The following is a 62,923-nucleotide window of genomic DNA, read 5'->3' as shown; positions in this document are numbered from 1 at the left end:
TCTCCCTCTCCACCTTCTGTGCTCTATCTCTTATCTCATCTTCTACCATTTTATCACACACCACTGTATCTTCCATGTCAAAAGAGAACCCAACTGTTTTCTGAATACCCAACAATTTTGAAGCTTCCTTTTGTAACAACCTGCCCCCATTCTCCATTGGGTCAATTGAATCTTGAACTTGAGAAACATCTTCCCCCAACAACAACTCAACACCCGAAGAGCAAGAAACAGGTGCTCTAGCCACAGGTTCGACCTCTGTGTCGCTCCCCGCCGTCGACCGCCCTTCCTCTTCCCCATTCGCACATAATTGATCATCATCTACCTCCACCGAAGGTTTATCGAGACCCTTCTCCGCTCCTTTTCGCCCTTTCTTCTTTCTAGAACCCAACTTTCTTTCCTTCATCACCTCTGCTAATTGAAGACATTTGTGAGTACCTACTTGAGAATGCAAAATTTTGTTCTTAGATTTGGTTTTCTGAATGTATGGAAAAGGAGTTATATCTTGTCTTTCAATGGAGATTTCCACACTTTCAGAAATAGAAGACACCACCACCTGTTTACACTTTGAATTTTTTAACCCACTTGAAACCCCCTCTACAAAAACACCACCTGGGCCACAAAAAGTGTTTATTTTAGAAGGCCCAACAAATTCCTCTTCAGGACAAAAAATAGTTGTGACCCGCTCCACCTCTTTGACAATATCCTGCTCCATGGATACTACTAACGGGTCAGAGAAAGTCCTGCTCAATCCACCTTTCTCTCTATTCTTTCCACCCTCCAAGTCAACACAGCTTAAGGCCCCTCTCTTGCCACCTGGCGCAGCATTAAATGAAGTAAGGGAGGCTTCTCCACGCGTGTCTCTATCTTCATTGGACTCTACCCCCATCTGCTCCACTTTATCAAAAACCTGCTGACAACCTTCCCCATTGCAAATATCCATACCTTTACCCTGCAGACCACTCTCCCTAGTTGTACTTGTTTCCTTAAACAAAGCACAAACAAAATCTGTCTGCTTACCACCTCCATGTCCCTTTTCCTCATCACAATACAAAACAACTTTTGCACCCTGACACATCACATCACTAGCAGATGGTTGACTTTTGCGGTCACCATCCACCCCCCCTCCAACGTCCCCCACATCACCGGAGGAGCAGTCGCTACCGACGTTTACCACCATAGCTTTCACAGGATCAGCCACCGAATCAACAAAGCTCTGTTCTTCAACCACTTCTCTTCCCTCTCTTAGCCAGTCCAAAGCCATGGTTTTTTCTTCCACCACCCACACCTTAAAAATTCTTCCCATTGCACTAACAGGAACCAAAGACTCTATCAAACCTCTACATGGTGTAGATAATTTAATCCGAGCCACATCCAATCTCGCCCTACTCGCAGTAGCCTCGTCAAAATCCAAGAAATCTCCAAAACGAGCCCCCACTTTCTTAAAGAAACTTTCACCCCACACATGTAATGGAACACCCAAAATCTTCACCCATACTTCTCTTCTATCATTGAACACCACCGGTGTCCAAGGCTTCACCTCCTTGAAGTAATAAGCAAGCCAGTCTTCCTTAGCTTTCACCATAGTTTCCAACTCTCCTTTCTTTGGACTATACAAAAGGACCAACTTACCTCCCATAAAAGTTACAGAGATATGTTGACGTCCCTCCATATACAAGGTCGTACGGATACGAGAAACATCCACCTCCAAAGCTAAGATTCCAACAAAACTAAGCTGCAGCTCACCAAGCATTAACTTATCCACCTCCACCTGCAAGACTGTTTCTTCCAACGCCACACCTTCAACTGCCTTTTTTCCCCCAATCAGCGCCTCCCTACAAGACCCTCCCTTCTCAACGTAGCTCTCGACACCTCTCTCCTGTCTAATCACCGCCGGAGGCGCAGCACGAGGTGGCTGCTCGTTACGATCGAAACGGGCCCTGTTCACACGAAGCTTGAACTTACCACTCCAAACGTCTTCCAACCTTTCAGAGAGTGCATCAACATCTTTGACACCTTTGAACTTAACAAAGGCAAACTTCTTCCCCCATTTATCCACTTTATTTGGAATATAGACATCACCCAAACTCCCAAACCTTGCGAAAATCTTCCATAAATCACCGATGTTGAGATCTTCGGGGAAGTTAGTAACATAAAAAGAGGTTGCTACTTTGTCGATATTGTGAACGTAGCCACTCCTTGCCTTGTTAGGACCATGATTCCCACCCTCTCCTTCTCTCTCTTCTCTCTCTTTCATGTATTAGGTACTAAAATGTGTTGTGCTCCAATGGTAGTACCTAATAAATACCATGAGTACCTAATAGGTACTACACCATTGAACATGGTCTAACAGTTACTACATTAGCACAATAACTATGTGAAATCTAAACTACTGATGAGGTGTAAGAGTAGAAAATTGTGTATCTTTTATTGGGTGTTGAGTAATGAGTACCCTCGAGGACTTGATTCACATATCATAATGAGATTTACCTCGGTAAACTTGAGAACTTAGGAGGGTGTATTGGATTGAGATTTCATGGGATTTTAAAAGACTTTTTTATGACAAAAAAATCTTGAGGTATTCAATCAAGACTTTTACAAAAGTTAAATAAATCTTGTGGTATTCAATTAAGACAAACATGATTTTTTTTTCAGGGCAATAAAATCCGTTGGTATTCAATTCAGATTTGGTACTACTTTTAAAATGTCTACTGGTATTCAAAAGTCTACCGATTTTGATGGATTCTTCTATGGAATGGATTTTGAGAGACTTTTTAGTTGAAAATACACTTGATAGACTTTTTCAACAATCTCACAAAAAGCCTTGAGACTTTTTTGAAATCTCCAAGACTTTTTATTTTCATCATCACTGTATCAAATTTTTTTTTCTTTATTTTTTCATAGTTCATCATCACTGCACTCCTTCTTCTTTTCTTTGTTCACTTGTTCAAGAATCTCACCAAAAGACTTGAGACTTTTTCAAACTCTCCAAGATTTTTTACTTTCATCATCATTATATCAGTTCTTCTTCTTCTTCTTCTTCTTCTTCTTCTTCTTCTTCTTCTATCAAATATGTTTTTTTGCAAAAAAATATTTTAACAAATTCTACATCTTTTTTACAAACTTTTGATTCAATACAACTTTTTACGGCAAATTTTTTTTCGTTACCTTCATCTGCTTCTTTTCCCATCAATGGTGATAATGGTTTTTATTTGTGATTAGAAACATATACGTGAAAAAAATGTAAGGCTTTTTTTTTGTTTAAAAATTTGGATTCCCAAAAAAATATAATTTCTTTTATTAAAATTTATTGATTCTTTTAAAATTTGCCTAATATACAAAAGTTTCTTAATATATAAAGTATTATGAAATCTTGATTGTAAAAAGTTTTTTGAAAAAAATCTCTCAAAATCCATTCAAATCATGTGTTAAAAATCTTGATTGTAAAAAAGTCTCTGTAAAAAAGTCTTTAAAATCTCACAAAATCAATATAGTCCAACAAAATCTCATAAAATCATCAAGACTTTTTTTGCCAAAATTGTCTCATGAAATCTCAATCCAATACACCCCCCTTAACTTACACTGAGTATTTTTTATTCTACCTACCAAAGCATTGTGAGTGTTCATACTTTGCCTCTTTAGACCTTCTTCAACTAGAAGCATTGTTGAGGATCAAGTTGTTTACCGATTTTTCCAAACCTTTTTATTACCAAATGTGTTGCCACATCTAGTTTGGTACAAAGTCAAACTAGAAGTTTTACCCTCATGAGGTGCAAATTACAAATATATCCTATCATTCTAATTAATTGTTTAAACCACCTTGATTCATCTACATAAATGGTCTACTAACTCTCAACTAAGAGTAAGTCAAAAAAAAAAAAACTCTCAACTAAGAGGATTTCTCTCCTTCAAGTAACATTGTAGAAAGTCACATTAGAAAAACAACTAGAAAGATAAGAAAATGTAATTCACAAGTTAATTTTAAGATGGACAAAAAAGTTAGCCTAAAAAAAAAAAGAACTCTTTGCGTGAGAGGATATACATGTCAAGCTAGGAAAGATAATGCCACAATTTAGGAAAGCACTAAAAGAATGCTCATTTCCTTCCACATTTTTCTCTTTTCTTTTCCCATTGGACTCTCTCATGCCAAGACATTCATCCATCATGATCATCTCCTCAATTTCTAAGTCCATATAATCATGACATAAAATATCAACCTCACATACCTAAAAAAAAATGCTAGCCAAAACAAATTAACTTCCACAACTTGTGACAATAATGGAACCTTACACTTTGTATTCCTTATTGGAAGTTCTTATACAGCTTATGAACACTAATGTATCATCAAAGCATCTTTTTGTGGTACTTTTGTTAGTAGGTTTAGCAACCTTTTACTTTGCACGTAGAAGAAAAGTACACATTTATTTGATAGATTTTAACTGTTTTTGTCCTCCAAGTTCTTATAGAATACCTAAAGCCATGTTTGAAGAGAATAATTTTTTTGATGAAATGGAACAAGAAGCTGTTGATTTCCATAGCAAAATCAATGCAAAATCAGGATTCAGTGATGAAACAGCCATTCCTCAATCACTAGCACAAATACCAAAAGTTAAAGCTCTTACCTTTGCACTTGAAGAAGCTGAATTAATAATGTTTTCAGCAGTAAAAGATCTTTTGCAGAAAACAAAAATCAACCCAAAAGCCATCGACATTTTAATAACCAACAGTAGCATTTTCTGTCCTACGCCGTGTCTTAGTACCATGGTGGTTAACAAGTTCAAGATGAGAAGCAACATTAAGAGCTTCCATTTATCAGGTATGGGATGCAGTGCTGGAATTATAGCTGTTAGTCTTGCAAAAGACTTGTTGAGAGTTCATAGAAACTCATTGGCTTTAATAGTAAGCACAGAGACACTTAGTTTAAATTGGTACACAGGTAAAGTTCCATCTATGCTACTAACAAATTGTCTATTCAGAATGGGAGGATCAGCTATATTGATGTCTAGTAGGGTTCATGATAAGCATAAAGCAAAGTATGAGCTAAAACATATTGTTAGAACAATCAATGCATATGATGATCAATCTTATGCATGTGTATACCAAGATGTGGATTCAGATAACAAAGAAGGTATATCGATATCGAAGAACATAGTCAATATTTGTGGAGATGTGTTGAAGAAAAATATTGTTTCATTAGGACCATTGGTTTTACCATGGAGAGAGCAATTCCTATATGTAATTTCAATTATTTATTATAAACTATGGAGTAGAAGAAGCACAAGCATATATACTCCGAAATTTAACAAGGCTTTCGAGCATTTCTGCATACATTCAGGAGGAAGAGCTGTTATACAAGCTATTGAGAAAAACTTGAAGCTAGGGAAACAAGATGTTGAGCCATCACAAATGGCTCTTTACAGATTTGGAAACACTTCATCTTCTTCAATTTGGTATGAGTTGTCTTACATAGAAGCAAAAGGGAGGATGAAATGTGGTGATAGAGTGTGGCAAATTGCCTTTGGAAGTGGATTCAAGTGTAACAGTGCAGTGTGGAAATGTCTAGGTGATGTTAAGCCTGATATTTACACTGCATGGAGGGACACAATTCACTCATACCCGGTAGATATTTTGGAAACAAACTGATGAAATTATGAACACATTTTGTTGTTCTTTCTTGGACTTAGTTTGATTTGCATAGAAGTGTAACAAAAAAGATTGTAACCCTGCAAAAATGATTCAGAATGTATTATAATTAATTATAGAAGTATTGATTTTGTTTAAAAAAATGCATATTTACAACTGAATTTTTCCTAAAGTTATTTGCTTGAAAGATATTCTAACTGTGATTTATTTGCTCAAAAATCAAATTCGATCTCATTGAATGGCTCTGCTAGGGCAAAATAACGAAAACACAAAAAAATCAACGGCCGAAGAAGATTTGCAAGAGAGAAGCACAAAGAAAGTTAAAAAAGGTGATCAAGTTTTTGCTGATTACTCTTCGATGCCAAAGGACTATACTGATTTGCTGGAGTTACAGAAGGAGACTAGTGGAGGTGGGAAATCGTACAAGGCAATGGTGCTAGGAGGCTCTGGGGATGGTGATGGAGAGTATGAAAGTGGAAAGGAGGATGAGAAAGACACCGAGCAGGAAGAAGGTGTCGGGATAATGGTTGAGGAACACAAGGTAGGGGGCTATGAATGTCCTGCATTTGTGCTATCTAAGATGGAAGAAAAAAGAATTCATAGACCTTGGAAACGAGGTGTGATCGTGAAACTACTTGGGAGGAGAATAGGGTATAAGGCGTTGGAGACTAGACTGAAGCCGATGTGGGTTCGTAAAGGGGTCATCAATATCATTGATCTTGGCAATGATTATTATTTGGTGACATTTTCACACGAAGAAGATCAATATGCAGCCTTGATGAATGGTCCGTGGTTCATACATGACCATTATTTGACGGTGAAGGAATGGAGCCCAAACTTCCATCCTGCCAGTGACACCATAAAAAAGGTGGTTGTTTGGGTTCGCATATCTGGACTCCCTATTGAATATTATGATGCGAAAGTTTTGAAGTCCGTAGGAGACAGGATTGGAAGAACGGTGAAGGTGGACAAAAATACTTTGACTCAGGAAAGGGGTAGGTATGCGCGTTTATGTGTGGAGGTGGATCTCACAAAACCACTCCTTGCGATGTTCACAATCAAGGAGAGAAAGTACAAGGTGGAGTATGAAGGACTACACTTATTATGCACTACGTGTGGTAAGTTTGGCCATTACAAGGAAGGGTGTCCTGATAAACTGAAGCAACCAGAGCGAAGGATTGAGGATGGAGGTGGGGCTAATGATGGCGTAGAGCCATTAACAGGAGGAAGCAGGATGTTGGCAGGGAACAATGTGGAGGGCCCATGGGTTGTCGTGCAAAAGCCAAAGAGAACGCGAAAAGGAAAGGATCGTGAAACTCCGGCGGTGGATCAAAATTCTCCGGCGTCAGAAGGCATTAACGGCGATCCTAAACTGAAGGGATCACGATTTGCTTCATTAAGTGGAGAATTTAATGAATTTAATGATGATGTGGTAACGAATATGGAAGAGAATGATATTGCGGATGGCCAACATGAACAAGAGAAAAATCAGGACGATATGATGGGAGGGAATAATAAAGGAAATCATGATGTGAGTAGTCAACTTGGTCAACACAATAAAGTTAAAACTGTCAATGATAAGAATTCAAATGAGAAAGCTATTAAGGATGGTAAGCTGGCAGCTAGAGGGTCCCATAGTTTTAAAAGTAAGAGTAACAACAGTTCAAAAAAAGGAGGGGACAATTTGCATGCTAGAAAGGTTACTCAATTACTAGAAGACCAAATGCAAAATACGAATGATAACAACAAAAGGGCAGACACGTGGTCTTCTCCAAGTAACTATCAGGAGGTTCAAAAAGAGAATAAAGAAAGGAGAAATGATGATACCAATGAGATGACCCAGAATGAGAGTTTGGCTTTGGGCCAAATGACAATTCTTTCCCCTAATCAACCAAGACCACCAGATTTATTTCATACACCTCTCATTAGTAATAAACAACATCAGAGATATGCTAATGGGGAGAGTGATGAATTTGTTGATGCTAATGAGCATGGCTTAGAAGGGAACTCAGACTCGGATATGGAAATTGTTGGGGATACACCAAGTCAACTCCAATAATTGTTTTGAACTCACTCCTTGTTTTACAGTTATTTATGATGTCTACACCAAATTCAATATTTGTGTGGAATTGCCGAGGTGTAGCCAACACTTCTTTTTACTGTTATTGTAAACATTATGTGGCGTCTTATAAGCCTGTAATGGTTGTTATTATGGAGACTCGATGTGACCCTAACAGATTACGTCGTACCTTCATGTTGCTGGGTTTTGATAAGTTTATTGCAACTGAAGTGGAAGGGTACTCAGGAGGTATAGTAGTAGCGTGGAAGGAAGACCATTTGAAGGTGGAACTAAAGTGCAAAAAATTTCAATTCATGCATCTTCAGATGTACTATCCAAATGGTCTAACTTGGTTCTTTACGCCAATTTATGCTAGTCCAAATGAAGATAATCGTAGAGTTTTGTGGGAGGACTTGAAGATAATTTCATCAAATATGAATGCTTCTTGGTTGATAGCAGGAGATTTCAATGATATTGCCAGTGAAGATGAGAAAAAAGGAGGAGTTGCAGTGTCCATTAGGAAGTGTAATATATTCAAGAAAAGAATTGAAGATTGCAAGCTGATGGACCTTGGGGCGGTTGGTTCTAAGTATACTTGGAGAGGACCAATCTTCAATGGAGGACAACGAATTTATGAACGGCTTGATAGAGCTCTAAGTAATGAGAGTTGGCGGTTAATGTATTCAGACGGATATGTTAAAGTTTTGCCTCGGCTGGATTTCTCGGACCATCACCCAATACTTATTTCACCGATTAATGGTTCTCATCCTATCGCTTCAAAGCAATTTCGCTTTGAGAGTGCTTGGTTATTAGAGGACTCATACATGAGTATGTTGAAAGACTGTTGGAAAGGTGATTTTGATATCAATCATAAGCTTCATAATTTTCAACGAGATGTGAAGAATTGGAAGTGGGCTACACTTGATCAAGTTTTGAGACAAAAGAAGCTTATCATGGCTAGGCTCGCTGGTGTTCAAAACCGTATTTACAACGGCTACAAGAATGGTGGATTGAGAAATTTGGAGTACAAATTGCAAAAACAATTACATGATATCTTGAAGAAGGAGGAACTAATGTGGTTTCAGCGCTCAAGAGCAAAATGGTTAACTGATGGTGACAGAAATACACGTTATTATCATGTTAAGACTGTGAATCGGAGACGACAGAATAATATAGTCATGCTGCGGGATGCGAATGGAACTTGGATTGATAATGCTGCTCAGTTACAAAGCATGGTAAATGACTTTTATAAAGATTTATTTGCCATGAAATATATTGAGAGGGAGTGGGTAGATTCTCATGTATCGTACCCACGGCTAGAAGAGGCAGAGCTGCTAAGATTAGATGCCGACATAAACTTTGATGAGGTGAAACATGCTGTCTTTAATATGAAGCCGTGGAAGGCCCTCGGACCCGATGGATTCCCGGCTGGGTTCTTCCAAAAATCGTGGCCCATAGTAAGTGCAAGTGTGTATGAGTATGTGGTGAAAGTTTGGAGTAACCCAAGTACTATAGGTATGGTGAATCAAACTGATATTTGCTTAATTCCCAAGATTACAAAACCTGAGTTTGTAAATCAATTTAGGCCAATATCACTGTGTAATACAATTTATAAAGTGGTGAGCAAGATTATGGTGGAAAGATTGAAGGAGTTTATTCCTAAGTTGGTCTCCCCGTTTCAAGCTGGCTTTGTGCCGGGGCGAAATATACATGAAAACATTATTGTTGCACAGGAAATGATCCACAGTATGCATCATATGAAAGGCAGCAAGGCTTACTTTGCGATTAAAGTAGATTTGTCGAAAGCCTATGATAAGCTAAATTGGGAATTTATTTGGAGAATTTTGAAGGAAATTGGAATTCCTCAGAAGATGATGAATGTTATTATGCACTCGGTGACTAGTGTTGAAACTAATGTCAAATGGAATGGAGCTAGAGCGGATTTTTTTCGTCCTCAACGGGGTATCAGACAAGGTGACCCTATATCGCCATACTTGTTTGTGCTATGTATTGACAAACTTTCTCATCTCATCATGCACGCAGTTGATACGGGGGATTGGAAAGCTATTCGAGCTGGTAGAAATGGGCCAGTTATATCGCATTTGATGTTCGCAGACGATTTGCTCTTATTTGGTGAGGCAACCGAGTTGCAAATCAATTGTGTTAACAGAATTCTAAATACGTTTTGTATGATGTCTGGGCAGCAAGTGAGCCTAGAAAAAACTAGCATTTATTTCTCTAAAAATGCTAGCAGAATACTTCGTGAGCGCATTACTCGGTTGTCCGGATTTCGGGAAACCATGTGCCTCGGGAGATATTTAGGAGTTCCTCTCATTGGGAGAGCTCCTAAGAAGCATGATTTTCAATATGTTATTGATCGGGTGTATGCGAAGCTTTCTGTATGGAAGGCCAACCATCTCTCCTTTGCCGGAAGAGTAACGCTTGCCAAAAGTGTTATTGAAGCAATTCCTATTTATCCCATGATGACAACTGTTGTGCCGAAATCGTGTTTAGACGAAATTCAGAAGCTTCAAAGAAGATTTATTTGGGGTGATACCGAGGATAAGAGGAAGTATCATGCGGTGAAATGGGAGACTGTTTGTATGCCAAAGAGTAGTGGCGGTCTCGGACTTCGCCAATTGGATACAATGAATAAGGCGTGTTTGCTTAGATGGGGTTGGAAGATGCAATTAAATGTGACCGACTTATGGAGTTCTGTACTCAGAGGTAAGTATTGGAGAAACGGTGGAATATTTGATAGATGTAAAACCACTGATTCATCTCTATGGAAAGCTATTGTTAAATTGGCTCCTAACTTAGATCACTATTGTTTCTAGGTAATTAAAGATGGACAAACAGTGTCGGCTTGGCATCAAACATGGCTAGCACCTGGGCTTGTTATAGATAATTTTAATTTGAATATTCCTAGTGCAATGCAGCATGCAACAGTAGCAGAGCTTGTAGATGAAACAGGAGCTTGGAATTGGAATGAATTGAATACTTGGTTACCGCCAGAACTATTACTTCGATTTCGTTCGTTTCCCCCTCCTAATAGGGAGTATGGCTGCGATGAAAGGATGGGAACAAGAGACCAAAGTGCAGATTTTGTGATATCTGATATGTATAAGATACTAAGTGAGGTTAATAACATGGAGACTAACTCTCGATGGAGCAAGGTGTGGAAGCTTCGTGTGCCTGAGAGGGTTCGCACCTTTGTTTGGTTAATGATACATGAGCGATTGTTAACCAATTCAAGAAAGAATAGCATGGGATTAGGACATGCTATGTGTCGATTTTGCGGTGACATTGTTGAGAATGAATTACATGCAATACGAGACTGTCCCTTAGTTATGCCATTATGGTTAAATGTGGTGGAGGATAGTATGAGAAGCATGTTTTTTACAGGTGATTGGCAACATTGGATAGAATTTTGGCGTGACGAGATTGCTTGGAAGGACTATTAGGCTACGGCGTGTCATTGTCTTTGGTCGTGGCGGAATAAGGAAGTGCATGATGAACACTTCCAGCGGCCTCTGCATGCTGTTACTGCTGTAACAGATCGGGTTAAGCAATATAATCAAGCTATGATGCTTCAGCAGGTTCTGTATAATGTGGAAAAGAACGTGGTGATGATTAATTGGAAGCCTCCTAGTGAAGGTTGGGTCAAGCTTAATACCGATGGTGCTTATAAGGAAGGAAGCGTTGCCGGGTGCGGTGGTGTGATACGTGACAGTAATGGTGTTTGGAGAGGTGGGTTTGCTAAGAATTTGGGTATTTGTAGCGCATACATTGCAGAACTATGGGGAGTCCTTGAGGGGTTGAGGTATGCCAACAGTTTGGGATTTAATAGAGTTGAGTTGAATGTAGATTCCAGTGTTGTGATACATGTGCTTCGTCGGCCTGGTTATGGGAGACCGCTTGGTGGAGCCTTAGTTATGCGTATCCAAAGAATGTTGGATCTTGATTGGGAAGTGGTGATTAATCACTCGTATCGGGAAGCTAATAAGTGTGCCGACGTGCTTGCCAATATTGGATGTGCTATTGATACACATATGGTGTATTATGAAACTTGCCCTACAGAGTGTCGTAATGTGATGTTAGCTGATGTTATGGGGATAGCGACCCCGCGTATTATTTCTGTGTAGTTTCTTATTTCCGGGCTAAGGCCCTCATTGATATCAAAAAAAAAAAAAAAGATAATATTTTAGACTATAAAACTTTGCTTGAAAAAATGGAGTCAGGACACTGCAGAAAATTAGACAAGCAATATCACAAATCATACAATTCTTACTTTTTTTTTGTGTTTTGAGGGTTTTGTAGTGTATTCACTAAACTGAATTGCAAAACTAGTGAAATACATATGAATCTATGCAGTAATAATCTTTATGCAAGTACAATGGTACAAATATGATGAGAAGTGTGTTAAAAAGGTTAAGTGTGAATAAATTAGTTGTACATCAAGACCTTCAAGTAACAGCACATCTAATCAAAATGAGGACCGCATAACTAGAATCGGCGGATGTCTTTAGGAGGCCTGAAGTTAAGGGGATGTGTTTCTTGAGTGGCATTTTCATCTTCTTTCCACATTTTTATTGTTTTGTCGGCTTCACATGATATAAGCCTCGTACCCGTGATATCATAGGTTAAAGCATAAATACCAGCTTCACTATCCAGGGAACCTGTAAAAGGGAAAGACGGAAACAGATAAGAACAATTAATATGCTTGTCAATCTTGTGTAATAGCATCAATCTGAACATGTAAAAGCACAGTCTAATATGCATACCAGGTTGTACAATTGTTTGGGATTGCTGGAAATTATGACCGCTCTTCCAATCCCAGAACCACATACTGCCATTGTCACCTGAACAGGAAAATATAAATTAGCATATAGTTGAATTCCATATGACAAGTCAATATTAGGGAACTTTAATCCCTTATCACATGATCATGAAAAACTAGGACAAGGATTAATTTAATTTATTCCATCAAACATAATCAGCAACAGAATTTTATTAAGTTATAGGCATATACCTCCGGTAACCATAACACCCTCCTCATTGACAGCCATTGCATTGATAATAGTTTTCTGTTGAGAGCTGCACATACAACAAATAATGAAAATGCATTAATTACTATAAAACCATATTTCTATAACTGATTTCTTTGAAGCAGTATCACTTGAACATGAATATTAATTGGGTTTTTCTATCATGTGCAACTTTGCACATGTTAAGAAATTCAAAATAGTAAGTTTGCATTGAAACTTGTGAATTTTATATTAAATATATAACTTTTAATAAATAATTGTTGTTTTTCAATAAATACTTACTACTTTTGGTTACTTTAACATGTGCAATATTGCACATGTTAGACAAACCCATATTAATTATAGACAACTAACAAACAAATACAAATTGTTCGTGTTTTTGTGATTTATCTCACTGAAAACTATCTAATTCTTTATTAATATTGGAGTGTAGAGATGCTCAGCTAATAATATCCTTCTTTGTTTCCTGGCATTTGTATTAGTTGCAGCTTGTATGGTTTCAATTCTATGTTTACTAGTTAGTAACATTTCATTAATTCTGTTGTGTGGTCTCCAAACTCTATTTTTGTCTCAACTCTCCAATTCTTAGGGAAAGGGGGCCCTCGTAATCTGAAGTTTGGCCAGGAGGGAAGTTTGCCTTAACTCTCCAAACTCTATTTTTGTCTGAAAAAAGCTGTTCAGCAAGCTTATTCAAGTTATGTCTTAGCACATCATCTCACTAAGGGCCAAGGCTTTCTCCACCTCCAGATTCACTGTTTGTGATCCAAGCTAAAAATGTGCGGCCCTCAAATTCTCAACGGCCCACACCCTCTTTTAGCTTGAAGGGGGGGAGCATTGGAGTATAGAGATGCCCGGTTAAAATTCCCCTTTCTACACATTCACTTTTGTTTATTATCTAGCCTTATCTGTTTTCTAGCATTCGCACTAGTTGCAGCTTGTATATTTTCAGTTTTATGTTTACTTACTAGTTTCATTAGAAGCTTAGCTTATCCTAAAATATTGATCTGTAACCAACAGAAAGCAACTCAGTTGGTTTGGTTACAGCTCTTTATTTAGCAGCATAGTCTCTACAATCTATATATACCCGAGTCTGAGAATCTACATAATCTTTTCTTTTAGATTCATTTCCATAACAGGTTACGATTACGGTCCATTTTCACTTTTCTCTCTTCTACCATAAACAGTAAAGCTAAAAGTTAATGATCCCCCTAATCACACTAGTTTGATAAGAATAAGTTTATGAACTCACAGCATATTGTGGCAAAATTCTCCTCTTGGAAGGGTGAACTTTTTAATATTATCAGCCGATGCAGATGCAAAAGCTTGCCTGCAGACAACAAAGAAAAAGGGGTGAGACTGAGAAGACAATAAAATAACAAAGGAATTTTTTTAAAAAAAATCAACCATAGTTAAACAGTTTATCGTTCTCAAACAATCAAATGATATTGAACACATACTCTTTCGGATGTGGAGCCATTGCTCGAACAGACTTTTTATGGTTCGTAAGAGTTAGCATTGTTTTACCTGCATGAACGCATTGTATGTAAGATAGGTACAAAAAACATACAGGAATCAATTCAAGTGCATATAATCACAGCACAAACAGAGGAAAACAAACAATAAATTACCATGTCTAAGGTCCCACATCTTGATTGTAGAATCATGAGAACCTGTGACAACTTGAGGGTCCTATTAACAACAATGAGCACAATAAGTCCTCGAAAGTAAGGAAAAAGGGTTTCAAAGTATAAGACTATATTAAGACATGTTTCAAAGCTGCATTTGAATGCTGAAATGTGTACGCATTTATCATATCGAAGAACCTGTAGTGCAACTAAACCACACAGAAAACTGACATGCCAGTTTGAAAAATAAAAAATATAGACAACAGAGGGAAAATGTGCATACCGTTGGCCGTGTAAAGACAGAGCAGACAGTATTCTCATGACCTGCAAAAGCATGAGCCTGCACTTTACTACGTATGTCCCAGACCTGAAAGTTTAGCACCAAGCATAGTGATCACATTTCTATTTCCTTAATAATATATTTAATAAAAAAATTAGAAATAGACAAGCAGAAGGTATTGCTTCCACCTAAATCTAAATATACCAGCAAGTAACTAAATCAACAAAGTCCATACCCGGCAGACAGAATCACGTCCTCCGGTAAGTAAAATGTCAATTGTGGGATGAATAGCCAAGCAGTAAACACCACTCAGATGACCATGATAAGACCTAATAACCTATATAAAATAACATAACATGCTTTAGTGGCTAGACATTTGATGAGTTCAGTAATTTCTGAAATATTCACCAACAAAACAAATACTGAAATAGGGATTTGACCTTGTTCTGTTCAAGATCCCAACATTTAACTTGTTTATCGTCACCAGCAGAAAACATGTAAGTATGTCTGTTGCTAATAGCAAGGCCTGTAGAGAAAGCACGCTGTTAGTATTAACCCAGTTCACAATAAATGCCACTACTATTAAATATTTATACCTTGGCTTCTCACCTCTTACTTGTTCGATGTGACCTGTTAATGTGAGTTTTAGAACACCACTTGCCAAGTCCCATATCTGCCCAAATGAACAACTTATCAAAAAAAAAATCCAAAGATTTGAATAGATAGGACAGAAAACAATTATAAACAACTCCACATGAATAAGTTAATAAACTATTTCAAAGTTCACAGCTTCAGTTTATAGCAAATATATGATAATAATGAGTCAATATTTAAAATTAATTAATATTTAAAAAAAAAAGTAGAATAACTCTAGAACAAAGAAGACAAAGAAACTTCATTTATAATATTCAACAAAATAAGTAGAAACTTGAATCTGAAAGTAATTTAACAAAAGGAATAGGCATATGTAGCAGTTAACAAGCCAAACATACACCGCACATGGCACAGGTTACTGCACTAGATACTTAAAAAAGACAGTTCTTTCAGATTAAATTGCAAAGAAAGAAAGCAACCCACAGAATCAACAATTCAACATGGATAGTCAAGTTTCCCGTCTTATCTACATGCCTTCTCAAAACAAGCAATAACAAGCAACTATGAAGTGCATTTTGTGATCAAATACCTTGATAGTTCGATCTGCTGAACCAGTAGCAAACCATGTATTACTGGGATCAACTGCAACAGATCTCACCCATCCTAAGTGACCACTGATGACCTACAGAAAATAAATCATGGTTAAAATTCTCAGCTAAAATTATATCAGAAGTGTTGGATATTCCGCCTTCATTGCGGTCCGCCCCCATCTGCCTAATTGCGGCATTTGGGTTGCCTTCATTGCAGCCTCCAACACCTTCATTGTGTTGGGTGTGAAGGGGTGGATTTAGTCCCACATTGCTAAGAGATATGGCCTGTGTGGTTTTATAAGCAAGTGGCAGCCCTCACCTTACAAGCCGGTTTTGTAGGGATGAGTTAGGCCCAATATAAAATTTGACATGGTATCAGAGCCTATCCTAGACCTATTGTTGGGCTTCCCGCATCGTCCACGCTTCAGGCCCATTGGGCCTGAGCGTGAGGGGGTGTGTTGGATATTCCGCCTTCATTGCGGTCCGCCCCCATCTGCCTAATTGCGGCAGATGAGTTGCCTTCATTGCAGCCTCCAACACCTTCATTGTGTTGGGTGTGAAGGGGTGGATTTAGTCCCACATTGCTAAGAGATATGGCCTGTGTAGCGTTTATATAGCTTAGGCAACCCTCACCTTACAAGCCGGTTTTGTGAGGATGAGTTAGGCCCAATATAAAATTTGACATGGTATCAGAGCCTATCCTAGACCTATTGTTGGGCTTCCCGCATCGTCCACGCTTCAGGCCCATTGGGCCTGAGCGTGAGGGGGTGTGTTGGATATTCCGCCTTCATTGCGGTCCGCCCCCATCTGCCTAATTGCGGCATTTGAGTTGCCTTCATTGCAGCCTCCAACACCTTCATTGTGTTGGGTGTGAAGGGGTGGATTTAGTCCCACATTGCTAAGAGATATGGCCTGTGTAGTGTTTATAAGCAAGTGGCAGTCCTTACCTTACAAGCCGGTTTTGTGAGGATGAGTTAGGCCCAATATAAAATCTGACAAGAAGTATTATAGTTTAAAAGGATTTCAGAAAAATTATGTAAGCCGGAGCTGATTAGAATGAAAGAATTACGACATTAGCAAACACAAACTAATTATTTTGGATATAATGGCAGCGTGTGAATAGCCAAGTTTTAAAATTGAAATTTGCGATGTAGGGTAGAACTACAAATGCTTGGAAATAGCACTCCTGTTTGCTGTAAAGCATTACCAGTTCTATGCATTAAATGGATTTTAAAAATATTTCACTTTTACTACGTAGTGGTATACTAGTGGATGCCAACACAGACTCCTCTCTCGTTATTATCCAGAACAAAATTTTGCTAAGCACTTAAAAACAAGATATTGATCCAAATCCAGTGGACAAATTTAAATTCTGAATGTAACTAATCCAAGGTAACCTTGCACGGGTGGTAAGAAAATGACTGCAATAGGATGATGGAACTAAACAGGTTCCTTGACTAAACTACTAGCTAGTTCACCAGGCATCCCTAACTACATTTGTTTTGGTTTACATGATCTGAGAATGAAAAAGAGCAAACCCTAAGTGGCTAAAGCCATTTATTTAACATTAAATAGTTAAAATAGTGGTCAAGTAGTTCTCACCCTGTAGTTTTTCCATGGCGCATGCCAATCAGGTCGTGGCCATTTACTTGGCATTCTTTCCATCAAAGCAGATGTTGAGAAATTCCTGTAATATAGAAACTACAACAGTTTAGTCAAAAAGGTCAAAGGTATTGAGCAAAAACAGAAGATGGTGTGCTGAACCAACAAAAAGTGTATTGAGATAAAATTTTAAAATATAAAGGCATCGAGAGAAAGCCAGAACCTTTCAGATGAGCCAGAGGTAGAAACAACTACTGTACTCTTGCCCTGGAAACCATGACCATTCCTGTAAAGAAACAAAAACATTAGAACCAGTAGTAAATAACAGCTGTTTGAAAAATTTGCATGTTCTGCATGTGACATAATATATGTTTCATTTGGAACATATGGTGTTCCTTTCTGCTGAAGCACGGAATAGTAATGAAAAATGATTTCAAGATTTTGTATAAAAATCTATGGATGTACAAAAAATATCAAAACACAAGAAAGGATAAAATGGAACAGAATATTTTCCAAGGCAAGGAATCCATTTATTTTCTTTTGTTGAAAATAAAATGCTACACCGTAGCAAACTTCTAACAATTTCTGCAATCTTCTATCACGTTTACATAGTAAATGGTTTCATAAAATATTGAAAGCCAAATACGCTCTTCGAACAATATTTTGGAATACTGAACACCACATGATTCATTAATAAGCTTTTGCAAGACGAACATAGGATGCAAATCCCAACAGTATCTAATAGGTCAGAATATAATCATAAAAACTGACAAGTTAAGAATCAAAAATCTGATAACCACGACCCAAACTGATTATTTGCGAGTAAAAGATTGTACCTAGCCAACATGTGTACAAAATTAAAGATAAAAATACTTACGCAGCAGTGGATGGCATAGATGGACCAACAACCAAAGCATTTTGGACCCCTCCTTTCTGGAGATCTTTGGAATCTCCTGGACCTGTCAATATAATACATAATGAACAATAGCAACAGTTTAGACATACACCAAGGTTTTCTTAAATTCTGAATAATAATTACATGGAAAATGCTGAAATAAGATACCATATCAAAACTCCAAATAAAGGGGAGAAAACATTTTGGGATAGGGCAGAATTTTAAAGAGAGCTACCCAACCTAAAATAAACATTACAAGGAATGACATAATACACTAGGCGACATATCAAACTGATATTATTGAAGGCCAAAATCTAAATGTGTTTGTCATAACATCATAATAAAAGAAAAGAAAAATCTAGGTTCATCTGGTTTGAGCTAAGGGTTAAAGATGTTAAGGTGTAAAAGGACCTGGGTTCAAGTCCTGGTGAAGGAGAAATACTAACATTAACAACTAATTACTGACTTTGGCCATTTCAAAAAAAGATTAGAGAATTGTGTAAAAAGGAAAATAGAAGAGTTGGCATTCTAAAAAAACTATTGTTAAAATTATTAGCAGTTATGAACAATTTTAACAGTGAAGTCACATAAAAACGACGTAAATTTTAAGTTTGTGATCTTGTCTTCTGCAGGTGGGAACAGGCCAGGCCAGGCCGGCCTACATGGCAGTCGCGGACCTTTTGTTAAAACCTTGTACAAAAGTTTCCATAAACAGATATACGAAACACTTACTCTGCCTAATAAAAACTTACACTACTACGAATTCAAACCCAGAGAAAAACTCAACAATATTACACTTGCACTGATGTAATACATAACGGCAATGTAACAAGAAGCCTAATGTTAACCACATAAGCAAAAAGATGCTGAGAAACCATAACGACCCAGAAGCCAATTCATCAATATTCCACCAAGTACATAATCATATCCATATACCAAGACAATAACTATTACTAGTAGCATATTCATACCCGGAAGAGCAAGCATATTAGAAGACCCTGCTTGTTGAGACTGATTCTTTGTAGCAGAATTCGTCTGTTGCGGAGGTTGAGCAGTGCTTTTAATTCCACCATACTCAGCATTTACCTAATTTTCATTACAAACCACATTAGCATAACTTCATAAGTTCACAAAAATCCCACAAAACAAGGAACTTTATGACCCTAGACAACTTATGTAATGTATATTCTGCCAATTCTATGACATGAAAAAAATGCTTTTTTCTGATGGATGTCAGTGTAAAATTAATTTACACAGCCAGAGCATACCCAATTCAAAATTCAAAATTTATACAATTCACATCGCTTCTTAATCAATTCAAGGGAATTAAGATAACAAAATTATAATTAACAAAACTCAAATCAAGTAAAACCTTAATTAAGATAAAAACTAACCTTGTAATTAACACGAATTTCCTTGCTGCAAGATAATGAAAAAAAGGCGTAAGTAAACTAGAATAAGCATTGAGAATGTAAAAAAAAAAAAAGTGAAATTTATGAAAAGATGAGTGGAAAAATTGAACCTTTCGGGATCGGGAGGAGCGAGTTGTTGATGAAGTGGAGAGAACAGATCGAGGGAACGTTTAAGGGACTTGAAACTAAGCTTCTTGAGTGATTGTGGTTCAACTGGTTCAACAGCCTCCATTACGACGACGTATTGAAGGTGATGAAGTTTTAGGGTTTGTTTCCCAGTGAAGGATTTGAACACAGTGAGAGAGGGTAGTGATAATGGGAACGAAACCAAAAAAATACGCTCTCTGCTTCGGATGAATTTATGGAAAAATAAATCAATCAAATAAAATTGATTTGGTGGGGAATCAAAAATCATAAAATATACGAGTATATATTTGGATTAGATTATTTGAACATTTAAAAAATAATCAAATCAAATAAATAAAATTTTCATAAAAATTTATTAAATAAAGCGCCGCATTGGAGGTAACCCATTATTTTTTTTATTTTTTTTTTTATATATCTTATTTCATTTTTCATATTTTATTTTATCTTTATTTTATTTTCTTTTTTATTCTATAATAAAAACGATAACTGAAATTTGTTTGATTGACACGGACCTATATGACTACTTCTTTCTGAAACAACAGATTTAGATTTAATTTTAATAATAAGAAGAAAATGGCCGACAACATGGTTGTTTCGTTCATAAGTAACACCTAGAGAAGACGCTTTGAAGCCCTTCGTCAACGTGAAATGACGCTTCACATCGTCCCAGATAGCCACGCCATGGTAGCTTTAGGTATCTCCGAAAGTGTCAGGTTCCTGATCCACCGAATAGGCTGGGAGAGTTTTGCTTTTTCGAACCTTCCAATTTACCGTAACCTGACTTTAGAGTTCCTAAGCTCATTCAAGTACGACCCCGGCTATGGATAACACCTTCGTCGCGGCCTGGTTAGTTTTCGACTATTTGGTAATACCTACACCTATAACCACCGTGACATAGCTGAGTTTCTAGGAGTCCCTAATGGCCTTGATGCCTTTACCAGAGTCCAGGATGATAAACGTTATTGGGGAATTATAACAGGAAACCCTAATGCTGCTCAGAATGAAAGATTCAGTTCCGAAATCCATAACCCAGCATTTCAGTATTTTCACATGATCATAGCCCATACTTTCTTTGGGAAAGCAATGAACAACACAACAGTATCTCAAGCTGAACTCTTTATGATGTTTTGCGTTTATCAAAATTGTCTGATCAATGCTGCCACGTTCCTCCTCACCAACTTTGTCCGAATTATAGAGGAACCTACTCACCCAATCAGTGTTGGCGGCTTTGTCACTTTCCTAACTAGGGCTATAGGACTTCATACCCCGTGTCTCAAATTGTTCCTTTAGGAAGAATGCAACCTATGGATCTAAATCTCTGCTTCAACTACCACATGATAGGGAATCTAGGACCTAATGAGTTTCAGTTGCTTATCAACCTCGTGCCAGTTCACCATTTCACCCTACCTAATAGTGTCAGGACTAGTATTCATGACAAAGATAACTGCTTTATGATTTAGAAGGGCAAGACGAGTCTAACCCTGAAACGCCTCCACTCTATCATTACACCCTTAGGCCTTCATCCCCTCCTCATCCAGCGGCCTCTTCAAATGTCCCACCGACTCCGGCTGACCATGGTGCTACCATCGCTACTCTGCAAACCGAGATCGCTACTCTTCGCACAGATTTCCATAGCTTTATGGATCTCTTCATTGCACAACTCGACCGTTTGACGCAAGACATCCTCAGCTTACGACGACGTTTTCCTCCTACGGATGCACCTCCAAGTGGCTGATCAAGCTTATTTTGCAGAGTAGCGATGGTAGCACCATGGTTAGCCGGAGTCGGTGGGACATTTGAAGAGGCCGCTGGATGAGGAGGGGATGGAGGCCCAAGGGTGTAATGATAGAGTGGAGGCGTTTCAGGGTCAGACTCGTCTTGCCCTTCTAAATCATAAAGCTAGTTATATTTGTCATGAATACTGATCCTGACACTATTAGGTAGGGTGAAATGGTGAACTGGCACGAGGTTGATAAGCAACTGAAACTCATTAGGTCCTAGATTCCCTATCATGTGGTAGTTGAAGCAGAGGTTTAGATCCATGGGTTGCATTCCTCCTAAAGGAACAATTTGGGACAGGGGGTATGAAGTCCTATAGCCCTAGTTAGGAAAGTGACAAAGTTGCCAACACTGATTGGGTGAGTAGATTCCTCTATAATTTGGACAAAGTTGGTGAGGATGAACGTGGCAGCATTGATAGGACGGTTTTGATAAATGCAAAACATCATAAAGAGTTCAGCTTGAGATACTGTTGTGTTGTTCATTGCTTTCCCAAAGAAAGTTTGGGCTATGATCATGTGAAAATACCGAAACGTTGGGTTGTGGATTTCGGAACTGAATCTTTCATTCCGAGCAACATTAGGGTTTCCTATTATAATTCCCCAATAACGTTCAAGTTCCCCTTCAATAAAGCTATCATCTTGGACTCTGGTAAAGGCATCAAGGCCACTAGGGACTCCTAGGAACTCAGCCATGTCACGGTGGTTATAGGTGTAGGTATTACCAAATAGTCGAAAACTAACCAGGCCGCGACGGAGGTGTTGTCCATAGCCGGGATCGTACTTGAATGAGCTTAGGAACTCTAAAGTCAGGTTACGATAAATTGGAAGGTTCGAAAAAGCAAAACTCTCCCAGCCTATTTGGTGGATCAAGAACCTGACACTTTCGGAGTTACCTAAAGCTACCATGGCGTGGCTATCTGGGACGATGTGAAGCGTCATTTCACGTTGACGAAGGGCTTCAAAGCGTCTTCTCTAGGTGTTACTTCTGAACGAAACAACAATGTTGTCGGCCATTTCCTTCTTATTGTTAAAATTAAATCTAAATCTGTTGTTTCAGAAAGAAGTAGTCATATGGGTTAGTGCCGATCAAACAAATTTCAGTTATCGTTTTTATTATAGAAAAAAAATAAAATAAAGATAAAATAAAATATGAAAAATGAAATAAGATATATAAAAAAAAATAAAAAAAAAAATCATGGGTTGCGTCCCATGCAGCGCTTTATTTAATGTCGGTAGCTTGACAAAGTTAGGGATAACTTTTTAATTTTCGGGAGGGAGATCATCTAGTTTTAAACTAGAATAATAATCTTTGTCGTTTGGGTAATGATGTTTTAGACGTTGCCCATTGACTGTGAAGGTTTTATTAGATTGGCTCTTTATTTCTATTGCGCCACTTTGGAAAACTCTAGTGACTTCGAATGGTCCTGACCATCGGGAACAGAGTTTTCGGGGAAATAATTTTCATCTAGAGTTAAAGAGGAGCACAAGTTCTCCTTCTTTGAATTCTCTCCTAAGTATGCGCCTATCATGCCATTTCTTAGTCCTATCTTTATAAATTTGAGCATTTTCATAAGCATTCAACCTAAGTTCTTCGAGTTCATGTAATTCGAGAAGACGTTTATCTACGGCTGCTTTATAGTCCATATTTAATGCTTTGATTTCCCAAAAGGCCTTGTGTTCAAGTTCTACAGGTAAATGATACGATTTTCCATAAATTAGTTTAAACGGTGTGGTTCCTATAGGGGTTTTATAAGCTGGCCTATAGGCCCACAAAGCCTCTGGGAGTTTGTAAGACCAATCTTTCCTAGATGTAGCAACTGTCTTTTCTAGAATTTGTTTTATTTGTCTATTTGATATTTCTACTTGCCCACTAGTTTGCGGGTGGTAAGGGGTTGTCTTTTCGAGGGAAGATTATAGTCTTAAACATTTTGGTTACTACTCGTGCATCGTTTGTAGGGGAGGCTATAGCCTCGATCCATTTCGATACGTAATCAACTACAACGAGTATGTATTTATTTCCACAAGAGGATGGGAAAGGACCCATGAAGTCGATGCCCCATACATCGAAGATTTCTACTTCTAAAATGTTTTTCAAGGGCATTTCGTCACGTCGCGAGATATTTCCTGTGCGTTGGCAACGATCGCATTTGGATATTGCTAAGTGGACATCTTCCCAAAGGGTAGGCCAATATAAACCAGATTGGAGAATTTTAGCACAGGTTTTGGATTTACTAGCGTGTCCTCCATAAGGGGAGGAATGACAGTGATTTATTATGTTCTCGACTTCTTCTTCCGGTATGCATCGATGATAAATGTCGTCAGCACCACGTTTGAATAAAATGGGCTCGTCCCAATAGTAATTCTTAAGATCATGGAAGAATTTCTTCTTTTGTTGATAGGATAGTTCGAGTGGTAATACTCCAGCAGCAAGGTAGTTAACAAAATCAGCATACCATGAACTGTGGTTTGTGCTAGCGCGGTTTCAAGATACCTGATATGTTCGTTGCTAGCATTTGCTTCGCTAACGGAAAGGTCTAATTGGGCAATTAATCTATCGCTTGGGAAATCATCGTTAATTAGGATTCTTTCCTCTTTGATATCATCTAGTCTAGATAAGTGATCCGCCACTGTATTTTCCGTTCCTTTCTTATCCTTGATTTCTAGGTCAAACTCTTGTAGCAGCAGAATCCATCTCAAGAGTCTTGATTTTGCATCTTTTTTACTTAAGAGATATCGGATTGCTGCGTGGTCGATGTAAATGATGATTTTAGCTCCTACTAAATAGGAGCGGAATTTGTCAATCGCAAAAACGACACCTAAGAGTTCTTTTTCCGTGGTAGCATAATTTAGTTGCGTCGCATCTAAGGTTCGACTTGCATAGTATATAGCGTGTAGCTTTTTGTCTTTTCTTTGACCTAGAACGGCTCCTACAGCGTAGTCGCTGGCGTCAGACATGATTTCAAAGAGTTCATTCCAATAAGGAGGTTGCATAATAGGAGCGGAAATTAGTGCTTGCTTAAGGAGTTGGAATGCTTCCATACACTTATCATCAAAGATGAATTCGGTGTCTTTCATTAAAAGACCGGTTAAGGGTTTAGTTATTTTAGAGAAATCTTTTATGAATCGTCGGTAAAAACCAGCGTGTCCTAAAAAACTTTGTATTTCTCTAATGGTTTTGGGAGGTTGAAGATTTTCGATTATTTCGATTTTTGCTTTGTCCACCTCTATTCCTCTATTAAACACAATGTGTCCTAACACTAATCCCTCATGAACCATGAAATGACATTTTTCCCAATTAAGCACTAGGTTAACTTTTACACATCTTTAAAGGACCAATTCTAGATTTGCGAGGCAACCTTCGAAGCTTCCTCCATATACAGAAAAGTCGTCCATGAAGACATCCATGATGTTGTTTATAAAATCAGCGAATATCGCCATCATACATCGTTGGAAAGTTGCAGGGGCGTTGCACAATCCAAACAACATTCGTCTATAGGCGAAGGTACCAACAGGACAGGTGAAGGTAGTCTTTTCTTGGTCATCTAGGTGTATTGGAATTTGGAAAAATCCAGAGTACCCCCATCTAGGTAGCAGAAATAGGAGTGGTTAGCTAGACACTCGAACATTTGATCGATAAAAGGTAAAGGAAAGTGGTCTTTGCGAGTTGCTTTGTTTAACTTCCTGTAGTCTATATACATACGCCAGCCTGATTCTACTCGTTTAGGTACGGACTCTCCTTTCTCGTTCTTACCTATTGTAAGTCCTCCTTTCTTAGGTACTACATGAATAAAGTTGACCCATTTGCTATCAGATATTTGATATATGATACATGCGTCTAAGAGTTTCAACACTTCTTTTCTAACCACTTCACCTAAGATAGGGTTTATTCTCCTTTGGTGTTCTCTCGAAGCCTTTGCATCATCTTATAATAAGATTTGATGCATGCATACAGAGGGGCATATTCCTTTTAAGTCTGAGATGTTGCACCCTAAGGCGGCATGATATTTTCTTAAGACATCTAATAATTTTTCTATTTCTATGAGATTTAGGTCAACATTTACTATGACTGGACGACTCATATCTTTGTCTAAATATTAATACCTAATATTTTTAGGTAGCGGTTTGAGTTCTAGCGAGGGTTGTTTAGGTTCGGGCGTGAGACTAGGCACTAGCAGTGGATCTTCTTTTAAACTATTGTCTTCATCTATAGGATGTTTTAGGATCTCCGCCTCTTGAGGTAATTCTTTCTCTATTTCTTTAACACACTCATCTATTATGTCTATGGATAACAAGTGTCTTCGACGGCGAGAGTTTGAATGAACTTAGAAAGAATAAATTCGATTTTCTCTTCACCTACTTCTAGTGTAAGTTTCCCTCGCTTTACGTCTATTATGGCACATGCAGTGGCTAAGAATGGTCTTCCTAAAAGGATTGGGATGCATGAGTCTTCCGTGGTGTCCATTACTCAAAATCTATAAGGATATAAAGCTGGTCGATTCTTACTGGAATGTTTTCTAAGATACTTACGGGTATTTAACCGAACGATCGGCTAGTTGGAGGGACATCCTAGTAGGTTTGAGATCACTTAAGTTTAGTTTTTTGCTAATTGATAGGGGCATGAGACTAACACTAGCTCCTAAGTCGCAGAATGCTTTATCTATTACGTAGTTGCCTATTACACAAGGGATTGAGAAACTCCTCGGGTCTTTTAGTTTAGGTGGCATCTTGTTTTGGAATATGGCACTGCACTCTTCAGTAAGTGCTACTGTACTATCTTCATCAAGTTTCCTCTTGTTTGAAAGAATTTCCTTAAGGAACTTAGAGTAAGTTGGCATTTGCGCTATGGCTTCTGAGAAGGGTATGGTTATGTTGAGTTGCTTCAGAATTTCCACAAATTTCTTAAATTGACCTTCCGTTTTTGATTTAATCAATCTTTGAGGGAATGAGATAGGTGGTTTGTAAATAGGAGGTGTAGCAGGTGGATTCTTTTCTATTGTTTCCTCCTTGTCTTTTGGTTGGGGATTTTCAGATTCTCCTACAGTCTTCATTGGAGATTCACTATTCCTATCTTCCTCGCTGGTTTTCTTAGTGCTAACAGGGTTTTTGATTCTAGGATCGGCTGGTCCTTTTAATTCTTTCCCACTTCTAGTAACTATAGCACGTATGACATTCGCATGCCCTTTGGGGTTTGGTTCAGGTTGACTTGGGAAAGTACCGCTGGAGCGGAAAGAGCTGCTTGTTGTTGTGCCACCTGAGAAATTGGTGTTTCTAACATTTTGTTATGGGTGGCTAGTGCGTCCACTTTGTTTGACAGTTGTTTCACTAATTCATTCGTATGAATATTTTGGTTTAGGAATTTGTCCATCATCAGATCAAAGTTAGATTTTTTAGGTGGCTGGGTTGCAGCTTGTTGTCCCATTTGCTTTTGAAAACCTGGAGGTGTTTGACTAGGGTAAATAGGGCATTGTTATTTTTGTAAGAGAGATTAGGATGGTTCTTCCAACCAGGATTATAACTATTGGAGTAAGGGTTCCCTTGGACATAGTTTACTTGGTCGAGTCCGACAAGTAGTTGACATTCATAGGGTATATGTCCAGGAACTCCACTTAGTTCGCAGTTTGGCTGCACTGCAGCTACGGTAGCTGGTAGAGTTAAACTTTCCAATTTCTGAGAAAGGGCTTCTACTTTTGCATTGACTTGGTCTATGCCGTCGTACATTCCACCTTTCGTCTGGGATTTCTCTATGGCAGCGCGTTCGCTTCCCCATTGATAATGGTTTTGGGCCATGTTTTCTATAAGCTGGGTGGCTTCTTGGTAAGGTTTATCCATCAGCGCTCCGCCGGCGGCTGCATCTATGGTAAGTCTAGTGTTATATAGCAGCCCATTATAGAAGGTATGGATTATAAGCCATTGTTCTAAACCGTGGTGTGGACAGAGTCTCATCATATCCTTGTATCTTTCCCAAGCTTCGAAGAGTGATTCTCCATCTTTTTGCCTAAATCCGTTGATTTGGGCTCTTAACATAGCTGTCTTGCTTGGCGGGAAATATCTGGCCAAGAATTGCTTCTTTAATTCGTTCCATGTAGTGATGGAGTTTGTAGGTAAAGCTTGAAGCCAAGCTCTAGCTCATGTCTCTTGAAGAGAACAGGAAAAGACGGAGTCGTATTGCTTCAGGTTCGACACCATTGGCTTTTATCGTGTCTGCGTACTGCACAAACACTTACAAGTGGAGGTTCAGATCCTCCGTAGGGGAACCAGAGAATTGGTTTTGTTGCACGATTTGCAACAACGCAGGTTTCAATTCGAAGTTCCTTGCTTTGATGGTAGGGGGCGCGATACTCGAATGAGGTTCCTCTTCAGAGGGGATGGCATAGTCCTTGAGAGGACGTTCGCGTTGAGCCATAGGTATGGGGTTAAATTGTTTTTGAAATTCGTGGATTCAACGTTGTAAATTAATGTAACGCTCTATTTTAGGGATAGGTTGTTCCAATGGTTCCTCGGAGGTACGAGTACTGGGCATACAACCTAAGTAAAAGGGGTTGCCCTAATCGTTACAGATTAAAAACTAAGTAGCGAAAATCGACTAAATTAGTCCTCGGCAACGACGCCAAAAACTTGTTGGTGATATTACTACAAGTGTACAGATATATCGTGTAGTTATAAAAGATTATCGATCCTACAGAGACTATTTTTTCAATGTTTCGCTTATGTTTTTAATATGTTGTAAGGTTAAGGCTAGATATTAATTAAAAAGAGGTTTTAAATAAGAATTTAATTTATATGCACCGTCAGTGTAAAATTATTTTACACACGTCTAATTATATATCAACACATCATGTATGGTATTTAAAAACACATGATGTGTCATGTTCATTAAATGATGTGGCAAGACATCATTGAATGCATGCGTAAAGAATCCTTACACTGACGGTGCATAACAATTAAACTCTTTAAATAATTAATTATACTGTATTTAAGATAATATGACTTAATAATCGGGATGTGAATTTTAATTGCTTCAATGGATTCAATACTTAATTCGTATTAATAAAAGATTCAGTTTTCACAAAATTATATTGATTTAAAAACACAAGTCTCACACTGTCGAGCTGTTGAGTTGTACTATACTTTGATGTAGCTCACTCGTTGTTTATAAAATACTTTTTGAAAATTAATATAATTTAATTAACTTTAAAGAGTTGTTGCGGTGTTTAAAATTAATGTTCAGTTTTTACTATCCGGTATAAATTCACACTGTCGCGCTATTAATTTATAGCTTAGTTAATTTTCACTCTTATTAAAAACTGATACAGAAAACTAGTTTAAAAATTGAGTATACAAATTAACTACCGAATCCAAATTAGCTTTTAAATTCACATCTCAGTTTTAATAAATTAGTTAGACATAGTTGCATATAAATGCATGATATTTAAATAATAATTAACACCTACGTTAAACATAGAGAACTAGAAGTAGCTAAGACCATCTCCAATGGTGTATTACCTATTAGGCACTCATGGTACTTATTAGGTACTACCATTGGAGCCCAACACATTTTTGTACCTAATAGGTACCACTTCTAATATAAGAACTCTCTCTTCTTTTTATGGGACCCACTTTATTTAATATATTCAAAAATAAAAAAATCACAATTTTTAAATTCGCATAAAAATTTAATGTCAACCATATATAGACGTTGGTAGTCATTGTTTGTTTCTTTTTACCGTTGGAAAAAAAAATAAATACTCCTATCATATAAATCAAAACCAAATTGAAGGATTCTACTCCTCTCAAAATTACCATTTTATTAATTATTTGAAATTATTTTTTAATTATGTAATTCTTAAAATTTGGCAATATTATTTTAAATTAAATTTTGAATTTTAATTATTTTTTCGAATTATAAAAAAAAATAGTCCATAATAATTTTGTAATTTTATCATTAATTCAATCAATTTATATTATAAAATAGATAATTAAATATATTGTAATGATGTGAAGTTATTGATGAGACCCATTTTAGAACTTTTTAAGAAATGCTCCATTGGAGGGGTTGAGTACCTATTAGGTACTATCATTAAAAAAATAATAAATTGATGATATGTCCATGTGGGACCATTTAAGTACTCAAAAATGGAGTGCTCCATTGTGAATGCTCTAAAATAGTGACAAAATAGACCAAACAAAAACATAAAACAGAAAATAAAATTCAAATTCTTTGTTCAAATAAAATGGAGGCCGGTGAAGGGTATGTCAGTAAAGCAATCTTCACATGGTCTGTATTTGTTCAAATTCTTTCATCCATTGGATATTGATGAAGGAAAATTGATACGATAAAAGCAGCGGAATTTTAAAATTTTCCTTTTGTGATCCTTACGAATGGTCATGAATTGTGTTTAGAGTTTTACCTTTTGGTTCGAAAACTCCCTTTAAATCACGAACGGCTATCGAACACTTCGAATCACGAACAAGGTCACGAACAAGAACCTCGAACCGTCACGAACAAGGTCACCACCAAGTCACCAACGAATTTGATCACAAGCGTTAAAGGTATAACGCCTCTAGCCAGTCCACACGAACAACAACCTTCAATGGAGTGCTAGCTCCAATGGTTTGAAGGGTTAGGAGAAAGGAGGCACAAAATAAGGATTAGGGTTTTTCACAAAAACTCTAGAAAGGTGATTAGGGTTTCTCAAGAGAGGAGAGAACAAAGGCTCATGAGAATGAGTAACAAAAGTGTGTAACTATTTCTCCTTACCACAAGGGTTCTATTTATAGAACCACTTGCCATGGCAAAATTACACTAAAGCCCTTTTAACTAAATGGGCTATAGTGGGCGCCATTCTCATGTAAATATGTCTAGTACATATTTGCACCCCCTTCTTGCTACATCATACCATATGATGTAATGCTCATTTTAATTACCATAATACCCTTATCATATTTCCTTATTTCTCCAAGGTGCACCGTACCTTACGGTGTTCCAATCTCACTAGATTGTTCTTATGTGTGTGACCCTGTAGGTTTCCGTAACATTGACAATTATAATAAATCACTATTTATTACAATAAACAGTGAGCGGTATCTAGCAACACATCACTGCTACTCAAGTTACGAGAAATTAACATGTGATCTAAACATAACCTCTTGTGATAATATCAGTGTGTATAATTACCCCTTTGCCCTTTATGTCTATATTGAACACAAAACATACTTGGTGTCATCTTTGTCCAGTTCAATATTGGGCCCATGACATTTATCCTGTTATGCAGGATTGGCAAATTCCATCTAGGTCACTACTGTCCCTCAGCATGCTTTGTGAAGTACCCATCAACTGCCTTTATGGTTATCCTGTTACGGACAACGTTAGATCAGCAACAAAGTACTTGACTCCACATCTAGGGTACAAAGTGGTTTCAGGTCTAAGGGCGGTTTACACCATTATCACCATGAGAGTAACTTATGACACTTTGCATAACTTTGCATGTAGTACTCTCATAGCGGGTCAATCCAGTATAAATATTACTCCTAATATTTATACCTACGTCAAGACTTGATAACTCCTTATCCCATGATCCATGAGATGTGATCATCAGTCTATCTTCATAATAGTCTTTATGCTTTAAGGTTATCCCCTTTACCTTAAAGCTCGACTACGGATACTTTAAGAATAGTGTCCTTATGTTTAATATTATCTCATGATTAAGTCACACTTAATTATTAAACGGACTTTCTATTCTAGGGACTTCATTATTTTGCAACCTTACAAATATAATAAAGAAATGCCATATTTATATTCAAACTCCTAAAGCAAATACTATGAAAATAGATTGGCTCTTAGGGCTTACTCCAACAATCTCCCACTAGCACTAAAGCCAATCTAGGTTTCTCTTAATACCTATAGACTTAGTATGCCCATCACGCTTCAACTGCGCAAGAGGCTTTGTTAGTGGATAAGGAACTATTTCCTATGTTGGTATCTTACGTATCTTCCAACGTTCTATTTCGATCTCTATCGAAATATATAAGTGTCTAAGTATATTCATGAATCGTCGGTGAGATCTATTTTCAAGTGTTCTTGCAAGATTAAACTATTACCATCACTAATGTGATTAATGTGACTTGTAACACCGGAAACATATCTTTAGCTCAATCATGAGCCAAACGATCCAATCTTAAATACTCAACTTATTTAACTGAAACAAACATATTACGAAGCTTATCTTATAGCTTTCAATGCTTGTATTCAGCCATGATATACAATACATTGGTATGGAAACTTCCTTCATTATAACTTCCTTATAATGATCCTTCCCATACCTATCTATTTCAAGAAATAGGCCTTAGTTCCTTTAAGGTCCTTAGGGATATTCTTGAAGGTAAGTTAGTGTCAAACACTAATTTCAATTTTGGTACATAGGTTATTCCTAACTCTTTAGGAATTCTTGCCTAAGTGTTTCATCAAGAGTTATTTTCTTAGTCATGTCTCACATGTATAAGAAAAATGTCTTGATGATTAATATGATATCAGATATTATCACTCCCACTAAAACTTTGTATGCACAAGATTTATATTTGTCCTTCATTTGTTTTCCACAAAACTTTCAAAAGGAACAAATATTCAAATTTATTCGATCTAATCAAAGTTAGATAGGTTTGTCCTTGTTAATTTGTTTTCATAAAACTTCATAAAAGGAACAAACAATAATTTAATTTTCTGAGAACTCTATCTAATCAAAATTAGATAGCTACAAGTTATATACCTTTCTAGCATCATTTGGATCAACAAAACCCTTACGTATATGTCCAACGCATATATATGAGGTCATTCCAATTAAGGAATGCAACTTTGTTATCCATCTACCAAAACATGTAGTACAACATTTAGCAGAAGCAATCAAATATTATAAGGTATTCTTAATACCATCCATATCAGTGTTCAAAAAGAATAGTCACTTTCATCGTATGAGTCTTACTCATCTTGAAGACATAACCATTATCTACATAAGGTTAGTGTATATGGATTCTGTATGAGATTTCATGGCATTTAGCCACTTCTCATAATCTAGATCGTCTTACGACCTTTTAGAAAGTCAAAGACTCATCTTCCATGAGAATCATATCACATTGCTGAGTCATGATAAAACCATACCTTGTAGCCATATGTGATATGTTAGACTTATCTTGGATTTGTGCAACTTTAAAACAATGGTTCTTCAACAACCTTGAGGAACCGGTTTGCATTCCCTTTTAAATAAATATGTTTTGTGGTACTTGAATTTATTCAAGTTCTATATCACTCCCACTGTCTCTTTTAGAGACACACTCCCACTAGAGGAATGTTTCAAACCTAGCAACAAAACAACCTTTTGTCCTTAAGAGTGATATAGGACCAATATCCCTTTCTTTAGGATATTTCCACTTATTCATTCATTCATTCATTTGGAATTAGATTTATCTAATAAATTTTAATCCAAAATTCTCATAAAGACAAACTTGGTACTCTTACCTCCATATCGCATATGGTGTCTTTATGATCATTTTAAAAGGGAACTAATTGTGGGTGAAGATTAATTATAAGTAAAGAGATTTATAGAAAGAGTCAATATATAATTAAACTATCCTTAAATCATGTCAAACATGATGTGATAAAATAGTTATTATAGTCTTTTAATTAAGTATTTACTGATATGACTCATTCATATAACTTAAATACTTTTGTCGAGTTCTATTTTCTTCATTGTTGAATTTCTTTGACAAATTCAAAGATTTCTAATTGGTGTCATACACCTACCAACATCTAATGATTTTAATCATCAATGTTAATGAAGTAAAATAAACTCAATATACAAAATATGTTTAGTGGTCGACATACATCTCATGTATATTGTTCAAATAGGTCATGCGTTATTTTATTGACACATCGAATATTTGTACTAAACAACAATGCTCTTGATATATTTAAGGTCCAAATCATATTTGGCTCTTATCACGATTGTTATAGATAACCCTATCAAGACCATGGAACCCTAGTCCATTACTTGACTTGGAGTAATAGTATAGAAAACTTTGCTTAAATGATAGGACCATTACTTGTCTTATCATTTAAGGCTACAATTCATATATTGTCAATACAAGATATACAATTGCTACTTCTATTACTAGATGGAATTCAATAACAATTATTGTGTTCCATTTCAAACTCGATTTTAAGTCATTGCATAAGCTCTCATTATCAATGAAACAATTTTCATTCTAGATATGGGTTGACTTAAAATTATAGCCAATGTTCTAATTCTTTAAGCATCTCTATTTTCGAAAAATTGAGATTCAACATCTTGTATCATATACTTTTGATGTAGAAATAGAAATTTTGACTTTCTATAACAATATGTGCATTATTGAAGTCTCACTTCATACTTTTGGTTTGACTCTTCCAAGAACTATTTACGTCATTTTTATTTAATGGTCTAACCATAGCCGTTCTACTTTGACAACCATTTTGTACTATTCAAATAAGAGGAATATAAATCTTATTTATATTATATCTCAAATCTTTGATAGTGCAAATTAATTCTCATTCAACTCAACAAATTCCGGTAGATATTCAAAACAATTTTGTCTATATCTATTCCATTATAATTTGTTAGATTGATCCTATGACCAACTTTTTGATCCATTGAGAAATTTATCATACTCTAAAGTTCTTTCAAAAGGATCTTACTTGAGATTAAATGATCACATCATTTATTATATATTCTATATCTAGACGTCAACTTGATGCTTCTAACAAGTATCCCTTTTCCAATCTAGTTATGGTAGGTTGTTCACAGTTTATAGTTCAAGACTTATAGTTTTCTCGCATTTGAGAACAATTCTCAATTTGTACCAATACAGAAACTCCTTTCTGAAAATCTTGTCCTTCATAAGGACAACTTAATATGTATTGTATTTCGAAATTCTAATTACAAAGATATGTAAGATATTATGACTAAATCATATTTAATTTGGTCTTTAATTAAATACGCTCTCTCACTATTTTACTCAAAACAAATGACCCTCGACATTTGATTCGGAAAATCCCGTTGGAAGATTTTCTAGTGAGAATGAGATCCATATTTCACTTCGTTTTAAGTCAGCGTTGGGCTGATTACACAAAACTTAGTTATTTAGGTAGGAAACTCCTTTCCAATTGTATCTCATACAACTCTCATATCCTCTCTATTGGGTGAATAACACTTATTCTAATCCATCACATGGAATGACCCAATACTTGCTTCTAAAGTCATATAATCTTATTATATTTTCTTTAGTTAAGTTAGACCCATTAAATAGCGATCGGATAAATAAATTACCTCACCGCAACTTATCAATATTGACAATGCACTTCGCGTTGGCAAAACCTACATTGATCGATATTGATCTTGAAGGGCGCTATTCGTTGGAAAGCAATAAAACTTAATATTAATTCCTTTGAGGGCTTTTATAATTAATTTGATCTCACCTTACCACGGCTTACATACAATGACGTCACTCCATTCATAACATGCATCAACATACATAATATAATAAAATGAAACAGTTATGGCCCATAGCGCATTTGTTCTCCCAAGCCAATGAGAGAACCTAATCTAACCTAAAACGATCTATACTTCTCCAAGCATGATCTCCAAGGTTGACCTCCATTGTTCTTCTTCTTCATAATATTACATAATAATATAAAAGAATACTCGTTTTACATACGAGGGAGTGGATGAGAAGAGAATATAGAGAATAGAGATAAGGCACGACACGCAGGCCGTATTTAAAAACCAAATGCAATAAAATAAATAAACTAAGGCCATAACCGATCATCAAATATAATAATAACAAACAAACTTTATTATTATTAAAGTCTCATAATTAATTAAATCCGGCGATTGATCAAATCAGGTAAGTTTGATTCAAATATTTAATTCACAATTAAATATTTCGAATCAAAATTTGCTAAAATAAATAACATTATTTTAAAGTAGAATTAAATCTTTTGACAATTCTCCAAATATGGAAAATTATTTAATCAAAACCTTTTGAATAAAATATTTCCAAAATTGGTAATATTATCTTTTAAAACAATTTTAAAAGATATTTCTAGAGATTTGAAACGATTTCATAATTAAATATATTTGTCAAATATGGAAAATTATTTAATCAAAACCCTTTTGAATAAAATATTTCCAAAATTGATGATATTATCTTTTAAAACAATTTTAAAAGATATTTCTAGAATTTTGAAACGATTTCAAAATTAAATATATTTATCATCTACTTTTCGCATCAACACTTGATACGTTTTGCAAATCCTAATTTTAATGACACAACATTTGTGCAACCCTTTCATGCCGTCAAAATTCCTTATGACCAAATTCAATCCAATTGATCAACATGTCATTGTTTCACCATACAAATGTCGGATTCCGAAACAAATGAACACGGCTCGCTTTAATTGAATAACTTTCATAATAATTTTAACGAAATTACTAACGGTATATCACATACACCATTTTGCATTACGGTTACTTATATCATATATAAGTTTATGGCCGTTCTTGATTGTGTAACCTTAGGACAATTAACATATCGCATGCTTCACCATACAAGTGTCGGATTCCGAAGCCGTTTCAATGTTAATTACCCAATTCATACACAAAACTTACATCACATGTAAGTATTGACCGTTCTTGTTCGTGTAACCTTAGGACAATCAACATATCGCATGCTCCACCATACAAGTGTCGGATTCCGGAGCCGTTTCAATGTTAATCATCCAATTTATACACAAACAACCGTCAAATTTTAATTACTCGATATTAATCTTTTATTAACTGTTTTAATCATATTAAAACTGAATTCATGAATTTAAACAAACATCAATTCATGGTTTCGTAAGTGGCTCTGATACCACTGAAGGAAAATTGATACGATAAAAGCAGCGGAATTTTAAAATTTTCCTTTTGTGATCCTTACGAATGGTCATGAATTGTGTTTAGAGTTTTACCTTTTGGTTCGAAAACTCCCTTTAAATCACGAACGGCTATCGAACACTTCGAATCACGAACAAGGTCACGAACAAGAACCTCGAACCGTCACGAACAAGGTCACCACCAAGTCACCAACGAATTTGATCACAAGCGTTAAAGGTATAACGCCTCTAGCCAGTCCACACGAACAACAACCTTCAATGGAGTGCTAGCTCCAATGGTTTGAAGGGTTAGGAGAAAGGAGGCACAAAATAAGGATTAGGGTTTTTCACAAAAACTCTAGAAAGGTGATTAGGGTTTCTCAAGAGAGGAGAGAACAAAGGCTCATGAGAATGAGTAACAAAAGTGTGTAACTATTTCTCCTTACCACAAGGGTTCTATTTATAGAACCACTTGCCATGGCAAAATTACACTAAAGCCCTTTTAACTAAATGGGCTATAGTGGGCGCCATTCTCATGTAAATATGTCTAGTACATATTTGCACCCCCTTCTTGCTACATCATACCATATGATGTAATGCTCATTTTAATTACCATAATACCCTTATCATATTTCCTTATTTCTCCAAGGTGCACCGTACCTTACGGTGTTCCAATCTCACTAGATTGTTCTTATGTGTGTGACCCTGTAGGTTTCCGTAACATTGACAATTATAATAAATCACTATTTATTACAATAAACAGTGAGCGGTATCTAGCAACACATCACTGCTACTCAAGTTACGAGAAATTAACATGTGATCTAAACATAACCTCTTGTGATAATATCAGTGTGTATAATTACCCCTTTGCCCTTTATGTCTATATTGAACACAAAACATACTTGGTGTCATCTTTGTCCAGTTCAATATTGGGCCCATGACATTTATCCTGTTATGCAGGATTGGCAAATTCCATCTAGGTCACTACTGTCCCTCAGCATGCTTTGTGAAGTACCCATCAACTGCCTTTATGGTTATCCTGTTACGGACAACGTTAGATCAGCAACAAAGTACTTGACTCCACATCTAGGGTACAAAGTGGTTTCAGGTCTAAGGGCGGTTTACACCATTATCACCATGAGAGTAACTTATGACACTTTGCATAACTTTGCATGTAGTACTCTCATAGCGGGTCAATCCAGTATAAATATTACTCCTAATATTTATACCTACGTCAAGACTTGATAACTCCTTATCCCATGATCCATGAGATGTGATCATCAGTCTATCTTCATAATAGTCTTTATGCTTTAAGGTTATCCCCTTTACCTTAAAGCTCGACTACGGATACTTTAAGAATAGTGTCCTTATGTTTAATATTATCTCATGATTAAGTCACACTTAATTATTAAACGGACTTTCTATTCTAGGGACTTCATTATTTTGCAACCTTACAAATATAATAAAGAAATGCCATATTTATATTCAAACTCCTAAAGCAAATACTATGAAAATAGATTGGCTCTTAGGGCTTACTCCAACAATTGAAGCGGTAATCAAGGGTGGGCCTTGGACTTTTGACAACTTCACGCTGATTGTTGAAAGGCTGAAGGTGGGAGTTTCACTATATGATATTCCGCTATTTCATGTCAACTTTTGGGTGCAAATTCATAACGTTCCAGTAGGAATGATGATTGAGAAGGTAGGGAAAGGGTTGGCAAACTATATTGGAGAATTTTTGGAGTATGATAAAAATAATAATACGAGCTTCTGGAGACATTATATGAGGGTGAAGGTTCGGGTAGATGTTAGAAAACCATTAAAAATCGAGAAGAAGATTGCTGTGAATGGTGGTGAGGGAGGTGTTGTAAAATTCAAATATGAAAAACTCGGACTCTTTTGCTTTGTGTGTGGTATCCTTGACCACTCAGAAGATAAGTGTGATGTTAGATATGCCATGGAGAGGGACGATGGGAGGCGAAGTTGGTCTAGCGAAATTAGAGCAGATGCTCGCCGTCCTGGTGGTCGTATGGACTCGCGATGGTTGCATGAGGAAGGGAGAGGTAGGGCTGATACGTTTTCTGGAAGCCAGTCAAGGGGAAGTGCACCGAATTCTTCGCATTCTTCCCAGTCCCATTCAGAACGCCCAAGTGCACATGCTACAGAAAGGGAAAGTGAACCAGGGGTTAACTCTGTGGTGCTTCATGACAACAATGACATAATATCTACCCCGTCAATGGTAGCTAACAGACGAAATTCAGTTGGTCCCAATGAACCGGGTGTTACTAGGACGGTGGATACACCGCGTTTAGCCCTCTCTAGATCCAATCTGAGAGAAAGTAGACAAATTACCCCATTGTTGACTGAAGTGGTTCACCCTGAGCAGATGGAGACTCATATGGAGAAAAAGCGCAGACGTGCTGAAGGCATAACTCCAGCAGCGACAGATGAGCATCTTAACCAGCATTTTTTATCGGCAGGTCCTGGCAGTTCCCAGGACTGCCGGGACTCATGAATATTCTTAGTTGGAATTGTCGGGGCTTGGGCGGCCCGAGTGCAATTCCTAATTTGCGGAAGCTTGCCCGAGAACATAAGCCGGATATTTTATTCTTGTCTGAAACATTATCTCATGCTAGACACCTTGAACCTATTCGGGTCACGTTAGGTTACGATTCTTGTCTGGCTATTGATGTGGAGGGGCAGAGTGGAGGTCTGGCGGTGTTCTGGAAGGATAATAGTAAATGTAGCGTCTTAAACTATTCGAGAAATTTTATTAATATGCTAGTGGAGGATGAGCAGAAGGGGGAGTGGAGGTTAACATGTTATTATGGATATCCGGAGCGTAGTAGACGGAGACATGCATGGAATCTTTTGCGAGAGTTAGTTAATGTGTCCCCTGTACCCTGGTGTATAATTGGTGACTTTAATGATCTACTTTCACAGGAGGATAAAAAGGGCATTCACCCACATCCCAATTGGTTGTGTATGGGATTCAGACAAGCCATCGCTGACTGTAATTTAATCGATATTCCTCTTGCAGGACACCCATTTACTTGGATCAAAAGTCGAGGTACACCTCATGTTATTGAAGAGCGGTTGGATAGAGCTATGACTAGTACGAGTTGGCTGCATCTCTTTCCTGACGTAAGACTATCTAACCTCTTGGCCTCACATTCAGATCACAGTCCAATTTTACTTCAATGCTCTCCTACTATAACAGTCCGCTTCAATGGCTCCTTTCGGTTTGAGAATAAATGGTTGAAGGAACCGGATTTGGAAGAGACGGTGATTGATGGTTGGGGTGCGAATGACAATGTTGCGATAGTTGATCGTGTTGCTCGGTGTGCTAACAAGTTACAAAGGTGGGGCAAAGGTAAAAGAGTGAAGTTTAAACAGGAGATTGAAGAATGTGTCCGTGAGATGGAGGCGTTGAGGGATAATCAGGGGGAGGTAGAGAGTAGGAGGTTTCAGGAATGCTCTAATAAGCATGCTACTTTACTGGTTCAGGAGGTGGGGTACTGGAAGCAGCGAGCCAAGATGCATTGGCTTCAAGAGGGTGACTTGAATACTCGATTTTTCCATATGTCCGCTTCAGCTCGTAGTAAGAAAAAAAAGATTACCAATCTTATGGATGACGCAGGTACCATAGTTCATACTCAAGAGGATTTGTGCGGGGTAGCTAAGAATTATTTTAATGCTCTCTTCAGAAATAGAAGTGGTATTCATGAACCTGTGCTTAATCTTATCCAGCAAAGGGTGACAGAGGAGGATAATCATTCACTTATGGCACCCCTGACCAAAATTGAATTACAACAAGCTTTATTTCAGATGCACCCGGATAAATCACCAGGTCCTGATGGTTTCAACCCAGCTTTCTACCAAAGGTTCTGGGAACATTGCGGAGATGATATTTTTGTAGCCGCATCTTCCTGGTTAGATAGGGGGTATTTCCCTTCTAGCATTAATGAAACTAATATTTGTCTCATCCTAAATGTGATAATCCTACTTCGATGAAAGACTTGAGACCTATTTCTCTCTGTAATGTCCTCTACAAGATAGTCTCTAAAGTGCTTGCTAATAGGTTGAAGCTTTGTCTGGATAAATGTGTTTCCCAGGAGCAGTCAGCTTTTGTCGAGGGTAGGTCGATCCTTGATAATGCTCTTATTGCTATTGAAGTTATACATGCTATGAAGAGAAAGACTAGAGGATATAGAGGTGAGTTAGCATTAAAAATTGATATTAGTAAGGCTTATGACAAGGTGGATTGGAGTTTCCTTCGTGGTATGTTAGTCAAAATGGGGTTTGGAGAGAAATGGATACAATGGATGATGATGTGTGTGAGTTATGTTAACTATTCAGTGCTTATGAATTTTGACAAAGTTGGTCCTATTACTCCGGGAAGAGGTTTACGGCAGGGAGATCCATTGTCCCCTTATTTATTTATTCTTGTGGCGGAAGGACTGACCGCTCTAATACACCAAGCTGTTAGTAGAGGAGACATTCATGGTGTGCGAATTTGTCGAGGCGCCCCTGAAGTGTCTCATCTCTTGTTTGCAGATGATTGTTTCTTATTCTGCAGAGCTAATGTTGCTGAGGTGACCCAACTTTTAAGTATTCTACAAACTTATGAACAGGCCTCGGGTCAGGAGATTAACCTGTCTAAGTCTGAAGTGTTCATTAGTCGCAATATGTCACAGGCGGCTCAAGCAGATTTAGCCGGTATACTTGGTGTGCGACATGTGTTGGGCACAGGTATTTATCTCGGCCTACCGTCTATGGTAGGTAGAAGTAAGAAGGCAATTTTTTCCTATATTAAAGATCGTATTTGGAAGAGGATAAATTCATGGAGAGGACGAGCCTTATCGAAAGCTGGAAAAGAGATTATGATAAAGTCAGTGCTTCAAGCCATCCCAGCATATGTTATGAGTATGTTTATCCTCCCTTCTTCTTTTATCGATGATATTGAAAAAATGATAAATGCCTTTTGGTGGGGAGGTGGCAATGGTAATAGTAAAGGTATTCATTGGCTAGCATGGGAAAGACTTGCTTGCCCCAAAGATAAAGGGGGTTTGGGTTTTCGGAATTTTGAAGCCTTTAATATGGCTATGGTAGCGAAACAAGCATGGAAAATTTTACAAAGTCCAGATACATTGGTGGCTAGACTTATTAAAGCAAGGTATTTTCCACGATCTACTTTGTTGGAGGCGTCCCTGGGCTATAATCCTAGTTTTGCATGGCGTAGTATTTGGAAAGCTAGACAGGTTCTGTTACTTGGGTGTAGGTGGAGGATTGGTGGGGGTGACAAGATACACGTCATGTCGGATCCTTGGTTACGTGGGAATGAAGAACGCTGGATTCCTTCGCCTCAACCTGTAGGAATGTATAACTTATTTGTTAGGGACCTGATGGTAGATAATTATAAAGCTTGGAACGTGTCTAAAATTCGCATGTTATTCCCAGTCCAGGTGGCAGAGAGGATTATTGCGACACCTCTTATTGGGTCAGTTTATGTGGATAAAATGGTTTGGGAGGAGGAACGAAATGGGTGTTACTCTGTCAAATCCGGGTACAAGCTTGCTATGAAGTGTATTTTCCGTAATGATAAATACCATGTGAAAGGTAATTGGAAAGAAATATGGAAAGCGCATGCTCCACATAAAGCACGTCATCTTCTTTGGCGATTATGTAGGGGATGTATTCCAACGAGGCGTCGGTTACTAGAACGTCATGTTGATTGTGATGTTCATTGTCCATTATGTGAAGATGAGGTAGAAGATGATGTACACGCTTTTTTCACCTGCGCTTCTGCTCAATCCAGTTGGCAAGCAGCTGGACTGTCATCTGTCTTGGGTTCCGCAGCTTGTCAGCAAGGTAGTGCGGCAGATAGAGTGTTTGTCGTGTGTCGGAATGAGGATTACGCTACTATAGGTAGAGTGGCTATGCTGTTATGGAGTATAGGCAGAACCGGAATGATAAAATTTGGAACGATAATCTTAGAAGCCCAATCCAAATTGGCCGGGCTGCGTTTGATCAGTGGAACGAGTGGATTGCCGTCCATAAGCTGCGAAGTAACGATGATCAGGATGATCCGCCTGTCAGCACCATTCGGTGGGAAAAGCCTCGTATAGGATGGTTAAAGTGCAATGTAGATGCAGCATTTTTTGTCGGTGCAGGTAGGACCGCGATGGGTGCTTGTTTTCGTAATAATTCTGGTGAATTTATGGCTGGAATTACGCAGTGGCAGCAAATGACTTTATCAACAGAGGAGGGCTATGTTGCATGGGTACTCCATTTTAGACCGAGTACCGGTACCGGATACGTACCGGGTACCGGTACGCGTATGATACTCCCCCGGTACGCACCGACGCCGTACCTAATTTTTTTTTTTTGTTTTTTGCAACGGGTACACACGTGGTACACCTGTGGTACTCGCGTGGTACACCAATTCAAAAAAACACGATTTTTTTTCTCCTTTTTCTTTTATTATTAGTTTTTTTATAGGAAGATTTACGTTTTTTATTTGTTTATAATATAAAGTAGCAATTATTGCTAAAAAACAATAACAAAGTAGCCGTCGGAATTATTCACTCATTCGTTGAAAAGGAATAGACTAAATTCAAAGAGAGATGAAGATCTAGTTTTTATTCATACCAATCTTCGTCTTCTCTCAAGAAAGAGAAATATTAATACTTATAATGAAAGTGCAACAAAAATGTGGGATATTCGTAGAGATAAATGAGATTTATTTAATATATAGTTGATATTCTTGAAATTGCTAGTCTTTCTCGCGGTGAACCTAACTAGAGGTCACTCTTTTTAGTGATGATGAAGAGGGAAATAATTGACTCTTTTTGAGCTAATTGGTTTTAATTTCATATTTTGAGGTTTCGAACAATTTAAATTACATTTAAAGTGTGTTGTGATATTTTTTATGTTTAATTATTTGTTTTAACAATATAACTATATTATTTGATATATATAATTATATTTTTTAAAAAAATTATAGGGACGTACCCGTACCTTAGTTTTTATAAAAATGACGTACCCCGTACCGGTACCGGTATCGGATACCGGTACCGTACCCGCACCCGGGCAACATAGGAGGAGGGTGAAGCATGAGCACTATTGCAAGCTATGAATGAAGCTAAGAGTAGAGGTTTTGAAAGCGTCCAGTTTGAAAGTGACTCTCAAGTGTTGGTTGATGCTATTCGTACCAAACGGCGAGGCAATTCAGAGTTTCTCTCAATCGTTAATGAAATTATTCTTGTTATGTTATCATGTGTAAACTTTGAAGTTAAGTTTATTAGGAGACAAGTGAATTCGGTTGCTCACAATTTAGCTAGGGCGGCCAATTCCTGGACTAGTTTCCATAGATTTGAGATTATTCCTTCCTGTATTGAACTTTTGATAATTAATGAAATGCAGTAAGTTTGTTTGGTTCAAAAAAGAAAATAAAATTCAATATCAGTGACTGAAATTAATTAATTAAACAGTGACGAACAGTGACTGAATTGAAGAAAAACAAAAAAATTGCATTAACTAAATAAATAGACAATAGAATAAACTGAATTGAAAAATCGTTACCGGAACCAAGTTTAGCAAAGAAATTGCAACACAGAATGAAAAGAATGCTGGAAAACAGGAACACAATTTATCACTATTTTGCTCTTAAAATCCAAGTTAAGCGTGAAAAAAACAAAAAACACATGGGTCTTGTATTTATAGACCGAGAAGAAGATATTTTCTTCCTGCAAAATCGTTGTTCCGTTGAGATACTGCGTGCGATTCGGCGTGGAAGAGATAAACATGCCGCCCACTTTCGATGCATTCCTTCGTCTATCCCTCGTCTCTCTCTCTCTCTCTCTCTCTCTCTCTATATATATATATATATATATATATATATATATATATATATATATATATATATATATATATATATATATATATATCCCTTTGTTGTTTTTGAAGCACCATAGTTAGGGTTTCTTAATAATTTGGATTTTTTTCATCTGAATCTAATTATATTTAATTGATTGATTGATAATGCAATTGAAATTATAAATAATTGATTTGTGTTATTAAATCAATGTTAGGGTTTTGATATGTTATAAACTGGGGAATTTGTGATACTTTTCATAGCATTATGCATGTAGTTGCTGATTTATACTTAAGAATTGTGATTGAGGTCTTAGGAGCAGTTGTAGATAAGCACATCTCTTGGGTCTGGTTTTTATGTAAGGCAGGAATTTCTATTATAGTTAGTGGAACAATCCTCTTTTGCATTCATTGTTGTTGACAAGTAAAGGAGGGATGTGAGATGATGTTTGAAGAAGAGAGGATGAGTTTCCTTTCAGAGATGAGAACTTTTTTAATTTTACCACTGTGCCTCTCAATTGTAACCAGTTGATCTTTACTCTTTGAATTGCCTCATGATTAATTTGAGTAACTGATTGGAAGCATTGATGTAGAATTCTACCTTTTCCAAGTCCTACTATGTGTCATGCACTTGAGGCTTATGGGTTCAAGCTTCTATTGAGGCATCGTTGGCAATTTGATTAAGATGCACTTGTTTGCAGTTGCAGAGATGAGTTTAATTGAAGGTAAGCAAATACTAAGCTCACTGTTAAAGTCTCATATCATTTGAATTATATTGCAACATCACTTCAAGAAAAAATTGCAGATGTCATCCCTTTGTTATCTTCATTGTTGTTTAGGTTATATAGTATATAGATCGGTGTGGATTTATCAATGGATTTTATTTAATTCTGAAGTATAATTTGGGTTTTCTTTTCTCAGCTTCACATGTTCTTGAATTTTTTTATGTGAAATAATTGTTAAGCTTTTGCAGCATCCTGGTCAGGATTTTCCACTTTATGAACTTATTTTGCATCTTAAAAAGTCCTAGAAATAGAAGCTCAAGAAAGTTGTGTCAGAATATTGCAATTTTCAAGCTTAATTTTGGTAGCCACTGTTCCTCCTGCAGATGCAGAGTATGAACTCAATTTCCTCTTAGCTATTTTTATGTGTAGATTTGTTGCATAAGTTAATAATGCAGGCTTGGTTTCTTAGCTATTTTTCTCTGTGTTTCAGACATGAAGGGTCAAACATAACTGTGCTGACACAATTTGGCTGTGACAGGTTTGTGGATTGTAAGATATATCATATAGGTTGCATTTTTCTTGAATTATATATCATTGGCCAAAGTTATGGAGTTTCTTGTGATTTATTTCTTATGGTTTAAAAGCCTAAATATTTTCAGCAAGATTTTTAATATTTCTTATTTCCTAGTACTGCTACGGCTATTTTTGTGTGGTTTATGCTTTGCTTTGTTTGTTAGTATTCAAATTTCTATGATAGATGTATCTTCATCTTCTTTTTCTGTATAGGTGTTATAACCTCTAACGAGAGGAAGTGTCATGATTGGTGAGGCGTTTGGAGGAAAAAATCGAGTGTCTAGATCTTGTAACTGGTGAGTATAAATTGATTAACTTTTTTGGTATTTTAATGGGGCAGACGTGCACAATAGTTTTTAGAGGTATTTTTATTATTATGTTAATGTCAGCCATCATATATGTTCTTGATGAGGTTGAGAGATAATTGCATGATATCCTTGTATGTGTTATCTCATAGTAGGTATATTGTTGTTTTTGTTCTTTTGTTATAAACAAGTTCTTTGCTATGAGTATATTGTTATTTTCCCCCCTACAATTGTAGTAAGGGGGCGTTTGTTTACCGGATACAAAATTTATTCCCGGGATTAACTTTCCCAGGAAAGTCAAGTTGGAAATTTTACTCCCGTAAAATATAGAAAAAAGCGTTTGGTTAAAATGTTAATTCCTGGGAACTTTTTAAAAAAAAAAATTCCAAATAAATGTGATAATTACATAAATACTCATACTGAGTGTAGGAAATCATTCCCTCGTTACCTTTTCCTAGATTTCCAAAACCTGCTAATTATGTTAAATTTAGATGTCAAAGAAATGTTGCAAAATTAAGCAACAATTGTCAGGAAAAAAAGTAGTAACCTAATATATTACATATCAACAAAATCACTATGTGATTCTATAAACAATATTATGCATAGTTGATTGATTCATTATTATCGGCGTTCCAGAATCATGAAAACAAAAAAAAAAAACAAGAGTGGGAAAAAGAGAAGAGGAGTAGTGAAATTAAATTCCACTTATAAAGAAATAATAAGAGGTAACAATGGACACAGCCCTGACAACAATGAATACGTTTTTAGAGGGAATATTTAGCGGGTAAAGATAAGGGTAGAATTGGATTTTTATAGGAGATCATGGGTTTAGTTACCTGGAAATAAAATTTTCCCACCCCATCTGGACGGGAATAATAGAGAGCAGAACGTGGGCCTAACGTGGGTGAAACTGATTTCCTGGTAGGGATGGCAATGGGTAGGGTATGGGTAGGGTACTATAGTACCCATCCCCATACCCGCGGATTGAAAAAATACCCGTACCCATCCCCATACCCGCGTGGGTAACAATTTTTTCCCCCGTCCCCATGCCCTATGGGTACCTAGGTACCCGTACCCGTTACCCACATTTTTACTAAAAATAAATTGATCAATTATAAAATATCATATAATTTTAATAGAATTAAAAAAAATTAAAGATTTTAATATTGACTAATCAAAATTATTACTAACCTTATGTTAAAGTCCATATTTATGTTAAATATTCACATTATTTTTATATTATGTTATAAATAAACATTTTTATTAAAAATATGTAATAGTTTAGTAGAGTTGTATTGTTTTAAATTGATTTACATATATTATAATATACTAATATAAATAAAATAAATAAATATATATTATGCGGGTATGGGGCGGGGTGGGTACTAAGGTACCCGTACCCGCACCGATACCCGTTCATTTTTGCGGGTAATTACCCATACCCGTGCCCGTACCCAAAATACGGGTTTTTACCCTACCAATTGTGGGTAATTTTTGCGGGTACCCTCTGGGTATGGGTCAAATTGCCATTCCTATTTCCTGGGTATAATTTGTTCCTAGGCATATTTATTTTTTAACATCTACCAAACAAAGGATTAATTGTTTCCAACCTTAGATTCCCGGGAACAATTTTTGTAACTCTCAAACAAACACACCCTAAAATTAGAGGATTCAAGGACATCACATCTCTCATGTTCAATGAAAAAACTGATATGTTCTTTTGACTCCTTTGCACCTTGTACATACAAGACATCTTGGACGTTTCTGATGAGGAAGCAATTTGGTATGTTCTGATTTATGAGCCTATTATCAGTAGGTGAGTACCAATTCTCTAAACTAAATGATTAACAATTTCATATGTCCTTTATTTAGCTACAATTTAAATGGAAATCTTTGGCTTTAGGGTCTGGATTTATGCAAATTTGGAAATATGCTTTAACCTTCTTGTTGAAATGCTAACTATAATTGGTTTCAGTTTAGGTTGAAAATATGCTTTACTCCATCAAGTGCAAAAGTTGGTAATGTGGTCTTATCGGGGAGATGCATGCAGATTAGTGGCTATTATTATTTAGTTGGACTGCAGCTTATTGACTGGTAGCTAGGAGGTGATGCACATGTATGTTTTGTTGAAGTTTATTGATTTGTAATTTTGGGGTGGATATTAGAAGTAAGCAATGACTTTAATATTGCTTTCAAGTTTATACGAGTTTGTTCTGCTCTAAGTTACTTGGCGCAGTTTAAATTTTGGAAGAATTGAATAGGTATTGTTTTGGTATTTTGATGTACTTTGTCATTATCTTGACATATTTGTAAGACTTGTTAGTTTTTTCAATATAATAATATAATTTAAGTTTTCATTTATTTTGTTTCATAATTACAGCTAGTGTGTGCAAGAAATATTGACAAAATCTTATTATTAAAAAGAAATTGATCGGTAGAAGAAAAAAGAAGCAAAAAAAAATGTTGCCATGCCTATACCAACGGCAAAAGTGGTGGCTAAAACAATTGAATAGATTTATCAATGGCCGTGGGTATAGCTTTGAGATTTTGTCCAACAGCTGAAATTACCGTAGCTATAGCCTATAGTGATGGTATATTTCCGTGGGTATAGCGAGTTAAAGTCTACGGAACAAAACGTCCGTTGGGGTAGGTTTTTCGGCCTATACCCACGGTTTTGTGACTTTTACCTACGGATATTTGCCGTTGCTATAAGTCAAATTTCTTGTAGTGATAGCAAGTGGCGTGCGCCACATGTTGATGAATAAGTGCCTATGAAAAAGAAACAAAACACACATGGCGTGCGCCACTTGTAAATTATTTGGTAGGTTCCAGACATTCCTGAAATACATAAAAATAATAGTAGTAATACTATGAAAAATGCAAAGAAATAGTAAAATACTAAGCTAATTTTATTAAATAAATAGTGCATTTTTCAGACTTATCATCGATGGTTTTGTCGGGAAAAGGTTTTGCTCTTCTCCAGTTGTGTTGCTTGTACATAAGAACTAAGAAAGTGGTCAAATGATTATTTTTGATTTGGCATTCAACTTTGGGGGCTATTTGGTGGAAATGGAAGAATGGAGATGATGGGGAATTTTCGGTAAGACAAGCATATATTATTTTAGCGGAAAAAATTTTAGCACCGCTCTCTTTGAATCAAAATTAGTGTCGGATTTTGTGATCTTTGTGGGGAAGCATGGCCCCTTCAAAAGTTGTTTTCTTTTGGAAGCTTTTATTATATCGATTGCCTACCAAATTGAACTTGTTTCAAAGGAACATAATTAGAGATTTGGACTCCTTACATTGTGTATTGTGTCGGTCCGAAAGGGAATCAAAAGTTCATATTTTTGTAAATGTTCTTTTAGCAGGGCGATTTGGTATGCTATTGACAAGTGGATTTGAGTGCTAACGCAATCTTTTACTTCTCATCTTCGAGGTAAAAAACGTAGAGTTGGTCTTTCTTGATTTGGCATGCGACGTTTGGGTTATATGGAGTGCGCGTAATCACATTATATTCTCTTCCAAAGAGTCTCATGTTGATGAAGTTGTTAATGCTATCAAACGTCTCTCTTGGAGTTGGATTGTAAGAATCACTTAAAAAGGGTAGTCCGTGTTTGTATTATGAGTGGTTTACGTACCCTTTTAATTTTATTCTCCGCTAGATAGTTTTTCTTTTTGAGTGGTAAGAGTACCCCTCGTACGTCTTCCATATCTATTGGGTTTCGTACTATTTGTACTTTGTTCCATTTTTATGAATAAAATTTCTCTTTGCTGTTAAAAAAAACTTTGTGGGCTATTTGGAAGACACGTAATGATCTAATCTTCTCCAAAGATTCTAAAGGTTGAAGAAATAGTTGATTCAATTAAACACACATTGTGACAATGGTTGTTGGCTAAAAATGTGGGGAATTCGTGCTTGTTTTATGTTAACCCCATGAATTGTTTGACTAGATAGTAGGGATCTCTTGTTTTCACTTGTTGTGAGCTTAGTATAACTTAGGATTTTTAAAGAAAATTTTTAGTATATCCAATTTTTTTCCTGGTCATATCAATAAGGTCATGAAATTTCAATTTCTTTGTCTTTTTTAGAATTTCTCTTGAGTTTAAAATGACTTATACTTATTTCCACTTCTAATCAATAATTTTTTTTTCACCACCAGTTGAATCTGGTTCGGGGGTCAGTTATGACATTAAGTGGTTTCAGGCCCATCCGATATCGCAGTTGCGGGATCGAACCGCGATCCTCTCTACCAAGTTCAACGTCAATCACCACTGAACCAACTAACGATCGATCAATAAAATTAGACTCCCTCCGGTCCTATATATAAGAAACATTTCACTTTTTAAATTTATTGTAGAATGAATGTATTTAGACTATATTATTGTCTAGATATAGGGATGGCAATTTGACCCATACCCAGAGGATACCCGCAAAAATTACCCACGACGGGTAGGGTAAAAACCCGCATTTTGGGTACGGGCACGGGTATGGGTAATTACCCGCAAAAATGAACGGGTATGGGTGCGGGTACGGGTACCTTAGTACCCACCCCGCCCCATACCCGCATAATATATATTTATTTATTTTATTTATATTATTATATTATAATATATGTAAATCAATTTAAAACAATACAACTCTACTAAACTATTACATATTTTTAATAAAAATGTTTATTTATAACATAATATAAAAATAATGTGAATGTTTAACATAAATATGAACTTTAACATAAGGTTAGTAATAATTTTGTTTATAATTTTCATTAGTCAATATTAAAATCTTTGAAATTTTTTTAATTCTATTAAAATTATATGATATTTTATAACTGATCAATTTATTTTTAGTAAAAATGCGGGTAACGAGTACGGGTATGGGGACCTAGGTACCCATAGGGTATGGGGACGGGGGCAAAAGTTGTTACCCACGCGGGTATGGGGATGGGTACGGGTATTTTTTCAATCCGCGGGTACGGGGATGGGTACTATAGTACCCTACCCATACCCTACCCATTGCCATCCCTATGTAGATATATCAATTCACCAATGAATCTAAAAAGTCAATTTTTTCTTATATATAGGACCGGAGGGAACAAATATACTTATTTCCACTTCTAATCCATTGTTTGTATATTTTTACAATTACAACAAAAGGATTTACACCTTACTCAAAATTTTGCAAAATCGTAGTCCGTAGGAATAGCTTATTGGTATTTTTTTACAATACAATTACAAGTTTACAATCAACTACTATTCACAATGACTTTCACTCGAAAGGAAAACTCACAAATATTTACTATCGCTAGCATCGACACTTCCAATTTAATATGGTGTATTTGGTGTCTAATATGTGTCGGTATTCTATAACAACATGACACCGATACATGCAATTACATTCAAATCACTTTCATTTTTCAAATTATTACCGATCTTCAGTTGCCAGTGTTGTGTCCAGTGTTCATGTCTTTGTCCGCGGTGCTTCAAGTAATCACTCATGTCAATGTATGTTTGCACAATGAGTTGAAGTTCTTCTTACAGAGGGATCCAGCCCTGTTGAAAAATTAGGATGAGGAAAATGCCATCATGTATATAAATTCATTCAAGGGAGATAAACAAAAAGAGATTAGATATGTTGGTTATACATAATTAATTACCTTGATTAGTCCTTTCTCAGTACCACAAAAAATAATATCATTGGCAGCATAGATGCTTGTTATCTTGCTCCCTGCTGACATTCTCCCCATCTTTTTTGGTACTCCTCTCAACCAGATCTGTTTCAGAAGTTTGTTTCAAGTTTTATGTCTCTTATTATAAGCTTTTGTTGCAATTTTCACGTATTTAATGTGTCCATTTTGTATATGAATATGTTCATGAAATACCCTTTTGGATATGGATACGTTTAACTCTGATTTCTAAAAATTTTAAACATATCTTGGAATTTTTTTTTTTGAAGAAGCTAAATTAGCCCACCCAAATTGGCGCCAGAGAGAATCGAACCTCATACCTCAAGAGGAGCACACTCCCAGGTCCAAAGCCAATACCAATGCACCAACCCAAGTGAGTTACATATCTTGGAATTTAAAACGATGTTTATATCTAGGGGACACATTTTTTTCTTCCAAAACTTATATTTAGAGACGGAGCTAGTATTAGGTTTTTATTTACCTGAATGCTGCTTGCTGAAGAGCTAGAGATTAGGTATAAGAAGTCTTCTACCACTTCCATGGCTACCACATTATCTCCTTTTTCATTAAGGAGTGAAATTTTGGGTTTGCCACTTCTTTTCCATTCCTATATAATCCATCAATGTAAGAACAAAAGCAAAGCATTTTTTTAAGCTCAAAGTTTAAGGATGGTTGCTTTTCGCCCCTTCTAAATTGATCAGAATCCCCCGATGTCCCCCCATCTACCGGGAGATATTTCCTGGTAGTGCAAATCTTATCGGGAGATATCTCCCGGTAGTGCAAATTTTACCAGGAGATATCTTCCGGTGGTGTGTTTTAGTGTGAGCAATTCAGGGGGGCGAATAGCAACCATCAAGTTTTAGTTCTCACCTTGATTGTAGTTCCTTCAACAAGCTTACTTGCACTATAGAGCATATCTCTATAGACTACAACTGAATTGATAGGCTTGCTTTGTTTCCTCCAACTTTTTGTAGGTGGTTTGATTTCTAGTTCCCTATTGTGTGTCGCGGAATACTCCTAAAATAAAGCATCATATCATACTTGTAATTTGTCGAATATGCCATAATGTATGTCAAACAACAAAACTAACCTGTATGCTTGAATCTGTGCATCCAAGATATAACTTTCCCTGAGAGACTGTCATGCACTTCCCATGCTTACCTTTGAAAATATCTCTTATCTCTCTTGATATGTTAACAAGCTGAAAATAGTACATTTTTTGCTTCAAAGTCAAATCAAACTGAACCACGAACATGGAACACCTATTATATAGAGGATTATGTGCTATATGTGTGTGTGATTTTGCTTTGAATTTTCAGTATCTACATGTCATAAATCATTGCAAATTTGAGTCATCACCTTTACTCCTTGTCTTTCAGTAATTGCGAAAATTGTCTCGCCATGTGCGCCTATATGATGGATTGGTTCCTTCATGGCTATAACTTCAAGACGTTCAAGATTTCTTTGAACCATTTTCCACACCTATTTTGTGAAAGTTATTGTGAGATAATTAGTTCATTCATTTGTACCATTAGAAAACTTGGTAGAGAATAGAACGCGATAACCATAGAAGAGGTTTTAACCTTACCCTTATGGTTTTATCAGTTGATCCGCTTAAAAGGCCGTCTAATGGTTCATAAATTGAAAAGCATGTCACCGACTTCTTGTGCTCATTAATGTCCCATACAAGACTAGCTGAGTGCCCCCTAATATCCCAAACCTTTTCAATACAGCAAACACACAATAGTTTTGTTAGAAAAATAGTCCTGGTTCAAAAGAAAACAGATACGAAAAATGTGAACACACAATATTTGATCACAGAGTTCGGCCATTTGTGCCTACGTCTACAACTTTGCAGTGATTTTCTATTATGTAAATATAAGAGCTGCATGATTCATCGACTTAAATCATATATGTTTTTACCTTAATTGATCCATCCGAATATCCGCTGAATAACAGTCCCTTGTAGTATATGAGGGAGCGAACTGGTATGCTAAAGTTGCGACCGACCTCAAGTATTTGCGTGTGAACACAAGAAATACGCTGCTCTTACCACCAAGAAAATAAATCAGTCAGTGCAATTTATTTATACCAAAGTTGCAACCTGCCTCAAAGATTTGTTTGTGAACATTAATCATGTTAAAATTTGGTACATAAATAAGTACTTACTGATGTGTTTGGAAGCAAGAAATCGGCTACCCTATGTAATTCCTCAGCCATCCAAATTATGCTCGAAAGACGTCTTAATGATTCTTTTACTCCTTCCGAGAAATTCATTAGTTTTTGCTTTCCTACATGAAAAGGTTCTCAAGTTATTTTCCATAGACAATCAATGGACAGAAAGATCACAAGCCTTCTGTCAAGTAAGGTGTTGTTTGGATAAACAACTTAATTAATGCTTATAGCATAAGCGCTTATAATATACGTGTTTATGTATAAACTGAGGTGAGGACAATACCTTTCCCAGAAGCATAATTAAACATGCACATACATGCCAAAAGTCTTTCATCCAATTCCATTCCAGGATGCAAAAATTGCTCAATTCCTCTTAATATAATCTCAGATGTAGAATTACCGAGGCTTTCCGGGCTTTTTGATATTTGACATCCAAGCCATGAAAGGGTTACAAGGCAGTCTCTAGAAACCTTTTTCATCTTGCTTCTTAGTCCTTTCTCCAAACTATAGAAGATTGAATCTCCAACACTTATGATACATTTTGCAATTTTGCTGCACCATACATCTATGCTTGAATCCTGCATGTTATGAAATTTGATTATCTACTTAATTGCTTCTGCACAACACTGATCATTTAAGAAGTTCGATACATAGTATGATCCAAATACGATATGACATGGATACGTCAAAAAAAAAAAAAAAAGGAACTTGTGATCATAATGCTTAGGCCTAACTCAACCCTAAAAATACAGCTTATAAGGTGAGGATCGCCTCTACTTTATAAACATATATTCAGGCCATCTCGCAACTGATGTGAGACTTCCTAACAAAATCGTTAATTAGTAAGACATATCGAAGATGTATCGTATTGGAAAAACAATTGTGTCTTTAGTTGGTAAGAAGTGTCAAAGATGTCTCTGAGAAGTACTTATCGGTAAGTATCATATGTGTATTACATCCGATACGTGTTAGACACGGATACTTCTCTATTTTTAAAGTATCTGTGCTTCGTAGCTGTTAATACATATACTTATCGACGTATAAACCTTTTTGGAAACATACCTTTAAACTCTGATCCAACCAGTTGAAGTTTCTTGTCATATTTTGGTGATAGGGGGAGTTCATGCCTGTCTTTTTCAGACACCATGCAGCTGTATATGATTCTCCTGTCCAAGCATATGTACCAGCAAGATTTGATAGAATGGATGCAGATAATATCTGTTCTGAGCTTTCTTGAGATGTCAATGCCCTTACAAGAATCTGCACAGCTTCTTCTCTAAACAAGCTTTTATCGATAGGGTTCTGCATGAGATTATTGTTTTGTTAGTAATTAACTAATGAGTCCTTAAACTTCACATATTATATTGTCCAAATCATTATCCAAGATTACAATATTTTAATGAAAAGGAAAATGTGTTCTTCTATGGCTTTATGCAAAATGCAAGGTTTTGAAAAATGGTCCGTGGCCACGATCGTGGTTGTGCTACCAAGGTTTTTTATGTCTCCGCGACCTCAGCGTGACTGTAATTGTGACAGTATAGGTAACAGTCCTCGCCCACGATTGTGGTCGTGACACCAAGGATTTCATGTCTCTATGATCTCATTGTGACCATATCAGCCACATTTGGCCGCAGTATCAAAAATCGCAATTTAAGACTCTAGCCAAATGTATGATTTGGTGACATCATATTCGAACTATGTAAATAGAATGCTCCAATCTCTGTTCATAATGACTTTCTTAACGTAAAACATTACCAATGTGTCTAACTGAATCATAATATTAGCAGCTAAAATCTGGTGATTAGGCTGTAATTGATGTGCACAATGCATCAGTATTTGCATAATATTCATTCTGCTTTCTTTCTTTATCCTCTGCAGCAAATTAATAGCCGATGATCTAGAAAACGGAAAACAAAAAAGTCAGCTACAAATCATTGCATCTACTTGATAAATACAGTTATGTTACAAATTATACTCAACTATATATACCTTGGTATGCATAGGATTTCATGAAAAAACTCAAGTGCCTTGCATTTGGCACGAATATCTTTTGCCTGTAAAAGGTCTAGAAAAGGCGCAAGAGGACTAAACTGTGACACATACTTTCTGCATTGTGAATCAAACTGCATACACTTTATAAGAATAGTAGTCAAAGAGAAAAACTCCTCGAGATTATCGTTTCGAGCAACTTCTAGAAATCCACTGAGAACATGAGGTGAACTGATTACTTCCAAATGCATGTTATTTGTAGCATAGTCAAATGAAGTCACAAGCTCTTCGATGATCATCAACGATGCTGCATGAGGTGTCATAAGAACCGATTCTTGCTTACTTTTGTAACAATTTTGTGATGAATTGCATACAATGTCGACTAAAATCGGCAAAAGTTCCAATGATTTTATATCGATAGGAGATGGATTTATCAGATAGATTAGAATTACAGCTTCATGAACATTTTGTTTTAGAGCACTTGCTAAATCACATAACCTTAAACCTTTCCTCTTCACATCGTCGATAATTGATTTGTTCCTTGAAATGATTGTTGTAAGAATCAATACCGATGCTCTTAGTTCCTTTTCCTCTTTAGAAGTTGAGATTACTATTAGCAATTCATCCAAAATCACATCCTTTAAGGAACCATAATTTGCGCCAGATGAACCAATCAAACTCTCGAAAATCGATGCAGTGTTAACAATATATTCTTCACCACATTTTCCTAATGATGTTTGCAATTTCATCTTAGAACTTTCTTCATGATATTTCAGACTGAGTCTATGTTTGCTACTTGCATGATCAAAAAGATGGAATTCTAATGGCTGCAATGCTTCTTCGATTAATAAATCCTCAACGCGGCAATTTAAATCGATACTTGTTTTCTCTATCCGTTTCGAGATAGATAAAGCAAAATCTTCAATGGACATTGTGAATCTGCTAGAATCAAGATTAATTATGTTTTTTAAATCCAACTTTTCTTCCATCACATCTTGAGTATCCATTAGGTGAAGCTTTTCATACTGTCACAAAATATTTAAGAAAATTAGTTTAAAGACACGTGCATTTGCAAGTGTTGAAAATTAATTAATTATGCTAGTAATAGAAATTTAAAAAAAAAAAGAAGAAATTAAATAAAAAAACTTACTGTATTGCAATTTTTCAATCTTTGTTCATGTTGAACTGAAGCAGAAGATAGACAGCTAGTATTCCTGTCCATATCAATAAATTACTCTTAGATGATAAAGTAAATTATATGGTTTTTTTTATAGTTTTTGTATTGCGGAATTTGGTGAAATATATTTATACGAAGACTATATAGTGTTATATGTAGAGCTACATAAAAACAAATCATATTTTTAAATAATAAACTAATTATATAAATTCTAAACAAATCGTAAATATTCTATACAAAAATATAAATCTTAAATCTTAATCATATTTATTTTAAATATAAATCTAAACTATATTTAAATTTAAAATATTCAAAAAGATATTTAGACATATTATTAAAAAAATCAACTATGAACTATGACAGAAATCAAATTTTATTTTATATATATCCATTCATGTTTTTAGTAGTCGGTGGTTTACTATTTAACCCTTAATTAACCTTTCATAATATATCAGCTAATTGAATTAGCTCAAATAATTAATAAACTCTAGTTAAAGTAAGATCATTTAGAAGAATCTGAGTTTAAACCCTGATTAAAATAATTCTAGACTGAACTTTACTTATCCTCAACCGAACTCTGGATTACCAGAGCCCCTTATCTTGATAACCAAAGGATTCATAATAACTAACATTTCATATCATGTTTAGTACCTAATCAATTCCTCAAACTATATTGAATTTCATAAAACAAAATGTTCATCTCATAGATTAATTAATCTTACATATAACTTGCTGAATTTTTGCTGCAATAACTGCTCCACCATGGAATTTCTCCATAAAGCATAACTTGATAATACACCAAACACTCCTTATATCTCCTTGCTTTCTCCCTAACAAACACTTCATCGATTTCTTCCTCGGAATTCGATGAAGAAACAAACTCCAAACTTCTATTTCCATGTTTCTTAAAAAGACTTTCACAAAGTTGAGGTGCAAATTCATTCCAAACAAGCATTGGAGAAACCAAAACAGCTTGAAGAAAATGAAGTGCAGCTTGCCATTCATCACCTTGAAGTTTTCTAACCATTGAAAGATAAAAATAAGAATAACAAACCAAATAATAATTTGGAATTGTAGCTGTGAATTCATCTTCATCAAGCATTGCTGGAACTTGAAGCATTTGTTCTGAATTGTTTAAGTTGAAAGATCTTTCTTCTTGATGTGTTGATTTTATTGCAGTTTCAATGCTATCAATGCCATAATAGAGATTTGATAAGACTGATTGGTCAGAAAATTCAAAGAATTCTTGACTTTGAATCTTTATGTTTGAGATACATCTCATTTTTAGAGTTTTTCTTGTTTTTTCATCTTGTATTGTGTCAAGAATGTATCTATTGATTGAAACTAGCACCCATATGTATTTGAGGTCTATCATCTCGTAGTATTGAGATAATGAAAAGTGGGGAAGTGTGAGCTTTTTGGTTAAGCTAGCACTTGGGGTAGAAGATATATAAGGTCTATTTTTATTTTTATTTTTATTTTTGGTACTAGTCCTCTGATTTTAAGAGGAAGGGACTCCGATAATCCAGAGTTCGGTTGCGAGGTTAGAAAAATCTAGCTAAGAATTATTCTCATTAGGACTTGAACTTGAGTTCTTCCGAACGATCTATCATAGAAGAAGCTTATTAACCAGTTGAGTTTAATGTCTTGATTTAAAGTCTATTTTCTTATAGACTTATAGTATTAAAAAATGTTTTTACCGTACATTGATAAATAGAAGGTCTTCTTCTAAATGATTTAGCAATCATGTGAGTTGCCTTAAAATTCATCTAAGTGATTTGTTTTTTTTTTTTTTTTTTTTAATTTTATTTTTGTAAGGCAGAATTTGATGAACTCTTATAAATATAGTGTTATACGAAGAATACTCTCATATTTTTATTTTTTGTTTTCTTTTATCATTCTCATATTTTTCATAGCTATATAACTCTATATATAGCTACAAATTTCTAAATCATATATTTAAATAACAAACTAATTCTAAATATTCTAAAAATAAATATAAATCTTAAATTTTAATTATATCTATATTAAATATGTCAGAACTGACCCCCAAACAAGATTAGGCGGTCTAGTGGGCCGGATACTGGTGGTGAAAACAAAAAAAAATAAAAAAATTATAATATGTTTAAACCTAAAATCTTTAAAAAAAATGTGTATGCATAATATTCTTAACACTAAGGGTGTTTGTATAAAAATCTCTTAAAAATAATTTCTAAATTATTGAATGACAAAATTATGAAATTAGAGCATGAACTAAATAAATCTTGATCGGATATTCTAGATCTACCATATATTTTTTGATAAAACGCAATTTATTTATTTTTTATCAACTAGTCTAGTAGACTTATACACTTTAGATATAGAAAAACTTATATTCAAACGCATACTCTGCAATTTCAACATGATTACAAATATTGATTATGACTAAGTTGTATTTATAAGACAGATAAAACACAATTATTCTCCATCTAAAAATATACTTAAAAATGAAAACATGTATGTTTTTTTAAGAAATTTAGGTGGAAAAAGAAGCTTTGATGCATGTGACATAGTATGCAATTCATTTCCGTGTTAATTCTTCTATATGACACAATTAATAGAGTTTCAACATCATGTAGCAGTTTCCTCCCGTGAGTATTTTAGCAAGATTCCAAATTTTCATTGGTCCCTTTAATATTCAATTGCTTTCAAACAAAAATAAATAAGAAAAAGAAAATATCATTGCCTTTATTAAGAGGGAAAAATTAGAAAAAGGTTAAAAACTTTTATATTATATATATATAGTGCTTCATTTCACGTGTACTTTATCACTATGCTTTTTCTTTCCTTTTACGTTCCATTGCTAACTTTCATAGTGCTAAATGTTCATGAATACTTTTGTTTAGAAATTATAAATGTGGTATATATGTGTGTATAGTTAATGAACTAGTATCCGGATCCGTGCCAAGCACGGGTTAAAAAGTGAGTATAAAAATTAACATTGTAATATTTCAAATTTCATAATTATCTAACACAAAAAATTATAAATTACACTAATATGTTAAATAAGTTACACATAATTTTTTTGTCTTTAAAAATCTGTGTAACAAATTTTGCTACTTCAAAAAATTAAAATGCCAATAATTAAATAATGACTAAGTTTTTGAAAAAAAAAATTAAGCCCAAAAAATCATTTTTTTTAATAACGGGTCTAAATTTTACTTTTATGAAAATATGAAGACTAATATACATTTAAATTTATTTTTATTACAAAAATAACTTAACACAATTCAAATTTGCTACGCACATAAAATAAAGTAGAGTAGTTACATTCAAAGATCATATTTTTATTTCTAAACTTTTGACTTTCTGCATTTTATTTAAAGTAAAGTAGTTACATGCGAAGATAATCTTTTTCTTACGGTTTGTCTGTCATAATTTGGTTCATGCTTTCCTTACTCAATCATCGGAAGTTGGACACTTCCTCTATTTTTACTCGATGTGGCCTTCAGGAAACGACTTTCCTTCATTGTGTTCAGGACTATACATTCCCTAGAAACCTTTGGCACCACATTGAATTCAATGACTGAACTTTCTTCTCTTTAATTGACGCACATGATTGGCTCAAGGTCGGCTCCATGGGTCCCCAAGTTAATCCCTTCTCGGCTGGTGTTTGATGTATATGGAGATATCATAATTTAATTTATTTAAACAATAAATCTTTGTCCCTAAATCAGCTATCCTTCAACATCCAGAGTTTGGTCTAGATTTTCACATCTTTTTTCTCCTCTAATCACGTTGGTACAGGTTCATCAAATGGAACAATGAAAACTTCTCGTGTGTGATCCTCAACGTTGACGGTAGTTGTTTAGGTTCCCCGATTAGAGCTAGTTATGAGGGTTTTATCAGAAAAAATTTAGGTTTTTACTTATCAAACTTTTCTGGCTTCATTCGTGAGTCGTCTGAAATGATGTTTGTGAAACTTTATGTGGTTTATAGAGGTTTTACATTGGCCAAAAACTTGACTATTGAAGAACTTGTTTGCTACTCCGACTCATTACTCTATATCAAATATTGAATGTTAATATACAAACACAACTACACCAAGAACATATCCACATGAATTCAATTCCAAAACTTGACATTTTCCTATGTCAATCTTATTAGTGAGGTGATCTCTAATAAATATGTTATATTTCAGTACCTTCCAAAGCTTGACATTTTTTTTCTTTCTTATTTCCACTCAGTTATTCACCAGAACATATCCACATGAATTCCATTCATCTATTTGGGTAATAACATGTTTCCAGTTCCGCAAGAGTTGGAATACATCTTAAACATCTTTTTAATGTGGTATATATGTGTGTATAGTTAATGAATTGGGTTGTGACCATGTGCTTGCAAAATGGACAGAAACTATATGATATAAATTAATGTAATCTAGTATACACCAAAAATTGTATTGAGAAATCACGTTATCTTATGAGGACATAGTTATAATATTTTATTTATTACACCACTAGTTGTCTCTTTCGTAACGCACAAACCCAAGAGCGTTCAAATGAGATGGTGCAGGTCTCTTTTATTTTAACTAAAATTTTGGGTTCGATATTTGGTTTGAGCATGCAACGGTGTTAAAACTCTTATAGAGAATTTGTTGTCTATTTAGGTCCTACAAAACTCAAAGGATTAGTCTCTACAATTGCGCGCAAATGATATTCAGTTTACACACACAGAAAATGACTTAAAAAAACTAAGTTTGTAATGCTTTGAACATCTCCCATGAGATATCTAAGTGAGTTTATAAAACAGATCAATTTGTTTTTTATTTATATTTTTTATTGAGGAAATTTTTATGTGATATAGTGGGTAGTATATAAAAATTATAAAAGTAATTTAAATAAAATATGGTATCATCATAAAAGTTTGTTTGTATGATAAGATATCTTATATCAACATTAATATTTAGCTCAAATTGATATGGTTAAGGTGGTCTAAATTCATAGTTGTATATATATGAATTTCACAGTATGTATGATTTTCAGGATATTCTTGTCGACAAAAAGAAATTGAAATAGAAATTAATACTATTTGAAAATCATCATGCTCATGCATGTTGCCATGCCATCCACTTTAAATTTTGCTTTCTAATTAATTTATAAAGCGTCATGATTCACAAACTGATAAATCCTTTGAGATGTCGTTAGCCTAAGATTGTGTGTTCGCTTTTATAAATAACAAAATTTTGGTCTCTTATCTTGTTCTACCAATTTGTGGCATAATTCGTGAAAATTGTCCTTTTTTCCGATTGCAACGTGTCTCCCTAAGTGTGGGCTGAGATTTTGAATGAATAAGTTATTGTTGGGGTTGATTGCAATGTAAGTCCCACATTACTAATGAAAGAAAAAAGGTCAAGGAAATTATATTTGAGAAGTCTCACATTGCTTAGAAAAGTGAAGAGTGGAGTGGAGGAGCTCAATGCTATATAATGAGACCTCAAGTTCTTTGTTTCAACGCACCAGTCAGTAGCACTTTAAGCTTATATCTGACTTTTTTGTTTTTCTCTTGTACTCTTGTATTAGAGGGTTGAGAGATGTAGTTAGGTATTTGCTTTGGAGAGTGTGGGTGTATTGGGAGCCAAGGGAAGGTTGAGGGTAGTCTATGTGTTGTAACAATTTTCACATAGTGTTTATTCTCTGGTTGTCGGTTTTGACAACGACCGTGATTTTTTCTCCGGTTTGGAGTTTCCACGTTATATTCTTGTGTTGTGATTGCGTTCATTTATTTTCTCTATGCCTATTTTTCCCAACAACTGGTATCAGAGCTC

At 35.9% G+C, this 62,923-nt stretch overlaps 3 protein-coding genes, 1 long non-coding RNA gene, 1 other non-coding gene and 1 pseudogene across 7 annotated transcripts; 3 read left to right on the top strand and 3 right to left on the bottom strand.

Annotated features, from left to right (window-relative positions):
• Positions 1–4,249: 4,249 nt before the first annotated feature.
• LOC123885255 (probable 3-ketoacyl-CoA synthase 21) lies at positions 4,250–5,716 on the top strand. The gene has a single exon (XM_045934530.1). The coding sequence runs from the start codon at positions 4,276–4,278 to the stop codon at positions 5,638–5,640; it is 1,365 nt and encodes a 454-aa protein (XP_045790486.1). The 5' UTR covers positions 4,250–4,275; the 3' UTR covers positions 5,641–5,716.
• Positions 5,717–12,021: 6,305 nt separating this feature from the next.
• LOC123885213 (protein pleiotropic regulatory locus 1-like) lies at positions 12,022–20,145 on the bottom strand. Its single transcript, XM_045934486.1, has 17 exons — positions 19,856–20,145; positions 19,728–19,752; positions 19,305–19,419; positions 18,316–18,397; positions 17,662–17,724; positions 17,439–17,523; positions 15,836–15,928; positions 15,262–15,325; positions 15,093–15,178; positions 14,888–14,989; positions 14,656–14,739; positions 14,376–14,436; positions 14,205–14,271; positions 13,997–14,074; positions 12,732–12,796; positions 12,484–12,561; positions 12,022–12,378 (listed from the first exon to the last, which is right to left on the bottom strand). Exons 1-17 carry the CDS (start codon positions 19,975–19,977, stop codon positions 12,206–12,208), a joined length of 1,443 nt encoding a protein of 480 aa, XP_045790442.1. The 5' UTR covers positions 19,978–20,145; the 3' UTR covers positions 12,022–12,205.
• Positions 20,146–23,134: 2,989 nt separating this feature from the next.
• On the bottom strand, positions 23,135–27,697 carry LOC123886638 (annotated as a pseudogene).
• On the top strand, positions 27,591–27,697 carry LOC123887794. Its single transcript, XR_006801788.1, has one exon. It is a non-coding gene; the product is annotated as a small nucleolar RNA R71 (small nucleolar RNA).
• A 16,512-nt stretch (positions 27,698–44,209) lies between these two features.
• Positions 44,210–48,472, top strand: LOC123887489. 3 transcript variants are annotated; one of them, XR_006801521.1, is made up of 6 exons: positions 44,210–44,459; positions 45,083–45,604; positions 45,705–45,752; positions 46,001–46,083; positions 47,842–47,908; positions 48,068–48,472. It is a non-coding gene; the product is annotated as an uncharacterized LOC123887489 (long non-coding RNA). The 3 variants fall into 3 exon arrangements; XR_006801520.1 differs by lacking the exon at positions 44,210–44,459 and having other exon boundaries at positions 44,553–45,214; positions 45,463–45,604; positions 48,068–48,471; XR_006801519.1 differs by lacking the exon at positions 44,210–44,459 and having other exon boundaries at positions 44,553–45,604; positions 48,068–48,470.
• Positions 48,473–51,181: 2,709 nt separating this feature from the next.
• On the bottom strand, positions 51,182–58,576 carry LOC123884604 (putative E3 ubiquitin-protein ligase LIN-1). The gene is made up of 15 exons (XM_045933740.1): positions 57,840–58,576; positions 57,091–57,154; positions 55,941–56,965; positions 55,707–55,848; positions 55,014–55,253; positions 54,235–54,529; positions 53,946–54,067; positions 53,700–53,819; positions 53,365–53,496; positions 53,136–53,258; positions 52,867–52,977; positions 52,647–52,793; positions 52,258–52,383; positions 51,747–51,863; positions 51,182–51,642 (listed from the first exon to the last, which is right to left on the bottom strand). The coding sequence occupies exons 1-15, from the start codon at positions 58,490–58,492 to the stop codon at positions 51,625–51,627; spliced, it is 3,435 nt and encodes a 1,144-aa protein (XP_045789696.1). The 5' UTR covers positions 58,493–58,576; the 3' UTR covers positions 51,182–51,624.
• Between the last annotated feature and the right edge of the window lie 4,347 nt (positions 58,577–62,923).

Source organism: Trifolium pratense, linkage group LG5 (genome assembly GCF_020283565.1).
Source record: "Trifolium pratense cultivar HEN17-A07 linkage group LG5, ARS_RC_1.1, whole genome shotgun sequence".
Classification (NCBI taxonomy): Eukaryota; Viridiplantae; Streptophyta; class Magnoliopsida; order Fabales; family Fabaceae; genus Trifolium; species Trifolium pratense.
Note: the sequence above shows the minus strand (reverse complement) of the source record. Positions and strands in the feature narration are given on the sequence as shown.

Coding starts and splice junctions, on each gene's coding strand:
- LOC123885255 (XM_045934530.1), top strand. CDS start 4,276: ATGGAACCTTACACTTTGTATTCCTTATTGGAAGTTCTTATACAGCTT.
- LOC123885213 (XM_045934486.1), bottom strand. CDS start 19,977: ATGGAGGCTGTTGAACCAGTTGAACCACAATCACTCAAGAAGCTTAGT. Junction 17,524..17,661: donor ACCTCTGGCTCATCTGAAAG/GTTCTGGCTTTC, acceptor TCTATATTACAG/GAATTTCTCAACATCTGCTT. Junction 14,740..14,887: donor GACGTGATTCTGTCTGCCGG/GTATGGACTTTG, acceptor CTAAACTTTCAG/GTCTGGGACATACGTAGTAA.
- LOC123884604 (XM_045933740.1), bottom strand. CDS start 58,492: ATGATAGACCTCAAATACATATGGGTGCTAGTTTCAATCAATAGATAC. Junction 54,068..54,234: donor TAATTATGCTTCTGGGAAAG/GTATTGTCCTCA, acceptor CTTTTCATGTAG/GAAAGCAAAAACTAATGAAT. Junction 53,497..53,699: donor ATTCGGATGGATCAATTAAG/GTAAAAACATAT, acceptor TGTATTGAAAAG/GTTTGGGATATTAGGGGGCA.